The sequence below is a fragment of the Hordeum vulgare genome, chromosome 6H, assembly GCF_904849725.1.
Source record: "Hordeum vulgare subsp. vulgare chromosome 6H, MorexV3_pseudomolecules_assembly, whole genome shotgun sequence".
NCBI lineage: Eukaryota > Viridiplantae > Streptophyta > Magnoliopsida > Poales > Poaceae > Hordeum > Hordeum vulgare.
In genome coordinates, this window is record NC_058523.1 from 549,604,574 (window position 1) to 549,675,637 (window position 71,064).

General features: G+C 44.9%; 5 protein-coding genes across 5 annotated transcripts; 2 read left to right on the plus strand and 3 right to left on the minus strand.

Moving 5' to 3' along the window:
• Positions 1–2,789: 2,789 nt before the first annotated feature.
• Positions 2,790–4,938, minus strand: LOC123401406 (putative F-box protein PP2-B12). Its single transcript, XM_045095193.1, has 3 exons — positions 4,433–4,938; positions 4,204–4,325; positions 2,790–3,623 (listed from the first exon to the last, which is right to left on the minus strand). The coding sequence occupies exons 1-3, from the start codon at positions 4,724–4,726 to the stop codon at positions 3,092–3,094; spliced, it is 948 nt and encodes a 315-aa protein (XP_044951128.1). The 5' UTR covers positions 4,727–4,938; the 3' UTR covers positions 2,790–3,091.
• A 6,280-nt stretch (positions 4,939–11,218) lies between these two features.
• LOC123401407 (translation initiation factor eIF-2B subunit epsilon-like) lies at positions 11,219–18,582 on the minus strand. The gene is made up of 15 exons (XM_045095194.1): positions 18,394–18,582; positions 18,071–18,310; positions 17,098–17,412; positions 16,848–16,955; positions 16,521–16,713; positions 15,932–16,194; positions 15,675–15,804; positions 15,479–15,552; positions 15,081–15,326; positions 14,936–15,009; positions 13,275–13,366; positions 12,872–12,954; positions 12,219–12,290; positions 11,940–12,065; positions 11,219–11,591 (listed from the first exon to the last, which is right to left on the minus strand). The coding sequence occupies exons 1-15, from the start codon at positions 18,529–18,531 to the stop codon at positions 11,535–11,537; spliced, it is 2,211 nt and encodes a 736-aa protein (XP_044951129.1). The 5' UTR covers positions 18,532–18,582; the 3' UTR covers positions 11,219–11,534.
• A 2,069-nt stretch (positions 18,583–20,651) lies between these two features.
• On the plus strand, positions 20,652–22,168 carry LOC123403410 (cinnamoyl-CoA reductase 1-like). Its single transcript, XM_045097345.1, has 4 exons — positions 20,652–20,974; positions 21,082–21,236; positions 21,317–21,499; positions 21,577–22,168. The coding sequence occupies exons 1-4, from the start codon at positions 20,824–20,826 to the stop codon at positions 22,105–22,107; spliced, it is 1,020 nt and encodes a 339-aa protein (XP_044953280.1). The 5' UTR covers positions 20,652–20,823; the 3' UTR covers positions 22,108–22,168.
• A 6,121-nt stretch (positions 22,169–28,289) lies between these two features.
• Positions 28,290–29,198, minus strand: LOC123403866 (germin-like protein 1-1). Its single transcript, XM_045097784.1, has 2 exons — positions 29,034–29,198; positions 28,290–28,943 (listed from the first exon to the last, which is right to left on the minus strand). The coding sequence occupies exons 1-2, from the start codon at positions 29,140–29,142 to the stop codon at positions 28,414–28,416; spliced, it is 639 nt and encodes a 212-aa protein (XP_044953719.1). The 5' UTR covers positions 29,143–29,198; the 3' UTR covers positions 28,290–28,413.
• Positions 29,199–52,753: 23,555 nt separating this feature from the next.
• LOC123403867 lies at positions 52,754–57,623 on the plus strand. Its single transcript, XM_045097785.1, has 5 exons — positions 52,754–54,661; positions 54,698–55,998; positions 56,088–56,405; positions 56,478–56,577; positions 56,670–57,623. Exons 1-5 carry the CDS (start codon positions 53,738–53,740, stop codon positions 57,498–57,500), a joined length of 3,474 nt encoding a protein of 1,157 aa, XP_044953720.1. The 5' UTR covers positions 52,754–53,737; the 3' UTR covers positions 57,501–57,623.
• The last annotated feature ends 13,441 nt before the right edge of the window (positions 57,624–71,064 follow it).

Consider the following 71,064-nt stretch of genomic DNA (forward strand, 5'->3'; position numbering starts at 1 on the left):
CCGACGGGCGGGGGTGGTAGGAACCGACCGCCGGTGAGAGAGAGACGAGACGAGAGGGAGGGAGAGAGACGAGAGAAGGAGCAGTTCCGCGTGGTTCCTCCGATTTGGAGGAATGCGTTGGTTCCGCATATCAGGGGAATATTCCCTTCCTAGGAATCAAGGCATTCCGGTTCTCCTCCCAACCAAACACTAGAACGAGGATGAGGAACGGGTCGGACCCGTTCCATTCCACCCCATGACACGAACTGAACACACCCTTAGGGTATCACATTAGTCTTGCAATGCTTTACTATGTATTTGAGACTATCAAATGAAGCATGGTGTGAGGGCGAAACACATGGCGCTAGGCCAATATCTCAGGAATTTGTCGGACAAAGAGAAGGTCCGACGAAGGCGTTATGAGAACCAGCATGCTAAAGAATAGACGAATAATCGAAACCCTAACGAAGTTTTGGTTGCCATAAGTAGTCATTTGCGGTTTTTTTTGGTGAAAATACCAATGAATATTTTAATTATCACAGTTTTTGCAAAAATGTTACATTTATTAAATTTAATCATAAAAATGCATAGTATTCAATTATTGATTTTTACAAATATTTTTAAACTTGCATCTAATAGTTTACCATTTGATGTGTTAACCATTATTTTCATATATATACTATGGAGTGCTGAAAATTATTCAAGATCAACTCGTGTACTGAAAGACTCATGCACATGCAATATGAACAGCACTGTATTTTTAGCTTTTCTTCAAAAGCACACCTCTGGTGGTCCTGGATCTTTTCTGTTTGGCCAGAATTGGTAAGCTGCCAAATCTGCATCTGATTTGGCCCAACACTTTTGTACCTTTTGTGGGCCTATACAAGTGGTAGGCAGAGAGAAAAGCAAGCGATGGCCCCAACCCCACCCCCGTTCCCAATCCCACCACACTTCGTTCTTTGCAGAGACAGAGAAGCGACGCGGAGGGCGATGGCTAGGGTTTGCCAAGCCGTCACCTTGGCCGCCCCCGTCGTTGTCAAATCGGCCGGATCCGCGAGGCCACCCACTCCCCCTACTCCGGCCACGATTCTCCACTGGTTCGTCCACAACAAGGTCTGACAACGGCACCTCTTCTCCCCAATCCCTGGCCGCGCTGCCCGAAGCTCCGATGGTGCCAGCTTCGAACAAGTCTACTCCAGCCCCATTTGGTACCACTTTGCAGGTAAGATTGACCTTCCCTACCCTTCGCATGTCGATCTGACTTTAATTTTACGATCTAGCAGCACCGCGCAAGTTATAATCTGACACTTGATTGTGAGCATGTTTCGGGTATACCCAGATTTACTGTCAACTAGTAGGTCATATTGCAACAAGTAATTTCACAGCAAGATAATCTGACAATGTACTGCATAATCATGGTTTTACTTGTTCGTATGGGCAGCCTCGCAAGTAAGATAAAAGGGTGGGTGTTGGCCAACATACCTTGCTCATCGACATAGCCTTCACTATGCTATCATCTTGCTTGACAGATGCTATCAAGTACTTTTTCTCCCTGGAAAATGATCCCCCACTGCTAGATATAGAAAAAGTATATTTACAGGAGCATACACATGTTTTGGTTTGTGGGGATGGTTTGAAGGTGAGCACAGAAGCAGTCCATGAGGAAATTTGTAATGATAAATGAGGATCAGTTATATTTTCATGTATTACTCGATGATAGTATGATGATTAGTGCATATTTTGAAGGATTTGTTAAGTACAGACGTAACATTTATGGTTGGTGCATATTACTGATTGGTGCATGTCCGCTCCTCCATCTCTCTTTGGAAAGTTTGGCTTGAGCCCCCCACCCAACGCACCCATCCTTACCGAACCTCTATGTGCCGAAGTCGTCGTGCTAGACACATCCCATGCTTGGATCATCACAATGGTTCGTGGATCTGCCTTCACCAGGTTGTGGATCCAATCCCTCTCCTAGTTTGGACGGGAGAGGGCTTGCCCTATTCCCACAGGGGTAGGGTTTGGGCGTAGTGCCTTGATACCACGGGGCTGCCTAGGGGTAGGGAAGAAGTGACCTTTCCGCATGTCCCTTCAATGTGCAGTCGATGCATGTTTTGGGTGGGTTGGTGTTGGGGCCTCAGATGTCAGGGCGGTGGGCCCTGGTCGAGGTTCCCATGGTTGGTTTCAACATGCCTCATGGTGGTGGTGGGAAGCTCGGGCTTGTCCTCCTCCTTGGCAGAGACAATGCCCAAACCTAGATCCGGAGGTCTACACTCACCGTCGATGTCTTAGGAGCCTTCTGATGGTACTAGTGAGCTACCGCGAGCTAAAGTTTCGTGCTTCGGCGTTGACGACAGTGTCGTCTACGGGTGCCACTCTCCTGTTGAAAACGTTGTTGCAGTTCGCGTCATTGTATCTCGGCTACGGGTGAAAACACGTGTTCACCTTGAACTCGACACTGACGACACTTTGCATTTTCTTCCTTCATGGGGACGCTATCGTGGAGCTTGGGTGTCCTAGGGTGCATGGTGATGTTTCGCCGGGCCGTCCTATGCTATTTTTCAGCATTTTACTTGTGGTCTTCACCTTTGGTATTCTTCAGTGTGATTTTGGTTGTCTAGCTATCCTAATTTGATTTGTAAGAGGGCTTACTCACTGCCTTGTATCGGTCAGCCGTGTAGTTGAATTTATGCTTTGTTATCTACAAAGCCGAGCGAGTGCTTGTCTGGCCTCTTTCGTGTAGAAGAAGAAAAAAAGGTTCGTCGGAGCAGAACAATATATACCACATCAATACGTGAACCATTTGTAAATAATTTGTCCAATGGTCAACAAAAGGATGAATTGCTTAAATTTTGCAGGGTACGGCAACAACTCTACTGCCCGGGACCCATGCATCAACACATGCATGTGCCTTAATCCGACAGGGACACACACATATGCTTCTTGCATGCATGCACACACTCGTGTGCTCTGCCCATGCATGCAACCACGTAAAAGACGGGCGTATAGAGTATGATCCGTCGAACATTTCAACATTAGTTCCTGCACTAATATATCATTTGCTCTGGAATCCGCACGCATATATTTTTTCCAAGCAAAGCAATCGAGTTAATTAGTTCGTATGCTTGGGCCGTATCTCGATGCCCTGTACGATGAGCCCTCTCTTCCACCGCTGGCACTCCACCTCCTTGAGGCTCACCTCCACCACCCCGTCCTCCTCGCCGGCGACAGCGAACTCGCCCAGCTCGACCTCCGTCCATCCGTCGTCCCCTCTCCGTCGCGGGCACCTGATGTCCATGTCGGCCTCCCTGACAAGCTTCCACCCGTAGTTCTTCCGTGGCCGCACGTACTCCTGCCTTCGCCGATGCATCGCCGTCTCCTCCTCCCCCTGCATGTGCTGCAGGCATATAGTGTTCTCTGTCGACGTGGTCGATGTCGGCTTGGTGCCGTTGCCGGAGACGACGACGGTGATCGTGGCCTTGGGCGGCAACATGCCGATGTTGCACTCGAGGCCGTAGGAGTCGTCGGTGATGGCGTAGACGAGGTAGGCGGCGTAGGTGGTCCGTGGGGAGAGCAGGGAGAGCTGCAGCTTCCCGGTGATCTCCAGCCAGCACACGTCCACAAGCTCGGCCACCTCAGGAAACCTAGAAATACACGGAGGTAACGCACATGAGACACGTACGAACGAACATGCACGTAGGAGTACGTGCATGCATGCAAGCTGATACTGCATCGACTCGTACGTGTATAAAAAGACAGTTTCGTAAGAGGGACGACGTGTCTGAACAGAACAAGAAGACATGGAACGTGTCAGAGGTTCAGAGCACGTTATAAGGCGTGAGAAGAATTGTTCGCTCTAGGTTATAGTAAGTGATTCCTTATTTTATTTGCTTGGTTGGTAGTGGCATGCACCCGATCGACGCGGTACTTAGGAGACAAGTAACTTTGGACTAATGTCGGCTCTTGCATCTAGTCCCGTGGAATTTTATACTCCATCTTCTAGTAGCATGTTTTCTACAAAGTGACAACCTTTTTGCTCCAGCGTATCGATCAAAGCATGCACCATTTTTTGCTAGAAACTTACTTTGCGGTGGTAGCCATGCAACGGTGCATGGTGATGCATGGCGTGTTCCTATTTTGTAGGTAGTCAACCTAGTGATATACATCTGCCGCGTACGTACATGAAGACGTACACAGCGATCGAGAAGCAATGCACGTTCTTACCGTGATCCGGGAAGGTCGGCGGTCCACGTCCAGCAGGAGGGGTCGTCGCCCCACACGATGCTCAGCGCCCTCGCCGACATCATCCAGCATCTCGCGCCGCTCCGCCTGTCCAGCCCGAAGCTCTGCGCATGCACCCCATGCCAACAACGATCGATCAGCAACTAGCTAGCAGCTTAACTCATCTCCACTAACGATCGATCGATTACCAACAATGCGAGGGAGTAAGTACCATGGTGGCGCCATCAAGGAGGACCGGGCGGCTGCAGAGCCGCGTGAAGAGCTCCTTCTTGGACTTGGAGCAGTCGCGGCGGTCATCGTCGTCGTCGGCGCGGGCGAGCACGGCGGCGTGGTCGCGCGGCAGGAAGCGGTCCCAGACGGCGTCGGAGTCGGCGGCGGCCCGGAACGCCGGCGACACGGCCGAGGAGCTGAGCGCGTCGCCCGGCGTCGTCATCGCGATCGCGTGCGCCACGCACTGCTCCGGCAGCCGGTAGATCGCCGCCGCCGCCGCCGCCGCACAGTCCATACACGCACGCAAATACGCAATCACAAAGCACGCGCGCTGGCCCGCAAAAGCTTCCTCAGCTGACGCCGCGACGGAGCACGCACGCGCGTGGATTCTTCGATGGATGGATTGGGAAATGGCGGCGCTGGGTGGGAGGTTCTTATAATGGCGAGCGAGCGGCGCGGGGGAGAGGGAGAGAAGCTTAAGGGCTAAGGCTCACGGCGGCACAGTGAGTGAGTGGCTCGAGCTTCGGTCGGAGGTTAGCTTAGCGATGGATGGATGGATGGGTAGGGAGCTTTGCTGACTCGGATCTGGGTTTGTTAAAACGTAAAGGGGTGCAGTGGTGGTGGTGTTCCAGCGGGAGATCCGCTCCGGAGCCGGTGTGGTGTGGCCCGCACGTACTCCGTCCGGCCGTCCGAGGGATCTCCGGCCCTTTCTGGTCGGTCCACAGGCTGGTTGGTGACACGGCTGCTTATCGCTAGCACGATCTTGCACCCATGCATGCAGCCACCATCAAACGTCATCCGACGTTACCCGCCTAATTAAGGAAAACGTTTCAAATCCACCGAATGATCCGCCTCGGTTGGTCGACACGTGTTTTGTGGGACCGACGCACCGCTCGTCCTACACCTTATCTTCTCTGTAAACCGGTCATCCTCATCCCTCAGCCTGATCCCCTTTCTCTCCCACTGCCCCCTCCCCCTGCAAGTCCTCCTTCGTCCTTGACCTCTCCATCCCGATTTGGGGAGCTGCTGCTGCTATGAAGAGCCGCCTGCGCTGCAGCTGTCGACGGTGACGTAGGCGGCTGCAGTCAGGTCGCCGGTGCTGCAATAAGATGCGTTGGCCGCCGCGCTCCGTCGGTAGATACTGCAATGGAGCGTCGTCGGTGTTGCCATGGACCATGTGTGGGCCCCCGGTGTTGCTATGGAGCTTCACCGGCGACTGCAATGGAGATTCACCGACGGCGCCAAAAGCAGCGATGCAGCGCCCCGAGCTACTATGAAGCTTCACCGACGGCTGCATTGGAGCTTCACAGGTGGTTGCTATGGAGCTTCACCGGCGTCGTCAAGATCTGCACTGCAGCACCTCTCGCTGCAATGAAGCTTCCCTCGCGTTGCAATGGAGCTTCACAGTCGGCGTCAAGACCTGCACTGCAGCGCCCCACGCTGCAATGAAGCTTCACTCGCGCTGCAATGGAGCTTCAATGGCGACGCTCGAAGTTGTGATGCAACGGGCGGTCGTTCCTCGCGTTGCCCGTTGTCGTGGCCTTGGCCGAGGTGCCCGCCGCCCAGGTCATCGCGGCCTGGACCAAGGTGTTCACCGCCTCCTTTATGATGGGCGTAACAGTGGAGCAAGAAGGGGAAGGGAAGGGTGGTGGCATGTGGAAACTGCCGATCCCGAACTGGATCGGAGTAGGGGTGGGAGATTCTTTTTGGGAAGGAGGTTGTTTTGGGGGATGGAAACCATTCTAACATTGTCTATTGTGAATCGTTACACAAGTCCTCAAATGTGGGCACCACATGTCATAATTGCGGTTAACATGCCCGGAGTGACCGATCAATGTTTTCTCTAGAAGGTTAGATCGAGAATCCATGGTTTCTGGCAAAAAAAAAATATGAGCTGGTGTTTTCTACAAATCTAAGGATCCATGTGATAGTTTTCTGTAATTCACAAACATGAGAACTTCATGAATGTGTAATATTTGAATTTGCATCCAAATCTTGTCTCCGTGCGAGATACTACTTCCGTCGTTTCATCAAAATGTAAATCATATTTTCTTCTGCCTTTAAGTCATTTCATAAAAGGGCTTGACCAAAATTATAGTCACTTTTTTTTACAGGTAAACATTCAATCTATTCATCTTCAAACATGGTAGTACAAAAATTACATCCAAATTCATAGACCATCTAACGACGACTACAAGCACTGAAACAAGCCAAAGACACGCCGTCATCATCGCCCCTCCCTCATCGGAGCTGGACGAAACATGTTGTAGTTGACAGCGAAAAGTCATCATGCTAAGGTCCCGTGGGACCAGCAAACCAAAACAGCAACCACCGTCAATGAAGAGTAACGTTGATCAAAATGATCCAACCCGAAAGCACATGAACGTAGACAAACGACGAACATATCCGAGCAAATCCACCAAAGGCAAATCCACTCGGGACACACGTCCACCGATGGTGCTAGATACATCATCGGCATGGAGGTTAGGCGGGGAGAACCTTATTTTATCTTCAAAAAGCTGTCGACATCTCGCCTTCTTGAACATGACAAAGATCCTAACAAAACTTAAAAAAAACCTCCCACCGACAAGGGTCAGGATCCACCGTGCCCCCATGGTCCTAAGACCGCCAGAGACGAGGCGGACCAGCGTTGGCGCAGGCGGGAGGTGGAGAAACCCTAGTATATTTGAGGAGGCGGGGCTGCGTGGGTAAAATTAATTAGACTTTTTTCCTAGAGCCTTCCCATCTCGATGGTATTGTTTGTGGATGATTCACGGGAGTAGATTCATGTTGCTCGTTCTGGACAGTGAAACAAGGGTTTGCAGGATTTGTCTGCGTGGTGGCTTCCCGCATTGGGGTCCTTCTGCCACATCTCAGCTAAGTTGCTGCGTGTGAGGCTTGTGATATTTGCAAGGGTTTTTTCAAAAAAAACTTTCAATCTATTCATGTTTAATCATGGCAATACAACAAAACTAGAAATAATAAAAATTGCATGTAGATCTGTAGACCACCTAGGAATAACTACAAGCACTGAGCAAGTCGAAGGCACACCGCCGCAATTATCCCTTCCTTGCCGGAGCCGGACAAACATTGTTGTAATAAACAATTGGAAAATTATCGTGCTAAGACCCCATAAGACCAACGCATCAAAACAACTACCGCCGCCAGTGACGGAGGACGAAAATAATTTAAGGTGGTACTAAAGCCTAAAAATGATTTGTGCAATATCAAAATATATATCGTGTACACATTAATAATTTTACATGATTCTAAGCTGAATCATCAAATACAATAATAAAGCAAGTATATTCAACCTAAAACCATAAAGGTAATGAGGCTTTAATGCCATCGAGATTGCCGGGCCATTATATGAAAATTTGCATCATAATTCACAAAAAGAAAAATGTAGAAATATATAGCTCTCTACTTTGATTTCAAAAATTGCTTCTCCTTTCTAACAGTCACCATTACTTTTTGCCTTCACCGGCGCCACCAGCAATCAGCAACGTGGATGTGCTGCTAAGTTCTATCATGTCCCTCCCGCATGATGTACTGTACTGCGTCTGCATGCTGCGTGCGCGTGACCTAGACCCCTTGATTACTATGATGTGTAAGATGTCCCTTCCGCTGAACGATTTTCATCTGCCGATTGTTGTCGCTGGCTAGCCGCTAGGGTTCTCCTTGTGTCATGTGTGTGTCGTGTGCGCTCAATTGATACGCATGTAGAACTAGCCGATGTATGCGTACATGTATGAATATATTTGTGTAAAATCAAGGTAGGACGGGCACCCTGCCTCGTCCTACAGGGAGCTCCGCCCCTGACCGTTGTGATGAAGAGTAGCGTAGATCGGAAGGATTGAACCCCAAAACACATGAAAGTATAGAAACAATGACCCGAGCAGATGCAATGAAGACACACCTCCACACATCCATCGACGATGCTAAACGCATAATCGGAACGAAGGCTAGGCTGGGGGAACCTTATTCATCTTCAGGGAATTGCCACTGTCTTTCCTTTCCGAACAGGACACAAACCCTAGCAACACTCAAAACAATATCTAAAGACGGAGTCCTTCCACCGGCAAGGGCTGAGATCCACCACGCCCCGATGGCCTTAAGGCCACTGGAGATGAGGCAGACCGCCGGCAGCGCCGGCAAGAGGCAAAGGAACCCTAAGATTTTGGGGGGGGGGGGCATGAGGTGGTGGTTCCGTGGCGTAGATAGATGGTTATTCAGAGGTCAGTCTCTTGGACATGTGGCTCTTTCGATTGCGATGGCTTCTTCGTCAAGGCGATGATACAACATGATCATGGCCTTGATGACTTTCAGCCAGCAATCAACAATGTTAGCTTGGCTATGGCGTTGGAGCGGCGTGCGGCGTTGTGCCATCAATCCATTCGACAGGAGAAAGATCAGCCCACAAGGACTTCAGTGTAATTATCTTATTTTTTAGGTTTGTTTGTACTACTTGCTTTTTCGCAAAGAAAAAAATATGTACTTGTATGTTGAGATGGAAGAAGTAGTTGTGGTAATTTAAGAAGATAATAAAATAAAATGAAGTTTGTGTGAGACACTAAGAGCATCTACAGACGGATTTAAAAGCATCTACAGATGGATTTGACAAATCCGGCCCTCGAACGCCTACGGGCACGACCTGACCCATTCGCGGCACTAACGGGTCACACCTCATACTTGGTGATATGCATCCGATCACATCATATTTCATCTTCTATATTCATATAACCCATGCAAAATAGTTGCTCCATACTACCTTCTACCATTCTAGGCTAAACTAAGCTTTATCGTCGGAGATGTGTCCATGACGTTTGTGCCGGGTGCCAAGTAATTGGGTGTCCCGGAGGGCTCCGGCTCCTCCTCATTCATATACGCGAGCATCTCTTCGACGTCCGCGGCGTCCTCCGCCTCCTACAGACGGCTGCGCTTAGCCTCCGCACCGACTCCGACCGAAGGAAATCAAAGATCGCATGCTGCTTTGCCTGCACATACGCGGCCCCAACGTCCCTCACGTCCTCCTCGTGCTCCTCCTCCTCCTCCTCCTCCTCTAGCTCCTCCTTCCCGTCCTCCCCCACCACCTCCTCCTCCTCCAAGTCCTCCTCCGGATCAACCCCATCCGGAGGTAGCATCGCGGCGATCCAAGCTTCGCACCTTGGCATGATGTGCTTAAGGAGCTGCACCCGGTGCTCTGGCATTAGATACGCTACCCAACGGCAATGGGGCATGGCTACTACCGGTGGCAAATGGCGAGTGGAAAGTGACGACTGACGAGAGGGGGGAATGTGGATGCGTAGGCTTTCGGTGCCGGCGGTCGGCTTAAATAGCCGGGCTAGGGCACTAGACAGCCCGCCAGAGCGGCGCCACACGACTATTGAGAAGACTTATGTCGGACCGTTGGATTTATGGACGATTTCGTGTAGGACGCACTCAGTCGCGCCCGTGCCTCCCCATATTTGGACCGGATATAAGGAGTGTCGGTCAATCCAGGTGTTTGAGACCCGTTTGAGGCGTCCGTGTGGGTCGGATTTTTCTGACTGGTCACTCACCGAACCGTCCGTTCGAACGTTTGAGACAGGTTTGGAGTGCCAGGCTGTTTATGATTTAATGATCTCAATTTTAAATAAACAATTGGAGTGTCAAATGTTATCGAGGGAACATCCTTCGTAAGCATTTTGCCAAGCAGGGAACATTCTAGGTGGTTTGAAACGAGCACGTGCTCTTCACATCAAAGTCAAAATGCTGTCTTCTTTTCCGAGTACGCCGAGTCCTTCTACGTGCCAGGGGAAAGGTGGATACCGTCCAGTCAGCAATGCTGATTCGCGAATAAACATGGTCAAGTCATCTTATACGTTAGGTGGTGAGGTTAGACGAGACGAGCCTACGGGCATTGCAGGAAGCTTCTCGCCATCAAAGCAACCATCCCAAAAGTTCCCTCGAAAAAAAGTAACCATCTCAGCAACTAAACAACATGCCCAATTTAAAAATGACCCTCTCGTCTGGCTGATGTTCGCTAGGAGGGGGAGGGTTTGCAAACGTTGTGATGGCAATTTTAGTTGGTCGAGGGATGGCATTCTGTCCAGAGCAACATGGCATTTTGTTAAAAAAAAAAAAAAAAATCCTCAGAAGTTGCATCCTACCAAAAAAAGAATGACATTTCCTGAAAACCCGCCACCCGATACAACTAAAAGTGCAAGGAAAAAACGTTCGAAATGCCATTCTCTCCCGGCAAACCCCAGCCGGAAGATTATAAATGAAAATATATAAACAGGGAAGTGGACATGATGATAAAACTAAGACTGCACATGGGGAGCAAGATGCAGAGACTTTGCTTAGCGCAGTCCCTGCTCATCCCTTCCTACAACAGGGGCTTTCCTTTCCACCTTGGGGGCGTTTTTGTTGTTGTTTTCCAAGTCACCTGATTCACCCCCGTTTCAGTTGGTTGAAACAAAGCTGGATAGGGGGGGGCGACGAGGCTTTAGGCGGGATCGGAGCAAAAAAAAGAAAGAAACGGCGTGCTTTAACGCGAACCGTGCCGCTTTTGAGGTAAGATTAGTGGCGGATCTACGCGGCCCACATGATCCCTTTGCCGCCTTTTGCGCGAGGAGGAGACTCACTCCCCCTCACCCCGCTGCCGCTGCTTCCCTTTCCTCCCCACTACACAATCCATCCATCCATCTCCCCAGCGGAAAGATAAAAGAGGAGCCATATCTTGGTAAAGCATTTGCTAAAGATTTTGCTGGCTGGGTGCAAAGGGGAACACATGGACAGTAAGTAAAACAAACAGACTTTCCTTCATGGAAGCGTCAGCCAAGCAAAGCACGCCTGAAGTCATGGAGCCGGGAAGGGTTATGTAACATATCTACACTCTGCGGGTCCATTGCGGTGTCCGCCCCGCGCGCGAAAATGCTTTCTCTCCCCTCTTTTCTTTTCCCCTCCGATTGGTTGGTTATAGGAAAACAAAACTGGAGTCATGTTGTACACACAAATTCGAGCCTTCCAAAACTTCCCGGGTGCAAACTCACCGGGAAACCACCCAAATCGCACAACAACGCTGCACTCCTCTCCAGGCTTGCGCATCATCTCCGACTCTACTCTTCTTCTTCGTCGTCCTCGTCGTCCTCTTCCTCTTCAGCTTCCTTGAGCCACTGCCAAGGAAAAGTAATTGGTGAGAAATTAGTACGTAATGCTTAACATAAGTCATATCAGAATGTGAGTTTTTGCTATGCCAAGTTGCCAACCCAACAGATGCTAACAAGCCCAGTTATTACACATACAATCAGCTAAATTTATAAATCAATATACATAGTAACAGTTCAGGAATCATGCTTCTGTAAATCATTTCCTCTGATAGAAGATTTGAGATCAGGCAGGGCGACTACAGAAAGATAATGACTTGAAAAAGCCATGAAAAACTGATAATTGTGTACTGGTTCCGCAAATCTTACGCAAAATGAAAAAAAAAAACATAACTCAGCTTAGTAGAGCCCATATACCTGAATAAAAACATCACACTGTTTAACGAAGACTTTATCGGACTCGTCAGCATTTTCTTTTTCTTCCGCCCATCTCAAAATTGCATCTTCACTGACTACCTCCTTATCATAGAGGTAAGGCAAGATCTGCGTTGAATACAAAATTATCAAAACCAACAAAAACAGGGATCCTCAATTCTCATATAGTACACACCACCCAGCAGTGCAAACAAAACTACATATACATATCCATATAAAAAATACAACGAAACTTGTCTGTAATTAATAGTACTTCTTTACCTTTGAAAATAGTGGAGCAAATTCTTTTGTGATATCTTGACACATTTCCTCAAACTTCAATAGTATTTCCATCTGCATCACCATCACGAAACAATTCATTTATATCAAATGGAAAAAAAATCAATCAGTCAAAAAATAACACAGAAATTCCCTCGAGAAAGGAGAAATGAGGTCAACGATTCTTTCTTTCGTAAAAATACATGGGAGACCCTTGTTTTCAAACTGGACCTAAAACTTCACAACCACAGCAGAGGCCCTTCCAAGAGTCTGTCATGCACCAACAGAACAAGTTCGAAATCGAATCACCACAACCACCATACTATATGCAACTACATGGCAAGAACGGTGAGCTATCTCAAAATTGCCATACTATATGCAGAAAGTGCAGATCAACATCTCATCTGGCCAAATAATTGCATACGATTACTTCAGTTACAATTTGCATAAGCTCAAATAGCTGACAAAGCAACCCATGCTGACTCAATCTGGAAGAAAACTGACATGATTAAACCTGACAACGAACACACTTGACACGAAAACATTTTAAAATCATTAAACCTGATGGTATTTTTGCAGAACCAAGTTCAAAGTTTCAAGAAGATGTTAATCATGCAGATTTCATGGTATTTATCCAGTATATCGTCGAGCCATACCTCCTCATCAACCGTCTTGGTGTAATTGCGTAAAAGATCCTTCCACTTGGTAAGTGCGTCGGCAGTTTTCTTTAGAAGACTATCTATAAAAGATGGGGAAGCAGGACAAATAAGCTTTTATTACCTTTCATGAGATCTAACAGCTATAGGAAAAAGCACCTCATATAAAAAAGCGCATGACCCCAAAGTTCCACAGTAAGGGTAAAACTATCATGTTTGGACTTTGGAATAGAGGAAACGTAATGCATATGGGCTTCCTGCATAACCATGCTAAGATCCTCTGTGAACTGGTTCTTTTCTCTTTCGGTTAAACGACCAAATATCCTAGCTAATAATAAAATTATTATTCCAATCTGACTTGCATCATGGTTCATAGAACTACAAAGTATGCTTAGAATCGTACCATTAGTAGATTGTGCAGCCACTAATGCACCCCTCATGATCGAATAGAAAACTGCTCCAGCACAATCCGCGTGTTGAAGGCTATAAGACAACCTGAAAAAATAAACACAGATTTGCAAACAACACAATCAGAATTATGACTACAAAATCATTAGAAAAACACAAGAAAAACAACACAATAACAAGATAGACAAACTACAGAATGGGCATACTCTATTGGTGATGTGAAGGTTGATTTGACAAAACATTTTATACAACTAGAAAAATCTGAACAGAAATCAAAGACACCGTTAATTATCGACAGGCCATAAAATTAGAAGACACAACAAAGAACTTTTATACTCTATACAAGCAAAGCTAGTGCTTGGGAAACAGAGTGTTAATCCAAATTCACAGGCTTAATGAACATTGCCAGCAAAAACAGTTTGCGATTTGGTTTTACAGTGTGTCATGGCTGCAATATTCCTGCAGAATAAATTGTATATGGAATATTACTCCTAGTTAGTTCAATGTTCCATAAGAAAAGAAGTGATTGTATCTCATCTTGAATTCCTGATAGCACAGCTCTAAAGATCCTCACTGGTTATTCTCACCGTCTCACGTACTAGTTTGGTATGGGTCTCGCTGGTTATTTTCACTCTCTCCGTTTTTCTCACGTACTAGTTTGGTATGGCCCAAAAGTAGTACTACAACAATCGGCCCATACAAAATACACAGTTACACAATCAACCCGAATCTTGTACCTATGAACATCACCTTCAATCAATAAAGTTGGTGAGATTACTCAAAAAAAAAATAACTGCTCGTTTAGTACCACCTGGAATAGCTATTGAGAAAGCAGTGTGGGCAACACTATAAAGGTAGCAACTAGCCATACAACAGTGCTAGAACGTGTGGCATTCTGACAATATAAAAATAGACACTGTACTGTTTGATCTGAGCTTAAATGACCAAACCGAAGTTTTGGTTTGAAAAAAGGCCGGTTCCTGAAGTGTGCAGGGACCGATCGGTTCGCAATATTAAAGAAACCGAAAATCTTTGCTACTTGGAAAACCAGACCGATCGGTTCGGTTAGACCGAATGCACAGCCCTATTCCCTCCGTCCCGAATTACTTGTTGCAGAAATGGATGTGTCATAATTGTTTACAACGCATTCACAAATACGTCCATTGTTCAAGAAAGCGTTTTTAAGCGATGCTTAAAAGCGCTGGGCGCTGGCAACACGCTTCGCTTTGGCGTTAAGCGGTAGATTAAGCGTTTGTTTTTTAAATCTGACCAGAATTTGGCTGTTTTTGAACTACTTCTGCTTGGCTGCTTGCACAATAATGGCAATATATGCCATTTATCTTATTATTAGGGTCTGTTCAGGAACTATTTCCTTCAGATTCTGGCAACATGATCTCTGTTAGGCTATGCCTATTTGAAGTGAACTGCATCCTAGTTATTTTGCTTGCTGTGTGAACCTGATTTGTATTTGCTATGGTTTGAACTACATTTTAGATGCTATTCCAATTACCTATGTGCTAGCTTTCCTATCTTCCTGTGCATATTATTCAAAAACAGTCAATTTCTGGTCAATTTTTAAAAATGCTTAAGCGCCCATTGCTCTAAGCTGTGGCCTCCGCTTCACTTATGCTTTCCGCTTTTTTGAACATTGAATACCTGAGAGCGTTGATTTCTAGTATCAAATTATCTTGATGAACCCCATCAAGTGCCCGCTGGAACGTCTCTTCGACCTAAGTAGGGTAAACCAATCAGCAAAGTTAAGACAAAAGTAGTATGAGAATCCCAATTATATGCTACTAACCTCTTTCTCAAACTTAGTATAATCATCATCCTCAACAACACTGATCTCCGAATCATTGTCACGGTCTGCTTCAGATGGACGGTTGTTCAAGTCTTCTTCTGATCCTTCGTCATCGTCAAAAAAAATAGCATGTTGCAACTCTTCAAGTTTTTCTTTAGGAACCGGAGCAATTGATTGTCTCCACTTGTCCTGAATTCCAGTATCACCACTTGCCCATATGTAACCAAGGACACCAGAAGTACCGGTCTAAGCAATATCATAGATAGAAACCAAAAATGATTATAAGATCAAGACATGGCAAATGTATCACCAGGGTGCATGGACATAATCCTGACAACCACAGTAGTGGCAAGCACGCATTGCAAAAATCACAGCATCAACTAAGAATAGAGGAATACCTCAGATGCCCCTAAGTCGTCATCTTCAGAAATGATGGTTGGATGGTCGGCATTACTCTTCATGCTGGAAAAGGCTGCAATACAGAAAGCCAGTTTGCTAAGTAAAACATGAGTGATACAGGTTCAAATCATCATAAGAATAAATTGAAAAGGCATGTATGAGCAATAATGGAAATTTTAGGGTATGCAGACTTACGTGGACTATCTGTAACTACAGAATTGGTGTCAGCATACTCAAGTTCCTCGTCACTATCTTCATTTGAAGGCTTCTCAAGTAGTGACACTTTCGAATAGGCAGGGACAACAACATTCTTTCCAACTTTAATCTAAGATTATACAAATAAGAATGTGATCAATATCCACAATGCTGCTGGATAGAAAATTGCAACTGGTTTATAGTCTGTTCCTAAAGGAAAAGTGAATAGCACAGAGGTGTAATATATAGCAACATACCTTAAATGACAATATGCAGCCAGGCTCAACAATTGCCCCTGCCCTTAGATGAACATCATCACAGACTAAGGAGTTACTAACTTTGCACCCATCTTCAATTATGACATTATCCCAAATATAGGAACCGTGAATGAGAACGTTTTTACCAATACTGCAACCTTCCCCAATTACAGAATTTGATATCTTGCACTGCTCTCCAATACTTGTCGCACTGCCAATAACAGAATTTGCACCGATGTGTGCAGAATGTGACAATGTAACATCTGGAATAGATGTGATGAATGTGAACAATTCATATGTAATAAAGTGCTGCTATATAATTTACAGGAATCAAAGATTACATACCTATAGACCTAAATGACAGGTAAAAATTCATGCCCAAAACTCACAGATTAAAACAGCCTATGTACCTTAAACAAAGCATTTTAATAATAGTATGAACTAATATCTGCAACCATTTCTTCATTCAAAATTAAACATATTGATTTGATAAATTCATCTAGATTTCAAAGAATGATTCAAGGAACAATATCAAACGAGGTACAGAAATAAATCTTTACAGCTCTTTTCATTACGCAATTACGCATACCTGATGCCTTGTAAATTCCTTGGCGGTGTAGTTTCATTTCATGACAGTTACCAAAGGATAACACATCAGGCACCATAGGGTATGTCCATCTTTGTATAATATCTTTGCTCACCGCATCATAGCTCCTGAAACTATCTATTCTTGCGGCATAGCTCGAGCGTATTTCATGAGTATAGATTTTGTAACCCATAATCTGAAAGGATTGGCATGTCGTTTGATTGTTACAGAAGATACATGATAGCAGAGATGGCACTCATGATACTGCACTAAAAATAAGTATCATGTTTTCTTGTCTTACATAGGTCAACTGGTGGTGAACAGACTTACATCATCAACTAGTAAACCCTTTACAAAATGACGCCGGAGATGTTGATAATCAAAGTTATCGGTAAAAAGACTAAGGACTTCTGGCGAGCAGACATCAATATAGCAATCCTGTCGGAAAAAAAGGGTGAATTTACGAAGATCAATAAAACAAGATTTGAAGTACTGGAGAATCATGGCCTCAATAATATAGCAAAAAGTGAGCTTCGAGAAAAACATATCCATTGTTTAATTAACAAGTTTGAAAGCAGACCTCCATGTTATTATGCAACTGGAGAGTAGGATTATTGGCCAGTATATCCTTATCAATTGCCACGCACAGGTGTGAGTTATCTGTCTTATCCTCATAATAAAGTAGTTCCTTTGTCTCAGGAGCTATCGCCATAAAAATTTCATCATTGCCCAAACGTGTCTGGTGCGTCAGGGTTGAAGGTTTTGAATGCTTTATAATCATAGTCATAACAGCAAGTGGATCTTTTTTCCTTCTGTCCTTGTGTTCCTGAAGAGCATCTTTTAAGCTCATGTTGCTGATTGTATCACCACTGATGAGAACAAAATCACCATTTATCTGCATAAAAGTGACGAATGCATGAAACAACTGAAAGCGTAAACGAAATGCCAGGCACACTGTCAGTATGTGTTACAATAACTGAGAATAGAACAGGAAAATAAGACTGCACTATATATGCCTTACGATAACTGAGACACAGGCGACATCTATTAGGGGAAAAAAAGGCATGTGATACTATTGCTAAGCAGGTACGGCAATCAGAGTTAAGCGCTTGAAAAATATCTAAATTGAGCGGAACTAATGTGTTTAGTATGATGTTATAGTTAAAACCTTGAACAACCTTTTTGGGTAATAGCCATTAGACAGAAAAATGAATGCTAGGTTTTTTCTCTGACTACAAAATAATATCATGATTTTTCCATCACAATCTCTTGCTGGTTGTAATTACTTCCCAAGTCCACACTACTTAGGCAACTAGTACCAAATGGGATGCCACTGGAGTGACCTGAAATGACATGAAGTTATACAATTTATATCTACTTTCCTTCCTTGAATGAACTGGAATGACACCACAGGCTTCAGTTTTACATATGTTCACTATCAGTTCTAGTCAACCGGCCAAGACAAATTGTTAAGCAGTAACAGCAACAGACACTGCAATTAATACTGCAGTCCTTTTTCCAATCCACAGGAAGGGTGGAGATGAGAAACTCACAACGCCACGGCCATACATGACGCGGAGAGCGTCGCCTGCGCTGATAGCGTCGTGCGACTCGACGGCTGTGACGGCCATCTCCCGGGCGGCGGGCTTCCCAGACCAGCCTGCCACCGCCAGGTGCTCCTTGACCTGCTGCGCGTGCGCAGCGCAGAAGACGAAGACCTCCTCCACGCCCGAGGTCTCCAGCCAGGACAGCGTGTAGTCGATCATCGGCACATTCACCAGCGGCAGCAGCACCTGCGGGGGCAGCGCAATTCAGGTGCCGCGTGGCGGATTGGGGGCGGCGGGTGCCCGAGGTAGGGTTTGGGGGGATGCGGTACCTTGGGGCGCTCGAGCGTGATGGGGCGGAACTTGAGCGTGAAGCTGTCGGCGAGGAGGACGGCCTGGAGGGGCGAGCGCGAGAGCTCGTCGGGGTCGTCCCCGGCGGCGGCCCCGCCGCGCGACTTCTTCTGGGACATGGCTGCGGCGGCGGCGGCGACGGGGAGGGGTTGGGGAAGGTTTAGGTGTGGTCGCCCGCGCCGTCGTCGCCGCCGTGGCTCCGCTAGTGTGGCAGCAGGGAGGCGTAGTGGGCCGTATCTGGGCTTAGGAGTTTGGGCTTTTTCATGGCCAGTTTGTAGTGGACTTGGTGGGTCATGCCTTCTATCTTCTTCCTTTTCCCCTGAGGATTGAAGCACGGCCATTCGTTTCAGCCCATCTCTGCATATTCAACGCTCGATTTTAGAGAAAAATCTGAAGAAAAAAGTTATATTTTTTTAGATGATTTTGAAATGTTTGTTTTATTTTTATCAGCAAACTGTGTTACTTAAGTCCATTTTGGGTCATCCACAATTGTGTATCTAAAGAAGAAACAATGATAATTAATTCATGTGTGAGCATTGAGCAAGGTAGACTCCTCGTAGTAACGAATGTTACATATAAATTCTTGAGGTGTAATTGTAGATATACAACTAGCTATCATGAAACAAATCTCAAAAAATACAATTAGATAATAAGAGGGAAAAAACACCCCGCACCAATGCATATAATTGACTCTAAGCACAACACATGTAATGCATGTCGCAAGATGTTTTGTTTTTATTTTCTTTATGAGACGTGATGTGGGGATCGAGCAATACAACACATGCATGGTATCAGTCACATCACACATGTCGTATGGTTCGTGGAGAGCATCTAGTGATACCATCCTTTAAAGCATCTCTAACAGATCCCTTAAAACGCACAAAGCTGTAAAATAACCGTCGGTTTGCAGTTTTAGACGAAAAAAAGCGATCCAAATAAAATCCGTAAACAACTTCGGCATGTGAAATTTTTTAAGGGGCACGGTAAACATCCCCACCAAACCTGTGAAAATAAGGATTTCGGAGCCACCCCGATGGTGCCCTATATACGTGAAAGACTATTGGTGGGAGTCCAACTGCCATCAGAACCTTCATGGCTCGCTCCCGGTCGTCGTCCTGCCCGTCCACAGTCGCCACCCAGCTCATCCGGGAAGTCGCCCCACCCATTCGTCCCGGTCGCCACCCGTTTGTCCTAGCTGTCGCTGTCGAAAACTCGAACAACTACGAAGGAGCTCTATACGACAATGATAGCTAGCTCCTGGCTCAATCCGACCATGGTCGACGAGCTAGCTAGCTAGCTAGCTCGCTCTTGGATCCATCCGGCCATAGACGAGCTCCTAGATCCATCCGACCACGGACGAGCTAGCTAGCTCCCGGATCCATCCGGCCACGGACGAGCTAGCTAGTTCTTGGATCCATCCGGCAATGGAGGAGCTGGCTCCTGGATCAATTCAACAACTACGGCGACGGAAGTTGATCATGGACACGGACGAGAGGAAGAAGAAAACGTAGGGAATAATTTAAGTGAATATTTGGTTTTACAGCTTAAGTTTAAGAATTTTGTTCGACCGTAGCTCAAACCGATCTTTAAAATATTTTTTTTCCGAAGTGAAAATTGTGTTTTCAGTTCCACGATTTAAGGGGTCTGCTAGAGATGCTCTTAGGTCATTACCAACACGCGAGATTCAAAGCCAAAATTGTTTCTAGAATTCTGAATAAGGAAAAGAGTTTGAATTTTCACATGATGCGTGTTTGTGATCCCTACAAAATTTAAAGGTATCCCACTGTGATCTACACACAGGGTGTGGGGGAAGAAGATCAAGCATGGGTAGTGCAAAGAGATAAAAACACAAAAGATAATATACACATTTGGCTTTGTCTTCTTTTGTTTCTCCACGCATGAATAGAATATGGATTTGAAAAACAGACATACATCTGTGAATATTCACAAAATAATTTAGATTTCTGGAAAGTTCAAAAAAATGAGAATAGGAAAGTTTCGAATTTGATATATGTGGTATGATGGTATCATCTAAAATGTGGTATCACGAGATACTCTCCAAGCTGGCCAGCTAAACCGGAAGTGCTTGGTCGAGGCATCCCCAGTCCACGATACACGCGGACACGTAGTCGGCGAGCCAAAGTCGTACTCGGCGAGCTCTAGTCTAGCCTCCATGACATCATGCATGACAAATTAATTAAGATTTCAGCTTGGACGATCATGTTGGTCTCAACGTGAATCACATTCACATCCGCGTCTTCGTGGTGCTGTTCAATTTGATGCGTGCGATAGCAGAATTAGTCGAGATACGCACTGCCTCACGTCCCATCTTAGCTAATTGTTATTGTTATCTCGTGTTCTAGTACACGCCTGCCTCTGTGAACAGCTAGCTAACACTGTCGACCATCACCATGCAGTCCAGCTCCAGCTCCAAGGCCGGCGGCAATGGCGACGAGGGGCACCTGGTGTGCGTGACGGGGGCGGGGAGCTTCATCGGGTCGTGGGTGGTGAAGGAGCTCCTCCTCCGTGGCTACCGTGTCCGTGGAACCGCCAGGGATCCCGGTAAGCGATGCCTTGGTGCCCATGATCTCCTCCGGTTTCAGCTTTCTGGCTTGGCTTGCTTTGAGATCAAACGGCATGGAGATGATCGTTTCATTTCATTTGTGAAGCGAACCGCAAGAACGCGCACTTGCTGGAGCTGGACGGCGCCGGGGAGAGGCTCACCCTGTGCTGCGCCGACGTCATGGACGCCGACGGCCTCCGCGCCGCGTTCCGGGGCTGCCGCGGCGTCTTCCACGTCGCCTCCCCGGTCTCCAACGACCCCGTGAGCTCACTGCGTCCTCTGCTCCTCTGAAACCTCAGGACGCGGAGCACTTACTTGATGCCCGGTGTGCTTGCTTGCAGGAGCTCGTGCCGGAGGCCGTGGAGGGCACGAGGAACGTGATCAACGCGGCGGCGGACGCCGGCGTGCGTCGCGTGGTGTTCACCTCCTCCTACGGCGCCGTGCACATGGACCCCAGCCGGAGCCCCGACGCCGTCGTCGACGAGGCCTGCTGGAGCGACTACGACTACTGCAAACGAACCGGCGTACGTATGAGTATGATCAAGCTCGATTCGATCCTCCCCCTCATCTCTCTCGCCGGTGAACTATAGCTCGTGCGCAGAACCTGTACTGCTGTGCGAAGATGATGGCGGAGGTGGCGGCGACGGAGGAGGCGGGCAGGAGGGGGCTGGAGCTGGCGGTGGTGGTGCCGGCGACGACGATCGGCCCCGCGCTGCAGCAGACGCTCAACTTCAGCACCGACCACGTCGCCCGCTACCTGACGGGCGCCAAGCCGGCCTACCAGAACGCCGTCACCGCCTACGTCGATGTCCGGGACGTCGCACGCGCGCACGCCCTCGTCTACCAGCACCCCGACGCGCGCGGCCGCCGGTACCTCTGCGTCGCCGCCGTGCTGCACCGCGCCAACTTCGTCGGGCTCCTCAGGGATCTCTACCCGCAGTACCCCGTCACGGCCAGGTGCGAGGACGACGGCAAGCCGATGGCGAGGGAGTACAGGTTCTCCAACCAGAGGTTGAGGGATCTGGGCTTGGAGTTCACTGACATGAGGACAAGCTTGTACGAGACGGTGATATGCTTGCAGCAGAGGGGGCATGTCCCTGTCATCGTGCCACGTCATCGTGCATGCTTGTGAAATCAATATGTACACACGTTGAACTCGATTAACCAAATAAATCCGGATACTTTCTTTCTTCTGCAAGGCTAGACCTACTTAAACTAACGTACAGTTTTTACGTAATTGAAAGTGTGAAGACTTGGGATTGGATTAAAGGGGTGGGAGAACCCCACACCCATGAAAAGATTTAGTAGAAGAATTACGTAGGTCTAGCATTTTAGTAGAAGACCCTTGTTCCGTCCCCAACTCTGCTCCCCGAGCTGGTGGAATTACAGTAAAAGACGCAGCAATTTTCCAGCTCCACGGATTCCGAAAGCTGGAGGAATACCGAACAGGGTCTTACTTTGTTGTACTGTAAATGTTGTGCATCAGCAAAAACACATCGCAGTATCCCGATCACGATTGGCGGGGCAAAAAGATCTGCCACACGCACTACCTGGTCGCTTCGTGATGTGTACAGTCTAGTCGCTATAGAATTGTGCGATCAAAATAGTAGTAGACGAAAGTTGAGATCAAACAATCTACAGATCGGTGAGAACCAAAGTTTTCCTCTTGTCCTATCGGCTGAAATCCTAGCCGCCGCAAGGAGAGGACAATTTCAGCGATGTCCTTCGACGGCTCCCCTCCGCCGGCAACCTCGTTTGTTGGTGATGAGGAGGTCGTCGGATCTACGCGTGTGGATCGTTTTTAGTCTTCGTAATCTATTTTTTTTTTTAAGTTATTCATCTTTCTAGCTTTGGCGGTAATGATTGCGGCGTTGAATAAAGATTCTTCGGATCCTTCCGTAATGAGGTCATCGGTCTTATGGTTGGGGAGGGATTTGGAAAATGGTATGTTCAAGTAATGATGGTATGGCGGCGGCGGCATCCTCATGGTGGACCTGTGTCCTCGGGTTCTACCATTGCGACGACGTTTGCTCCAACGTCAGCACGGAGCTTGGAAGGTAGTCCGGGAACAGATGCAGATTATGGTCTGCATCGACGATATCTGAAAGACAAAATGTTTGTTGGGTTCGTGGTTCCAGGATGGCAGGTATGGTTTCCTATTGCGACGTCTTAGTCGTGATGAGGTGTCAGATCTGGAGTTCGATGGCGTGTCTGGGGTGTTGCTTCGGTCTGGTTTGTTCAACATCAATGGTTTCATTTTTTGTGAGCAACCTTGAAGGTCTGCAAAGCAGATATCAGCGATGAAACTACGTAGAGCTCCGATGAGGAGGTGATCCGTCATTCTTTTCTTTGGTGGCTGTTGTAGTGGTGCAGGATGCAGGTGGCGAGCGTTGGTGTCAAGCCCAAATATATTTTGCTATCTTTCCAGTTTTGTCATGTCGGTCATTACGTGACTTGTACTTCAATGTTTATGATATAAATGAGACATGTATTATCATGAAAAAAACATTACAAACCCTAGTCACTAAATGGCATATCAATAACTATCAACCAAATATGGTAACTAAGGGCATCTAGCGACCAAGAGAGACTTGGTGACTAATGGCGTCTACCAAGGGAGACTTGGTGACTAATGGCGTCTACCGAGGGAGACTTGGTTGCTAAAAATTCACAACCATCATATACTCCCTCTCTACCATAGTACTTGTTGTTGGAGAAAACTAATACTTCTCTTCAACAACAAATATTTAGGAACAAAGGGAGTATATGATTAGAGGGTTGGTGACTAGATATCTACGTGTTTGTGATATATAAGACATCTTTTGTGACCAAAAAAATTGTAAACCTTGGTAAATAGAGGCATGAGAAAGCGGAAATTGTTGTTGGAGCTCGGTCTCCATGAAGGCCTCCAAATTCAACTTCTAAAGTTCATATTTTTCACATTTCAAAAGATGCTGAAAAAATACAGACACACATTAAGGTATAATGCACAACTGTGTAAATTTTCAGAACAAAAATACATTAAAATGAGGGTTGTATAAAAAAATCTACGGTCTTTTAAGACATGATACTATTCATGCTCCCATGCCATGAATCTTTTTTTTTGTACAGGTTGTAATTCAAGGTATTTCATCGTGAATATTTACACACATGTACATTACATCCTTATATACATGCATATTTTTTTCAGAATTTTTGAAAAGTGAACGGAAAAACCATGCCTATCGCGATAGAGAAAAACATAAAATGTATTTTTTTCCATTTCCGAGAGGCACAACCGTGCTTCTCGTGAAGGCAAAATCGTACTTCTCACAGAAGCAAAACCGTGCCTCTCGCGAAGGCAAAACCGTGCCTCTCAAAAAAGCAAAACTATGCCTCTAGTAAAAAAACGCATTATTTTTTATTTCCAAGAGACACGGCCATGCCTCTTGAGAACGCAAAACCATGTCTCTCGTAAAAATAAATAAATCAAAAAACATATTTTTTTTCCGACAGGCACGGCTATGCCTCTCTCGAACGCAAAACCGTGTCTCTGAGGGAAACAAAACCGTGTCTCTGAGGGAAACAAAACCGTGTCTCTCGTGAAAAAAACAAAAAACACATATTTTTGTGCGAAAAAGGTTGATTTTTTTCCAACGAAAAGCTAAAAAGACTAGTAAAAAACCAAAACACCAAAAAAAACCAAAAAATCAATTTTAAAACAAAAAAAAGGCTGAAAAACAAAAAATAAAAAAATCGGAAGGAATGCTCAAAATGTGACACATGGCGGCGGCTGGAAAACTCATCAAGTAACAACGCATGGATGTGATCGTTGGAAGACTTCCGACTCTCTTAACGTAGAGCTACGATTGTTGACTTTCTCAGCCAATCATCAACCCCCTGATTTTCACGGGTGGCCCTGGGCCCTTTATGCTTCCAATTCAATTAAGCCAGTTCAACCCATTTGTAATTTTACCTAGTTTCTTTAGGTAGGTGTAGCTAAGCTCGTACTGAAAGGATTGAACATCCGAGACAATCATGACCGTTTACGTAGCGCGTACGCTTAGTACCTAGCTTGGCTCCCAATATTATCGCCGCCTGCATGCATGTGTGCCCCCCACAGCATAAATTCAAGCTTGCAAGCATGGGAAAGCTGTAAGCATATCATTGACACGGCCATGGCCAATTGACCGAGACACGAGTACCTATCGGCCGGGGAAGTATCCGCATCCATAGACACGGCGGCCTGCGAGGTCGACTGCCTGCCGGAGGAGCTCCTGGTGCGCGTGATCTCGCTCACGTCGCCGGTGGGCGCCAACTGCGCGTGAACCCCAGGGCATTCCGCATGGCCGCTGACACCAACGCCGTCTGGTCCTGCTTCGTGCCACGCGAGCTTCCGCGGTTCACCAAGAAGGAGATCTCCCCGGCGCCGGCGTCCAAGAAGGCGCTTTTCAAGCGCCTCTCCTGCCTACCCGCCTTTCTCCCACGGAAGCTCTCATGGTATTATCTACCCCCATTATTCTGCCTTTTGAACTTTTATCTTTTTTCTTTTGTAAAAATTGGATTGAAACTTTGGATTTCTGCATCATTCAGATGAACATTTTTGAACATTTATATAATACGTTGTTCTTAACGAACATATGTTTACGTACTTGTGGTGCAGCTAGCACATGAGGCTGGGCAAGGCTACTGGCGCCAAGTGCTTCATGCTTTCTGCAGAGATATTGCAGATCACCAAATACCAAGGCTACGTATGGGACTGGACTCCTCTCGGTTTCGATCGCATTGCGCGCCACACCGGCAAAAGGTAAAAAACCATTTCCATATAGCGAATGCATCATTTTGGTGAAGAGGGCAGGGGCAGTCCTACTTTTTTTTTTTTTAAAGAAAAAATGTAGCAATTCGGTCTAGCTAGTGCTTAACCTGTCTTGATAAGCATATCGTATGTTTACGAATCTTATGTACTGTACTATATTTGTCTAATCAGAATTCTATATTTTGTCATAGATTCCGACATGTGGCGACGTTTAGAAATTGGCAAGATAGAAATCGGTGGCAAGATACATTGCAACATGCGATGCTCTCGCGAAACGTCATGTACGCTGCTTACATGGTGTTCAAGCTAGGACCCACTTCATTCTAGGGCATGGACTATCCATTCCAGGAGGCGTCGATTAGCGTTGGAGGACGTGGATCAACCATGACAGTTTGCCTCCAAAGCTGCACGCAGGATGAAGGTGATGGTGGCGACTCACCTCGGACACATGTCTTGGAATCACCAGTCCGTGCACATAGAGTAGTACGATGTCCCCGCGTAATTACTCTTGGAGAGGATATGTTACTCCCTCGGAAAAGGGCCGACGGCTGGATGGAAGTGGAGCTGGGTGAGTTCTACAACGAAGGAAGGCTACGATGATGATGTATCGGTCAGTTTAACCAAGACAACCTTGAGCAAGAAGTATGGTCTTATACTCTTATTGTGATGGGCGTGGAGTTTAGAAATAAGTTACAAAAGCCAACCGCGGTTGTAGGGGGTTAGTAAAAAATCTACTCGCTCCATTTTTAAATATTCTTTTTTAAAGATTTCATTACGGATTACATGCGGATGTATATAAACATATACTTTAGAATATAGATTCACTCGATTTGCTCCGTATATAATCCATATTTTAATCTTTAAACAGACTTATATTTAGAAACGGAGGGAGCAAGAGCTAAGAGAAGATACCATTTCGATAGTTTTGGTAACATATTTAAAGAGGCCGAGACCACAAGGGCATTAGAGAGGAAGTACTGTGAGGTGGGATAACTGCTACCACATGTTTTATCTTGAAAATGTGTCTACTGTCAAGCCGGTTTGTATGGTCTATATAGCTGACAAAAAATATAAATGAAGGCAAATATCTTGAAAGAAATGTAGGATAACATTTCAACTTTTGGAAGGCAAAATTTGAGCTTGTTCGGGCGACAGTCAGACCCTGCGTTGGGCACTTATTCAACTCTCTAACTCTGTCATGGTCTTGGTCTAGGCTTCCTGTATATGATCACAATTTCCAAATAATCGAATCACACGACAAGAACATTGAGGAGAAGAAACATCGACTGGGAGCCACACGCGATCAAGACACCGACCGCTTGCGAGATGTAGCTCTAGGTAGATGTGGTCTCGCACGCTCGCTCCCCTCATTCGACATCATGCTCCAAATCATTTTCCTCTCCCCCAACCGACATCTCGTCTTGGATGGCGAAAAACTGGATGGTGCATGGTCCGGGGTGAAATATTCCACCTATCGCTTGAATGAGTTTAGTTCACTTGGGCCTTCATTTTTTTCTTCTTCTATTAACTACTACTTCTTTTACTTGTTTATTACCATCAGTAGGTAGTCAGATCTGTAGTGACTTGCCAAGTGTTAGGGCAACTCCAAAGCGTCGACATGGTCCGTATGTGTCCATTTGAATCGAAACGAATAAAAATGCCAGCCAACGCTTCAACACAAACACCAAAACCGTTTCCTCGCTGTCCATCTAGACGCATTTCCGACCCATATTTGGCCACGCTCCTCCTACTTCCGTCCATATCTGGCCATGCTCGCTTCCTAGCCGGCGATCGAAACCCTAGCTAGCCCGCATGTCCATCATGCGGTTCTTCAACAACAAGGGCAAGGGCAAGTACAAGTTCAACGCCGACGCCGGCTCATTCCACGCGCCGCCAGCACCGGACGCCTTCCCCTTGGTGTTGTGGGAGGGAAAGGCTCGCGGCCGGCTTTACATCTCGATGCACCGTCCATAGTACCATTGGCAGTACCGTGTGTCGCTGTCGTGGCCCAACGTCAACCTTTCCCATGGTTGGCACCTCGATCCCCACCGCATCCCTGTACCAGCGGTGCCGCGGTCTCGGCACGCGCATGCGACATGTGTCCCCACGTTAGGCCGGTTTCTGGCTATGTGACCAGAAACGGACGCGAGCAGACAAAATATGTCCCCGCATTGGAGTTGCCCTTAGAGGAGACTTTTATTATTGTAGAACAAAGCTTGGTAAATCTACCTAGTTATAGATTTGTTGAAATGTTTGAAATGTATTATAGTACACATCAAGAAATATACGACACACTACTAAAATGTACTTCCTCCGTTCCTAAATATAAGAACTTTTAGATATTGCACTATGAGGTACATACGGATGTACATAGACATATTTTAGAATGTAGATTCATTCATTTTGCTCCGTATGTAGTCTTCTAGTGTAATCTCTAAAAGGTCTTATATTTTGAAACGGAGGGAGTAGCATACAAAACGTGGAACATAAACAATTTGGTATTACTTCAAAGACAAACCAATGCAACATATACATGACCAAATCAACTACACGCTACAGCTCGCTTGAGTATCATTTATTTAGTAATGACACAGACGGTTTTTGTTGAGAAACAGATACAGAGATGCAGACAACGAAGGCACCCTACTTAAACTTGGCCTTGATAGCGTCCACCTGGCCGTTGTCGATCCGGAAGGCCTTGGCCAGCACATCGCTGGGCACTGGCGGCGCGGCAGCGAAGAGTGTGGTCGCCATGACTTGTGTGCCCTGGAGCTGGCTGTTGAAGCCGGCGATCACGGAGGCAGGACCACGTCCCCTGTTCTGCTGGAAGTGCACGAGCCCACGCGGGAAGACGAACACATCCCCGACGGTGACAGTCTTAGTGAAGAGCTTGTTGGCGGTGGTGATGAAGCCAACCTCGAGGACTCCCTCGAGGACGAAGATGATCTCGGTGGCGCGTGGGTGGGTGTGCGGCGGGTTCTGGCCGCCCGGGGCATAGTCGATGCGCGCCATGGACACGCCAAGCGTGTTCACCGCAGGGAATGACTGTACATTCGCCGCTGTGACGTTGGACCCAGCTGCGTTGTTGGTGTTGCCAGCCCTCTTGAGACCGGCGAAGAAGAAGTCGTCCGCCGTGATGTCCGCCTTGCAGGGGAAGCCGTTCAGCTTGATCGCTGCCGCCATTCGTTTTGACAAAGTCATTGCATCAGCAACAACAAGCAGAAAAAAATGCAACAACGAACTTGAGAAAGATGATGACTCACGGGATGCCAAGTCGGCGACACAGACGTCCTGGAGCATGTCGGCGTCGCCGGCCATGGTGGAGGCAACGAGCGCGAGGAGGACTACGGCGGCAAGCTGAAGCATCACCATGATCGCTTGGCTAATGCTGTCTTGCTATCAGCTTGGTGGTGTAGTTGTTAGGGAGCTTCTTGGGTGTGGAAATTAGCAACGGTAGGAGGTGGTATTTATAGGCAGTGTGGTCTGTGTATGGAACTATGGATAGCATCGCCGTTTCACGGTCGTAGGCTCGGATGGGGAGGGAAACACGCAAGGGCCTGCGCATCCGATTCCATTAATTTGGAGCCAATGGGGACATACTAGTTGTTTTTGCACTCGTTGCAGGCTAGTTCTTGCTGCACATGTGTTCTTGAATCGATCCATTATCCATCCATTTTGTGGTATATCCTGTTGGAGACAACAGACCTGAGTTTCATCGGTCTCCATGCAACGTTTCTCATGGGCGGAATTGATCACTCTCTTTATTGTTTCCTTCCGCGAAAGGTACCACTTTATTTGTCGTGGAGGCACGGAGCTGATTACGTGAAAGGTATAGTCGTGCCTCTCACTAAAGGAAAAACACATTATCGTTTTTTCCTGCTATAAGAGGCATGGATATAGGCATGGATATACTTTTCATGAGGACACGGATTTGCTTGCGTGAGAGACAAGACCGTGTCTTTCGCAGAGCGATAGATTTACTTTTTGTAGATGTACGAATTTCCTTTCGCGAGAAGTATGCACGAACCAAGCTGTGGTTGGATGATTGACGGGATTATGGTATCCCTAGCCCACTAGGTTTTCAAGTCCTGATGCACATTTATTTTTGGATTTACTTCAGGATTTTCGACGATGTGCATTCTGTGTGAGGACACGTTTTCGTCAACGACGAAACGTCTATGATGAATTCATAGATCTAAAGATGATATGCCGACTCAGCCTGTTGGAGATGCTCATAGAGATAGAATGTGCGTGAATGCGTTCATTGATATGAGTGTATGCGCGTGTTATGAGTGCTTGCATCTATACTATGTTTTTTTAAGAAGACGTGTTTTATTTCCATAAGGGGTACAGATTTACTTTACGTGGAGACATGAATTTGCTTATGCGAGAGGCAAGGCCGTGCTTCTCACAAAAGAAAAAATACATTCTTTTTCTAGGAAAGGAAAAAACGCGCTTCTGGTTTGAATATTTTCATGAAAAAATTCGTCGATCTATCAACATGGAATCTAAATTTAAAAATCTCAACGCGACAAATTCAACAATGAAAAACAATTCAAGCTTTAAACACACAGTTTAAGGAATAAACTATTTGGAAAAATAAAAATTTATAAGTGAACTAAATGCAGCGCGACATTTATTTGTTCGTAACTTGATGTCGAGGTGGATAGCTGTTCATTTGGGGTGTGTTTGGTTCGGGAACGAAGTGGAACGGAATGTCATGGTTCCATTCTAGTGGAATGGGTCGGTTCCGTCCTTGTGTTTGGTAGTAGCGACTTAAAAGAACGGGATGGTTACATTTTGATGTTTGGTTGGAGGGACGGAATGGAATGGATTTGTTCATCTTCCTCTGCTGCATCTCGTCGTCGCCATCACTGCACGCCATGAGAGAGTAGAGATGATGGGGATGCGGCCGCTGCTGCCGGCGAGGAGAGGAGGGACCGGCCGGCAGGGAAAGGAGGGACCGGCCGACGGGGAGAGGAGGGACCGGCCGCTGCTGCCGGCGAGGAGAGGAGGGACCAGCCGGCGGGGAGAGGAGGGACCGGCCGCTGCTGTCGGCAAGGAGAGGAGGGACCGGCCGCTGCTGCCGGCGGGGAGAGAACGGACCGGCCGTCAGGGAGAGGAGGGACCGACGGGCGGGGGTGGTAGGAACCGGCCGCCGGTGGAGGAGGGACCGACCGCTGCTGCCGGCGAGGAGAGGACGGACCGACCGTCAGGGAGAGGAGGGACCGACGGGCGGGGGTGGTAGGAACCGGCCGCCGGTGAGAGAGAGACGAGACGAGAGGGAGGGAGAGAGACGAGAGAAGGAGCAGTTCCGCGTGATTCCTCCGATTTGGAGGAATGCGTTGGTTCCGCATATCAGGGAAATATTCCCTTCCCAGGAATCAAGGCATTTAGGTTCTCCTCCCAACCAAACACTAGAACGAGGATGAGGAACGGGTCGGACCCGTTCCATTCCACCCCATGACACAAACTGAACACACCCTTGAATCAGAGAGGAGACTCCATGAAACTATCCTGATTTTGCTGCTGCTTCTGACTTTTGCTGCTCGCCAGGCTCTCGTACAGAGAAGACTAGCTAGAACCAGTGGTGGAATTGTCTGATCTAGTCCTCTGAACGCATGCTATGACTGAGACCCCTTGTCAAAAAAAGAAGATTAAGACCAGGTTGGCAACGACCGCCTGGTTAATCATGAGTTCATGACGACTTCCGGTAAAATTAACAGAGCAAATCAATAGCTTGTCAGCCGTCTCTATCACTGATAATATGTGCTTGCTCGTGGTCTCGTGGAACGAGACGCTCTCTGCCATGTCCGAAACGCTCACCGTCGTCTACCTGTTGTCCTGCTCGGATCGCAGCCAGTCACGGCAGCCAGGAACTTGGCATTCTTATTTCGGGCCGGTGCTTTGAAATTGTACAACGCGCGGGTATGAAACATCATCTCGCCGAGCAGGCATGCGGGTCTGCTGCTCCTTTTAGGTCAGTTACGTACAGTTGGAAGCTAGCAAAGGTAGGCCAACGCTGGCTGCTTGCTTTGCAATGGCACCATGCTGAAAGACCATCAAGGGAAGCATTTGGTTGGCTCTCAGTGCGGCAAACTTCAACCTGTTGGAAATATGAGCAATTTATCAGAGGATTTTATTAAAAGAAAAGTTAGGATAAACATAACCATCATAATAAAGACAGAAGAAGGCATGTAATATAGAGATGAGATGACAAAAGACATGTACACGTAAGATCGAGAAAAGAACATATGTGTAACCGTTCTATATAGACAAGGTATCATAGCACAGACGGGATGGGGAAGAACGCATCAGCCGGCGGCGGCGGCGGAGGAGCGCGCGTGTATGTCTCGCTTGTTTTCAAGCTCATACATGTGTGGAAACATCCTCCCTTATAAGAAGGTCCAACTCCCACTAAACTAGCAATGTGGGACTAAACATTTCCACCTCTTGCCTTACACAAATGGGCTACGTGGGCCTCTAGAATTTATTAGGAATTTTCTGAAATCATATATATTGGGTTGGCCCATATTTGAACAAAATTCCAGCACAACCTTTTTTCTCGATTTGTTCTAAGGCATTGCCCAGTTTCTCCAATCCTCTAGGTTGGTTTGGATGAATTGCAAGTCTTTATTGTGTGGAGTTATCTACCGCTCGATGTGCTTTAACGGTGACTAGATATTGTTTCGGACTATAAATGGCTATTGCGGTCTTGGCGATAGGGTTACATATGCTACCGCCAGTCTGTTTAGTGGTAGGTTATTTTTCTACCACCAGGGTCCGCGACGGTAGGTTGTCATATCCTATCATCAAGGGCTACAACGGTAACAAGAGGATCAGGTTTTTTTTTCCAACCAGGATCACATCCGGATTAACTATCGCGAAAAGGTGAAAACAGTAAATTTTGCCCCGTCCGGTCCTGTCCACTGTCGGCCGGTCGAAACGACAGCTTGGTCACGAACCGGACCGGTCGGGACTGTGTTCACCCTGATTTGTGGCGTCCCACACTACGGGCAATGTCCAATGGCCGAGGCGATGAGCTGGTGTTTCGGCGGCACTCCACACTCCTTGTCTCCTTCACGTTGCTGACTGGGGTTGGATGAGTAGGGTAAAAAGCAAGAGCTACCTGCTACACATGCATCCGATTCCACTGATTTGGAGCCAATGGGGAAATGGGCAAAATTGACAAAAATGACCCCTGGGACGAAAGAACTCACGAATTGATCCCTCGGAAGAAATAATTCACCGGCCTGACCCTTTTGTGTGGCGCCCGACACCTCGGCGCCACACTGTACTGTGTGACGCCTAGGGGTTAGGCGTCACACCCCGGACCACGTGGCAGGGAGGGCCCCACCCCCAGGCAGTGTGACGCCTAAGCCTCAGGCGTCACACATTGTAATGTGTGGCGCCTGACCCTTAGGCGCCACACATTACAATACAGAGCCACGGGCCAGCCCCCTTCCCACCCCCCTCCCCACCCCCTCCCTCATTCAAACAGAAACTTCCATTGCGGCGGCTGGCACTCATCCCCTCCCTAATCCCCTCCCCCATCTCCTTCAGATCTGAGGATTTCTTCCTTGGATTGATCCCCTAAGGTAATGTCCTCCCCCATCCCTTCCCTTTCCCATCCTTCTATCCAATTTTATTATGTTTTGGTTGAGTAGATTGATTTTAGTAGATTGATTTGAGTAGGTTCTTAGGATTTGACTAGTTAGGATTTGGTTGAGTATATGAGTAGTTAGTAGTTAGTAGTAGTAGTAGGTATAGGAATTGCATTAGGTTTTGGTTTTGGTTGAGTATATGAATAGTGAGTAGTAGTAGTTAGTAGTAGAGGTAGGTATAGGAATTGTATTAGGTTTTGACTACTTAGGATATGAGTTAGGATTTGACTAGTTAGTATATGAGTTAGGATTTGCATTAGGTTTTAACTAGTTAGGATATGAGTTAGGTTTTGACTAGTTAGGATATGAGTTAGGATTTGACTAGTTAGTTGAGTATATGACTAGTTAGTTGAGTATATGACTAGTTAGTAGTTAGTAGTAGTAGTAGTTAGTAGTAGTAGGTATATGACTAGTTAGGAATTGCATTAGGTAGTTAGTGGTAGTAGTTAGTATTAGTAGTAGTTAGTAGTTAGTGGTTAGTGGTAGTAGTTAGTATTAGTAGTAGTTCATATGAGTATATGAGTCTTATTTGAATATTAGTAAATGAGTACTTTTTTGTGATTTGTAGGATGGTGTGGCTTCTGAATGATGTTTATGACGCTGAACACCGGGCCTATTTCATGTCGGAGAAGAAGATGGTAAGTAGAAAATGATTAGTAGATTAGTAATATTTTGAAAATGTAATAAGCACTTGATATCTTCTTCTCCTATATGTTTGCAGGAGCTTACGCCCCTGAAGATCCGGTCTCATGGGGCATCCTCTGTAATGCATTACGATGAGCGGTACACCCCGTACATCGAGATGACGGGACTCCTTCCATTCGTGCAGCTTGTGAGTCGGTCAACTCCAAATCTGAACGCTGCGGCAGTCACAGCACTCATTGATCGTTGGAGGCCGGAGACACATAGTTTTCACCTCTGGACCGGAGAGATGACGGTTACTCTTCAAGATGTTTCCATGATCACCGCTCTTCCCATCGAGGGGAAGCCACTATGTATGAGCACTGATTCTGAGGGATGGCGGCATCAAATGGAGGCTCTTATTGGTATGTCGCCGCAGGAGCCGGAGGTGGAAGATGGAGGGAAGAAAGATAGAGTCCCTGCCGGCGCCACTTTCACTTGGATTGTCGCCAACTTTGCTCATTGTCCTGAGGACGCAGATGACGAGGTCATCCAGAGGTATGCTCGCGTCTACATGTGGTACGTCATCTCTAGGACTATCTTTGCGGACGGCACAGGCAAGAATGCTCCTTGGATGTGGCTGAAGGCGTTGACTGTTTTGGACAACAAGTTCAGCTGGGGCTCGGCCGCACTGGCTTACTTGTATCGGCAGGTAATAAATTGTTAATATTAAGTACTCTCTGTTATCTTTTTCTGCTAAACTGATGCATGTTTGTTGTTACTTGTAGTTGGACGATGCTTGTCGCAGGACGACAAAGGACGGTGGAGTTGGTGGTTGTATGCTCCTACTTTCAGTATGGAGCTGGGAACGCCTACCTGTTGGACGCCCTAAAAGCTCAAAGTGGAATACCTGGGATGACCACGACAACCCTGTACGTCAACCTACATGGGCTTACAAGTGGGACTTGGTATCGGAGGTGGCAAGCGAAGTGAACCTATTGTACAAGCAGTACACCAACGAGATGGATTCGCTTACCCCCGAGCAGGTAAGATGGTTTCAGAGTTGACTTCCAGCTTCTATGTTGTGAGTGAAATGAATTGTGGTATTCATCTTGTGTTGTAGGTTGAATGGGAGCCATATGGTGTCGGGACAAACTTTGGTGATGCACACACGTTCGAGCTGAATCCACTATGCGTGCAGGAAAGACATCTTTGGCTAATGCGTTGTCCCCTAATATGCAATTGGGCGGTTGAGTGGCATCTCCCGCATCGTGTGCTGCGTCAATTTGGTTACTTTCAGCCACACCCGCCGGAGTGGGTGGACACGGACACACAGCTTCACAGGTAACAAAAAATAATTAGTGATTAGTTTTGTTCTTAGTGTTGAGCGAGCTACTGATGTGTTTTGTTCAAAGCAGGTTGGATAGGAGGAGGCAGCGAAAAATCAAGGACTGGCAGAAGCATCATAAGAGCTACGTCCTTATGTTTGAGCAAAGCGTGCAGGCAACTTCGAGCATACAACGAACCCAGTACCGTCAGCATTGTGCTCTTGCGTTCAGCAACTACCTAAGATGGTTTCAGGAGAGTACTCGTGTCGAGATTTTTCCGCCGGCTTACGAGGAGGACATATTGGAAGAACCCACTGAGTACGATGAACTTGCCCAAGGCGGTTACAGCAAGTTGATTCGCGAAGGGTACCAAACTTCCTTCGCCCCTGTCCTGAACTTTGTGGTAAGTGTGCTCCCCTATGTAAATTATGAATTCTAGCGGACCTATTCACTTGCACTTATTTGTTGTCATTGTCTTGTGATCATAGCGCAAAGAGGTCAAGAAACAAGCTGACGAGTCCGAAGATATTCTAGATAACACACCTGGAGGAAAAAAGGGAGAATCTGCACTTCGTCTATTCATAAAGGTGTTGTGTCATTATTATTATTTTGCCCACCTATGCAACATTATAGGTTACCTAATATATGTCATTTATATTTGAATCTAACAGGAACAGGGCAAGAAGTTACGGCGCCTATCCAACATTTTAGGTTGCCGTGACCCTGAATATGTTTCACCTTCGAGATCCGGTTCATCCGAAAGAAATACTCTTGACGATTCGGCTTCTTCGGGCGCTCATATGGATGATGGTGACATTACCCAAAGAAATACTCAGGACGATGATGTTGACACTCCTCAGGTATGACATAGCCATGCAGTTTGCACTTTCAACCTTCAACCTTGAACCTTCAAATTTGAACTTTCAACCTTCATGTGTATTAGGCTGCGGACGACATGACGTTGAAGGCTTTCCAACGCTCCGCTTACATGTTGAAGCCCAGGAAGGAATTTAAGCGCTACTCACCGGATGATTATGCGAAAGGGAAGAATCCGGTGGCCGGGAGCTCTCGTTTGTCAACGATGAGAAGCAGGGAGGATGAGGTTGAAGATGACGATGACGATGAGTCCGATGACCCAGATCAATTTGTGGTTGCGAGAAGGAAGAAGCTAGTATCCAAGAGGGGACGAGGCCCTAAGTGATTTGTAGTTGGTGTTGCACTTGTCGAGCTGAACTATTTATTGTAGTCTTGAACTATTTCGAGTTGTGAACCATTTAGTTCTAGTTGCAGTTGTTGAGAACCATTTAGTGCTGTCAAAAGATCCTTATTGCTGGAAATATATTGCTTTATTGCACTCACAAGATCCTTATTGCTGTCAATATATTGATGTATTGCTGTTCTAAGATCTTTATTGCTGTCAGAAATTGCTTTATTGCTGTCCATATTCAGTTCCAGCAGGTTTTCACATGTGTGGCGCCTAGTTGTACTCCATGATACTCCGGCCATTGTGATTGGTCAAAGTATGGTTCAAATCTAGGAGCCCATGTATGCTTCGTGGTCATGATCGAGAACTCGGACTCCCTCACGGTTAGTGGATGGTTGACGTCCACATTCCTACTGCGAGCTGCCGTGTACAAATGCGAGCATGCGAGATGAAGCAACCTTGGTCTCCCACAAGAACAATCACACAAGGATAAAGAAACCTTGAACGCCCTGTTTCCGTGTTGCTGGCCATCGTTTGTCGTTCCTCCGGGCTCATTCACTTCGTATGTCCAATCCTCGTTGTTGTACAGGGTAGCCGTTTGGGAGTCAGCCTTCCGTGATTGAAATACCATCCATTTGTCAACCTTTGGTGGAAACTGGTACTTATACTTTTTCTTGTTCTCTCCCGCAATCTGATCATCTGTTTCTTGTGAGTACTTTAGAAAGTATGCTCTCAACTTGTCGAATGTGTATTGAACTATTGCCGTCACCAGCAACGCACGAACACCCTTCAACACCCGGTTGAAGCATTCTGCCATGTTACTAGTCATTTGACCATATCTTCGGCCATCTTCGTCATAAGCTCGTGCCCACTTGGCCCAAAGTTCAATGTGCCTGTTAAGAAACTCAAGCCCACCTGCATCAAGTTTTTTGTTTACAAGCAAAGCATTGTACAATCTTGCAAATCGTTTGTCAGAAAATGCTTGACAACAATCCTGAAGATCATCCGCCAACTCCTTGCTACCACATGCCCGGTAGAAGTTTGCACAGAAATGCCTCATGCACCATCGATGATGCAAAGGAGCATGGCCGGGAATGACAATGTCAACCGCGTTAAGTATGCCTTGATGACGATCCGATATGACACATATTTCCCTCTCAAACGGTAATACTTTGGTTCTCAAAATATGCAAGAACCATTCCCAGTTAACATTGTTCTCTGCCTCAACCAAAGCAAAAGCCAAAGGCATCAACCGGTTATTGGCATCACTTGCTATTGCAACCAACAAAGTGCCCTTGAATTGTCCGGTCAAAAACGTGCCATCGATGGAGATGACAGGACGGCAGTGCTGGAAAGCCCTCACACATTGCTCAAATGCCCAAAATGCACGGCCAAATACGCGAACCCTATTTCCATTCTTAATCCTTGTTTTCTCCCCATACGGCTCGACCACATGAACCATGCCCGGGTTAGTGTGGGCAATAGCTCCCAACAACCTAGGTATGCGGTTGTATGCTTCCTCCCAATCACCATACAACATCTTGAACGCGGCTTGCTTTGCTTTCCATGCCTTACCATATTTCACCTTGTAGTGAAAGAGGGCTTTCACAAGGTCTTGTACGCTTTTTATGCTCATTGTAGGAAGAGAGGAGATGGAGTTGGAAAGCCTATAAGCGATGAACTCGGAGGTTAGTTGTCTATGGCTTTGCGACGATAGGGCACCATCAACCCTCTTGCCTTGACACATGTGAGGCATACAACTGACAATGTTCCATCCTGGCCCTCCTTTCCATGGTCTTGCACGGACAATCCAAGGACAACCTCTATCCTCACAAGCAACCGTGTAACGCAGCTTCATGTTTGAATGAACAACTTTGTGTGGCCTGTAATGCGTAACAGAATATTCATCCAACCACATCTTCAGTTCAAAGAATGTTTCGAACTTTGACCCCGGCAAAATAATATTCTTCCCATGTGTGTCCTGATGAGAAGGTGGCCTAACTCCAAACAATATGCCTTCGCCTCCGTCAACCACGGCTTCATCCGCAAGGCTAAGATCCTCGAACAATGGTGTCCGGTGATCACGCTTTAATACCTTCGTGAAAGCTTCAGCCTCCTTTGCCGTGAACCCTTCCTCATCAACTTCTTCATCGGGACCCTCATCGTCAGACTCAGAGGCATACCCACGTGAGTACGGAATGGAATGGTCCATTGTCTCTTGCAAATTATATTTGTCCAAATCACCAAGATTGTTGTCATGAAGAACATTACCATCATCATAGTGCTCATAATTAGCCTCTACCAATGGTTCATGTTCAATGATGACCTCTTCGTTAGCCTCATACACACAAGAAAGAGGTTCAATGCTGGCCTCTTCGTTGATGGTTGCAGGAATAGCTTCAACAATCGAAGAGGAAACCCGGTTCAAATCCAACAAGTTAGGAACATTTGTTTTCATGGCAAATAACTCTAGAGCCTTGTCTAGTGATTCGGCCACCGTATCCTTGTATGCAAGCCAACGTTGCTCGGAGTTGACACGCATGGTCTTCCAACGAATGTGCATTCCGAATCCCACATTATGCCTACCAGCAAACTCAACTACATCACTAGGGTCCATCCAATTCAAATCCTTTCGGACTTGTTCCAACAATTCAGCATAGCTAGGACACAAATCGAACACCATGTCAAGCTCATCCGGGTCCGGATCAATATTGCCTTTTAAAAAGGCATCCTTGTCCACGTGATGAACATAAACACATGTTCTTCCCATACCTAAACAACAAAACATAGAACCTTTTCATGAGCAATCATACAATTACAATAACCATAGCCTAACTTCCAAATAACCCTAACCCCCTCATAACCCTAACACAACCAAACATCCCTAACCCTAGCCTAACCATAGCCTAACCCTAGCCTAACCCTAGCCTAACCCTAAAACAACCATAATGCACACATCCAAACAACCCTAATCCTAACCCCATCATACCCCTTATCCTAACATACAAACAAATAAAACAATATGATATACATCCCACATTTCATGAAAAACTAGGGTTTCCTCAAATTTGCAAAAAAAAGAACACAAAAGATTTTCCTTTGGATAAGAATGAGGGGAGAGGTGGGGATTACCTTAGGGGAGTGATTGGACAACAAATGCCCGCTCCAAACCTTGAGATTTGGTGATGTAGAGAAGGATTTGAGGGAGGGGGCAGTGGCTGGGAGAGGGGCTGGGGGAGGGGAATGAGGGAGGGGGTGGGGAGGGGGCTGGCCCGTGGCTCTGTATTGTAATGTGTGGCGCCTAAGGGTCAGGCGCCACACATTACAATGTGTGACGCCTGAGGCTTAGGCGTCACACTGCCTGGGGGTGGGGCCCTCCCTGCCACGTGGTCCGGGGTGTGGCGCCTAATCCCTAGGCGTCACACAGTACAGTGTGGCGCCGAGGTGTCGGGCGCCACACAAAAGGGTCAGGCCGGTGAATTATTTCTCCCGAAGGGTCAATCCGTGAGTTCTTTCGTCCCAGGGGTCATTTTTGTCAATTTTGCCGGGGAAATGATAGTTGTTTATGCACTCCTTGGAGGCTAGTACCTGCTACACATGCGTCTTTGAATCAATCCGTGCTCCATCCATTCTGTGGCATACCTATTGAGACAACGCACATCCGTTTCGTGGACCTTGATCGTCGTGGGCATAGTGCCAGGGCAATGCACAATTGAACATGTCGAGGTGGCTTATCGTGTACTTCCTTCGTACCAAAATAATTATGGTTGAAGAGAACTAGTCTTTGTTCTATTTTTGTCCAACTATAACTATTTTGGTCCGAAGGGAGTAGTTGCTCATGCGAAACTTATGGCATTACAGTTTGTGTTTTTGAGACAGTTGACCGCACAGGAGAGATTATTTACTTTGCATATTAGAGCAGATCTAGTAGATCCCGTAAAATATCAGAAACTGTAAAATAATCTTCGTTTACTGTTTTGAGCCAAAAAATGTCTATTTCATACAGTTTTACTAAGTCTCATTTGTCAACTTCGTTATGTCTCAGTCGATGGTATATTCTTCTGATCTTGCATGAAGATTTCTACAAAAAAATATTTTTATTTTTTATTTTTCTTCTCCTTATACTATATCGCTTGATTAAGACTTGGTTAAGTCTCAGTCTACTCAGGCATAGCCACATCCTATTTCAAGTATTGCAAAATAGCCGATCCTATAAAAATATATACATATCCCCCTAAGAAAACCTCGTCCAAAATTTTCAGCTCTACTTATACTACAAAACCACTGGCAGGAGGAAAGTTTCACGTCAACCGCCACCGCCGACGCAACCGCCATCTCCCAAGTCTGGCTGTTCCCGTCGCTACCGACCAGCCGATTGTGTCTCCCACCCTTCCTCGGCTCATTACCGACGGCCATCATGCCCCTCAACCTCTTGGGTCGTTGCGGCAGCTCCGCCATATAGGCGAGCTTGATGTACGTAGCCCCTCGCGCCGGACGACCATCGCGCCCCTCGAGCTCTTGGGTGGCCACGACAGCTACATCATTGATGTGGGCTCGAAGTCGCCATCGAGGACCAATGGCCATGACAGGAAGAAGCGGTCATGGTTAGGAGTGGCTGCTTGTGCGGGTAATTTGGGGAAGAAGATGACCGTGGGAAAAAAGAGAAAGGAAAAAAAGTGCCGACGAATGAAATATTCATTTTCACGATACAAATTTGTGGTATGTGTTCTAGCGCAGCATGTGCGGCATTGTAAAACAGTTTTAACCTTCCTCTGTAAAAGCCGACCCTTAAAAATGCGTATAAGGGGCACTATAAACAGGTTTTACTATGCGAAATTGCTCCAGACAGAACAAACCTCGTAAATGAAATTGTTTACTGGTACCTCAATATAAGGGATCTGCTAGAGATGCTCTTACATCTGTCTTAACTTAAAAATAAATAAATTTGAAGCAATTATTAAAAAAAGAATACAATACCAGATCAATGTCACTAGATCCATCATGAAATATATCTCAATGTTGTATCTATTTGGTACTATAGATGTTAATGTTTTTCATATGAAAGTTGGTCAAATTTATAGAATGTTTAAGATAAATCTAATATGCAAAGTAAAGAAAAACAGAGTACCGTAAGAGTTTGAACGATTAAGCTACGGGTGAAGCCATCCAGAAGGCTCCTAGATAGTGTTAGTACGTTGATAGTACCATGTAATTTGTATCTAGCTATCTCTATCTCCCTTCTCCTAACGTGCAAGTCACGATTGAGTCATGGTTGTCATTGTATGTGCATCTTGGAATAAGCTTCCATTTATTAAAGACTTTCAACCTCTCTACGTAGAGGATGAGACGCTTCCACCAAGGTTTACACGTGCTGTCCTAAGAGCATATCTAACCCTGTAAAAGCCGACCCTTAAAAACCTTTAAAAATGCGTATAAGGGGTACTGTAAATAGTTTTTATGCGAAATTACTCCGAACAAAAAAGACCCCATAATTGAAATTGTATTTCACTATAGTTTTTTCTTTTCTTTTTTCCTCCTGTTCCGGTGAGCCGTTTCGTGCCATGGCGTGCCTCGCCCTAGCGCCCCGGCGCCACCAGCCTCACCCTCGCCTCGTCCTGGCGCCGGTCGTTCCCGGCCATACATGTAGTGGAGGATCCTTGCGCCACCCGCCGCCGATTGAGCTCGGTGTCGTGTGAATGACCCTGACAATAGTACCTAGGGGTACGAACAAAGGGGCAAAGTCTAACTAGGCGTAGTGGATGCATTCGGATTTACGAGTTCAGACCCACTCAAAAGTGGTAACTACCCTACGTCTCGAGCCCTAAGGCAAGTGTTTTCTTATGAGGGTGCAAAAGATTACAAATCGTTGAACCCTTGAGCTGGAGCCCGGGAGTGGCTTATATAGTAACTGCCACGACCGGCCGAGCTTCATTACAAGGCATTTAATGCTAATAAAGTGGGAATTTACTAGAAACGACAACTTTAACCCTTGGCATTACTGGTAACATGAGTCTTCACTGCACTTCATGTGGTAGATAAAGTCCTTGGGCGTTGCTGCCTCTTTGGTGCCTTCATCTTGCTGTGGTTCGAGTGACAGGATGCGTCCGACTGGCACAAGGTGGTCCGAGTGACTCTGAGTAAGCTGAGTGAGGGTTACTGAACCGTATATGGTCGAGGCTTCAACCGTGACCTTAAGAACACTGATGTCCATAAGGAGTCCTAGGTGGGCATAAGGAAGCAGGTCCGTAGGCCTACGCCTAATGTACAACCCCATCACTCAGCACTGCTCGTCCCCGATTGAACTTGACACTGCCCATCGTTGCGCGTACATTCCCAGTTGTGGCCGGCCCACCCTCCCCCTCTCTTCTCCGGTGCTGCCCCACCCGATTCAGGCCGCGGGTGGCCTGTTCCACCCCTCCCGTGGACGGCCTCGTTTCGGAAGTGGAGGTCGAGCTAACCGCAATTCGGACCCGTGACGGTAAATTCCGGCGTACGGCGGCTTCTTCTGACATGCGGCGACGGATTCCGGTGAGTTCCAGGTAGTTTTCGGCCAGTTCCGCGGTGTTTGCTCCGACGAGGTTTTGACCAGTTTATGTCTTGAACTGTATATTGTCTTCAAAACTGTACATATAAGGTTTTCGCGGATGGATTTACCGTGTCCCTTAAAAAGTTTACGGGTCGAACAAGTTTTACAAGGTCTGTTCCGCACCGTTTTTCCGATCGGAACTGTAAACACCTTGTTTTTTTATGGATTTAACCAGTTTACGTGACCTGCTAGAGATGCTTAAAAAAGAAAGTTTACAGGTACTACGTACATGTACATGTATAACCTGCCAGGTTGATGGCAAGCAGTCTCAACGAGCAGTCAGTGTCACATGCATCACAGAGGAGTCATTTTCCATGGAATCATCAATCGTACGTACTCTGATTTTGCTATGAAGAATGATTTTTGACTTTTGCTGATTGCAAAAACTGAGCTGGGTCAGCTCTCTGCACAGAGTAGAATAGAACTAGTGGCATTGTGCGAAATAGCCTTCCAAGAGCATGTTGTGATGCATGGAGACACCTGATAAGAAAAGATCCGTTCTAGTACGATATACATACATCGGATATACCAAAATTGTGATGTGAAATCGATCAACTTTACAGGTGAATGATGGCCGACCGGTTACCAATTTCATGCCGATTCCAAGTAAACTCACAGATCTGGTACAAACCCAAGCAACATGTAACTAGTTGTGCGCGTGTACACGGACGTGCAACTGCAGTTGTGTGAGACCATGTGGGTGTGCAAATGTAGTTGTGCGTGGCCTTGGAGAGGACAAAGTAATAGAACGCGAGTCCGCGTGTTGATGCTAACTTGGAAAGCATCAATAAGCGGAGTAGTACATGCTAAACTAGCTCCGCCTATTGATGCTTCGGTCAGGTTCGTGTCAAGTTACCTCGATGCACTCTCCAACATAAGGGCGAATCCAAACGCAAATTTTGTGCATGGTTCTTCATGATCACCTAGCCAACATAATATTTTGTGCCTGCAGGCATCTTGAGCTTTAGAGCAAGTACAATAGGATGATGTAGGCGGGCTGTAAGACTTAAAATAATATATTTGTGATGAATTGAAAGAGAGAGAGGAGAGGAGAGAGAAAAGAAGCGGGCTACAAACTAACAGCCGGCTGTAACACGTGCTCCTAGGCACTTTGTGAGAGAGGATGGTGGGCCTTGTATCAATAAAGTAGTACTTATTTACATCTACCTATTCTACTTACGGGCTATAAGCTTGGCTATAGATGACGTGTCAACATCATATAGCCAGCAGCTGACTATATTATTAACCACAGCTGGCTGTATTATGGGGATGCATTGGAGTCGAGTTGGCTAACACCAGTGCTTCCGACATATATGCGTCAACCATGCCTTACTCGAGAGCAACACACAAAGAGAGAAGCCTATTAGGAGGGGACATTCCCATCCTTATAAATCGTGGTATGTCTTCTCCCACAATAAATGTGGGACTAAATCCAAATATCTTTCACTGACAAATCGATCATAATGGGACCGCTAACACAACCATTTTCAGCCAACCAATCATGACCGACCATCTGTGAGTTCACTGAGATTTATTCTGGACACTTGATCTTTGACATCAATTATTATGCAATCTTGACTACGCTAACACTAGTGTTTTCGACACACATGCGTCAACCAGGCCCTACCTGAGAGCAACATCGATCTATGAGAGGCCTTGAGCCCTCTTTCCCTGAAAGACTAGCCTGTCAGGAAGGGACACCCCACCCTTATAAATCATTTTATGTTTTCACCCACAACCGATTTGGAACTAAACCCAACACAATCTAGCGCTGCAGTAGAGCACCTTACCTATCGATATTGAATCCAACTGCCTAGAATCTGAACTATGTTGAAGAGCGTTGAATGTAACATGTCAAAGTTTTCTTTCAAGGTCAAAGAGATAAACCAAACTATGGGGTAACAGGGTTGTCACAATGTTAATTGTGCTAGTCATGTATTAGCAAATTTAGGTAGAACTAAGGGCAGAACCACGGTTTGGCTTGGTTCAGCTCCGGAGGATGTCCTATATATTGTATTGCGAGATTGTAATCCCTTAAACTTTGAGTAATGGAAGAGCTATTTCGTAAAAAAAGGAAAATATAAAGTAAAAATAATAAAGATAAATCAATGAAAAATAGACATTAATATTTGCGTAAAACCATAAGGTGTTGGAGTTACTACATGAGATCTGTTGATTGTAATCAAGATGAAAATGAGCAAATCCGGTATTTTTAATACAAAATTTTATCATTTTTAAAAAATAGGATCATTTTTAAATTTTTTACTTAAGATAAATCTAATATGGAAGTAAAATAAACAAAGAGAACAACCGTTTCGAGTTTGAATCATCATCGGAGCTTATCCAAGATACACATGCAATTAATTTATTACAACTGTGACACCATTGTGACTTGCACGCTAGGAGAAGGATGATAGAAATAGATACAAATCATATAACTATCAACCCGCTAACAATTCTATCCACGAAGTGAAAGACACTTCCACCAAAGCTTACAACTAGTATTTCGTACATGTACATGCATGTATAGCATGTCTGATTGGTGGCAAGCTGTGTGAGGGGTCATTTTCTATGAATCTATGAAGCCCATCCTGATTTTGTTGTGAAGAATGGCTTCTGACTTTTGCCGCTTGTTGGGAAGCTGAGCTGGGACAGCTGCCGTATAGAGTAGAATAGAACTAGTGTGTGGTGGTATTGTGCGACTTAGTATTCCAAGAGCATGTTATGATGGAGAATCCTCGTCAACAAGGAAAGAAGAAGGTCCCGTATACATACAAATGCAGCATATGCGAAAGGCCGCTCAAATCGTCGGACTGATTTCCTCGGGTCCCGAGCCGTCGGATCCGACCCCATACAACTGTTTTTTTAGAAAAGGAGGTTAAACCCCCGGCCTCTTCATCAATCGATGCATGCAACCATCTTATTAATTATTTCACAAAGGTCTAACAATAGTATACATCAATCCACGCAAAGTCATCACTCACACCTACAAACTCGATAATGTGGAGTGCTCTCACTCCACATATCTAAGACCGGTGTTGTTTCCAATCCATCCACTAACGTATCGAGAACAACAACCGGTGCAACACACCTAAAACGCACACCTCACGCATATGTTTTACCAGCTGCCATCATCCTCGAACCACTGACCAATCTTCAGGAAAGATATCCGCATCATCCTTGCCAGTCCAATCATCCGTCGACGCCACCATGGCGCCCAACGGCGCCACCGCCCTGCGCTCATCCGTCCAGATGCGAAGACTCCGGGAGATCTGTCGTGCATAGCACCTGCTAACTAGGCATGACTCTGCGTAGCATCTGTCGGCCAGACATGACTTGACAGCTCCACCGGAATTCCGTGCAAGACGAAGCCGCTCCACCTCCTGCCTCAGTCTGCCAGCGCTGCTCCACAAACGATGCTCTCAAGAGAGAAACGACACCGCAGAACCGCCATTGTCCGATCTGGAAGACCAGATCCTAGGGTTTTCCCCGAAGCATTTCCCACCACCAGCAACCGTTCAGGACCCACTTAGTGCCCACCACCACTCAGCCCTCAAGGCGACGCCTTCAGGAAGGTCACGACATCAAGGACACCGCCGCCGCCCACCGGAGTTAGGGTTTTCACCTGAGAGGCAAGGAAGGGGAGCACAGGAGCAGATGTATACCGACGTCTCCAAAAAGAATAACGGCGCCCTTGAGCGTCTTCGTCGGCGCGGCCGGCCTGGGCCAACCAAGGGGTTTCCCCCAATCCGAATCTCCTCCACCGGCTTCACCCGCAGGTAGGGCCCCGGCAACCACGCCGGCACCGCTAAGAATCCGCAGGAGAGAGGCCCACAGATCAGGACCTGGGGGGCGCAAGTGGCGGTGCGGCAGCGGCCGATGAAGGGGAACAACACACCTCCACAACGACGCTTCCAAGAAAGATAGCGGCACCCGCGGGCGTCGCCGTCACGGCTCCGATGAAGACCGGAGCAAGGATTTCTCCCGGAGCTACGCTGGATATCCACCGCCACCGACCGCCGAGCATGGCCGCCACGCACCAGCCAAGGCCACTGCACCGCGCGTCCTGGACAATGCTCGTGCCCAGCCGACCAGCGCAGCCTCGCCCGGATCCTGCAACCACCGACGCGAGAACCCCATACAACTGTTGGATTCGTCAACGCATCGAAAAACATTACCATAGAAAAACAGCTTCGCTCGGCTCACAGCATCCCCTCCCGTCGATGGATTTGGTCGATCGCAGCACCCGCCACACCCCTGTTTTCTCATCTATCTGCCGGCGTCCTCAATAAGTGCTGGAGTGTAGTGCCACCACGCCCCGTCCAACGGCCCCAACAAGTGCTAGATCGCAGCACCGACACGCACTAGTGCAGAATTAGGCAATAGTCCCAGTTCGTAAGGACCTTTGGTGTCGGTTCTGCAACCGGCATTAAAGGGTGGGGACTAAAGCCCCCCCCCCCTAGTGCCGGTTCGTCACGAACCGGGAGCAAAGTCCCACCACATGGCACGAGCCCGCGCCGGGTGGTTGGGGCCCTTTATCCCGGTGGGTTACACTAACCGGGACTAAAAGGTTTAGGGGTTTTGGGTTTATGGTTTATTTTTTCTTTTAATTTGGTGTTTTTCATTTAATTCTTTTTTATTTGAAACATATTTTACGGTACTACATATTGTACACGTTATGCATATATAAAAATGCAATTTCTCGTAGAACCAATTATATATATACCATCGAATTTCTCGCACAACCATTCACACACACACACACTCACACACACATACAGATTATATATATATATATATATATATATATATATATATATATATATATATATTTCTCCTCCAATTTGCCGATCATTACATGGAGTCATTAAAGCTTATAATGGTATTCTTCTTTGGGATCTATGACCTGGTCGAGCAAAAATTCCGCTATTTGCTTTTAAATTGCTCGTACGCGATCCGTTGGCAGGAGTTGATCCCACATATCTTGCCTCTTTATTAAAAAAGAAGATCAATATCAATATATAGTTGTGTGTATATATATTAGATGATGATAAAAAAGAATTGTGAATAGTGTTCTGGCAAACGTATCCAAAGTTGTCTATCACTTTTGGACATTTCGGACGTCACCATGCGAATGTTTTAGCAAACGTAGTATGCACATAAATTATGCCCCGACGCTTGCCTCATGCACTTTATGAGAATATAATTCAATAAGGTAATAATTAATCAAACATGATAATGGTATTGAAACTAGAATTAAAGAGATGATAGCTAGCTAGTACTACTTAAGTAATTACCCTAGATCGCACCCATTTCAGTTTTTGTTTTCATGGGCCTTCAACCTATTTGATGAACTTTTCCCAAGCCCTGACTGCCGGCAAAGAAAATGAATAAAGAAGTTATGAATTAGTTGATATCAGGAAATGAACTAAAGGGGCCGACATATAGTTCAATAATGATTGAAATTACCTGTCGATCATCCCCCTCACAATTGTGTAGTCTCCATCGTATTTAAGTAGTGAGTCCAGTACTTGAACTTTTGCCTCGTCAACTTCAGTGATTAGCAGGATCAAGTGAAAACTACATGCACACATGTTTGTATAATTAAGCGGGCATGCGCATAACTCATCAACTACACTTATTAAAATCTAGTAAGCAAAAACAGAATTTGTAGTACAAGACAGTGTCACTCATTCGAAGTTGTAAGGAAGTAGTATTTCTGGTTGGGTATTTAGTCGCACCAAGAACTCTAGCAAGCTTTTATGTGTGTCTTTTCATTCCCATTGACGTGTCCATGTCTCTTCATTAATGGTATTTGTGTCAATGAACCCAATGCCATAGCGTCCAACTTTTTTCATTTCATACATCTTCATTCTCCATAATACCAGAGAAGAGAATATATAGTGAGGATAATTATAGGTAATGAACAAGCACTACATCTAGCTAGAGACTTAAATTACAGAAAGAAATCACTTACAGACAATATCAACTGACGAGAGATTTGTCGAGTGCATCTTGATTGAGTGACTAAAACATTTCTTGAAACTCAACCCACAAATCTTTTTTATGGTAGTAATGATGTGCCTCGACTTTCACCATGAGGGACTCTCGATCGGTAGTATTTACTTCTTTCAGGTACCATTGATGCAATTCATACATTCTCGTTGATAGAAGTGGGATCTGCTCAGGCTTGACCATAGGTTGTCCGTGGACATATTTCCATTTTAGTTCCTCCCCTTTAAACGTTTGCACTAGTAGAAAACGGGCCTTTGGCCTGGACCATTTAGTCCCGGAGTGCCTCTGGGCCGGGACTAAAGGCCCGGCCACGTCGCCCCAATTCTCAATGCCTCCCTCGAGGCTTTAGTCCCGGGCCGTAAGGAGCCTTTAGTCCCGGTTCGTGTCCCAAACCGGGACTAAAGGGCTACGCGGCGGGCGGTGGTGGTGGCAACGGTTCGTATCCCCCTTTAGTCCCGGTTGGTGGCTCAACCCGGGACTAAAGGCCTAACACGTGGCATGCCGTGGTTGTGGCGGCGGTTGGTATACCTCTTTAGTCCCGGTTGGTGGCTCAACCCGGGACTAAAGGACTAACACGTGGCCTGCCGTAGTGGGGCGACCGTTGGCATACCTCTTTAGTCCCGGTTGGTGGTTGAACCCGGGACTAAAAGCCTAACACGTGGCCTGCCGTAGTGGTGGCAACCGTTTGGTATACCTCTTTAGTCCCGGTTGGTGGCTCAACCCGGGATTAATGGCCCAAACGGTTTGCATCCCGCGTCGTTTCGGGCGATGAAAAGCACGAACCGAAGCGTACAGTCGCCATTTCTCTGTTCTTCTTCTCTCTCGCGTCGCCCTCTCTGTTCTTCTTCTCTCTCGCGTCGCCCTCTCTGTTCTTCTCCTCTCTTCTTCCCTTCTCTTCTTCCACCATGCCAACTATCTTTCGTGAGGTGGTCGCGCATGGCGCGACGAAGCTCCTTGTCGTGTACGCGAACCTGAGCACGGAGGTGCCGTTTTTCCTTCAACAGTTGAAGGAACGATGGTTTAACCACGCACCGGATCATGAGAAGTTCTTCGGGCTTGATCTGGAGTACACGGCCGATCAATGTGGTGTTGCCGTCATCCAAATATGCTTCGCAACCCATGTCTTGATCTTCCAATGGGCGAAGTAAGTTTTGAGGCTTTCTTTGATCCAAGATAATCCCTCGCCTAGGGTCACTACTCCCACGTTCACATGGATTTTGTGTATTTCACTACTAGAAATCCCCATATTTCCGACGGTGAAATCTAATAACCGACGGCCCGTCGGTTATTACAGTATTAGCCGACGGTAGTTTCAAATGCCGACGGTTAGTGCGAACTCACAGTTATTACCGCGAATACCCGACGGTATACTAAAGTGGCCGACGGTGAAAATCCGCCCCTCGGGTATCCAACCTAATGCCCAACGGTTCATTGTAAATCTTGACAGTTTCTCCTGCACCCACGGGGATTACATGTAATGCCCGACGGGTATCCCTACACCCACGGGGATTACATGTAATGCCCGACGGTTAATTGTAATGGCCGATGGTTTTTTGTACATTGTCAGGGATTACTTATAATGGCTGACAATTTTTCTTACACCCTCAAAGATTACATGTAATGTGTGACGGGTTTTACTACTCCCATGGAGTTTAATTACATGTAATGTCCATCGATGGAGAAAAAGTAATAGCTCAAGACAAAATCAAAACTCTCATGTATGAGTGAAAATGGCCGATGGTACATATATTTGCCTCTCGGTTATTTGAGAAAATACCCGATCGATGGTCTATAGAAATATCCGACGATTAACTTTCCCTCTCGACGATATGTTTCAATGAACAACGTCGATAAATGTAGGATAACCGATATATTATATTCAGATAGTTACGTATATATATAAGAAGATTTCAGAACTAAGATTTAGGTATTGTTGTAAGTGCATTATGTTGTTTTTCACAATATATATTAATTAATACAAATATGATGGTTAAAAAGTTGCACTTACAGAAGTACCGTAACGACACAACCATTGTGAACAGAGAAGAAGCTGTTGTCCGTACCCCGATTTATCTTCTCTTACGACATCACTGCCCTTTATAGTAGTGCGCTCAACGTACTACGATGTTTACATCTAAGTTGGCTTGTTGTCGATCGTGTGGCACACAACGTCTTGTCGTGGAGTGCATGTGCTTCTTTCTCGCGACCATTCTTCTTCCTTGCGGCCAAGGAAGTAAAGGAGGTATCAATGTTTCTTAAAGGAGTCCACACCTAGAATCACCAGGGAGGTGCCTTGCCGTCCAGCAATGATGCGCGATGGTGTTTTTCTGCATTACTATATTCTATATGGTAAAACCACGTACCAAGTTATTATTTTTTAAGTTATGTGTGTTTTTTAAATTATAACGAAGATGAGTATTGTATTTAAAATTTAAGAAAATGTCGTGTGCAATTCATACAATCCTATATATATGTACGTATGATCCTTCAATTCGTCCGAAGTTGCGACCATTATTTTTCCTGGTAGTCAAGGAAGTAAAAGGGAGGCATATCGCTCTTTATACAAATTGTCTGCAGAGCCGCTCTTACCATTTCAAAGTGGTGGCGTCCCTGCAACAGTGAGGTTATATTCGTACAATATATGAAACCGTTCATATTTTTCACCATCATTTTAGGGTCCTTCGTAAACACCTACAGATGATCGTCATAAAGTACTAATACTATTGTGAATTATAACAAGCATGAGTTCTATGTGTCAAAATTAAAAATAGAATCATGATATGCATATGATTCTTTAGTGTAATCCTTGTCTAATGCAACAAATGGACCGTTCATCGGTGGAACCAAATACAACACACACATAGATTCTCCACCGAATTTTGATCATACCAAACATGTATGTGCACAATTCAGGTTTAAAAAATTGATGTATAAGAAATGTAAGAATAAAAATAGGATTTTAATAAAGGACAAATGGCCCAAAAAGGTAAAAGTGGAGTATATCATATTCATACATATTAATTGTAAATAAAATAAATAATGACGCGTGTGGGAAAAATTAAAGTGTACTGCAAGGTTCGAACCCAAGACCAAACGAGTTCGACTGTGCATGCTATACCAGACGGACACCAGACTTTTACTATTCTTTTGCCAAACTTACGTCTACTAAACATCTCCAAAGCAACGTTGACCAGTTCCACCGCTTATATCCCCTCTCTCCTGTGGCTTACATCTATCTGCTCACATTCAGCTTTCAACGCCGGTCGCCGCCTAGATGGGTCACTGACTTGCCTCCGTCCTCCTCCACTCTCGTCTCAGATTTGACTCCAAAGCCAAGTAATAGGTAGCAGCAGCAGTCCCGTGCCACCATGGGCTGGATGGGGATGCGGGGGTTGGGTGAGGAGAGCCCGCACTGGTGGAGAAAACGGACGAGGACTAGCCGCCGGAGATAGCGCCGCCGGAGGTAGCGCCGCCGCGTCCAGTTCGACCGTCCATCCTGCAAGCACGGAGACTTCTTCAACCGTGTGGCCATCTGGGCGGGCCACGATCTAACCACACCCAATCTCTTCAGGTCAGTACTCTACAGTACTCAATTTGAGATTTATTTTCTTAAAACTGAAGTTGAAGCAACTTTGACACAAATAAATGTGGAGACTGAGTTATTTGGTCAATTGGTTAATCAACACGTACAACAGAGACCATTTGTTGCAACATTGACACGATTATGTGATGTACCGTGGTTTGCGTGGGATAATATAATCGAGTTAGTTGTCCACGGCCAAACATTCTCGTGATTCTGTTGGATCCGTTGGGGTGGTCTTGTAGTTATCTAATTTTTCTTTCACGTTTCTCGCGTAGTGGGTAGTGCCCACCTCGCAGCCGTGAACTCTTTTTTCCGAATTATTTGGCGATCTGGCGCTGATTTCTTGGCGCGCCCACCAAAAAACTCTCGCGCTCCAGCGCACCTCGCACCAAATCAGCTCCTAAACTAACTGCCATCGTCTCCCGATCCTCTTTGAAAACAAGCGTGTCCTCGTTCTCCAAACCAATCTAGCTCGAGGGGTGCCTGGCGTCCCTCTGCTTCCACTCTGACGGGTGGTCAGGAGTTCCTCTGCTTCCTCTGCGATGGCCGATCAACCGGCACGCAGTGATCACAGTGGGGCGCCACGGTATCATTCTCTTCTCCCTCCCCATTCCTGTCTCTCATCGTCATCTGTCACACCCCCTTAAGTACCGTATCAACTTTAAGGTGGTTTCACCCATTTTTTGTACAACTTGCTTGGTGCTGCAGTAGGTAATTTATTTTCCAGGAAATTAAAATATGGAGCTATCATATGACTCTACTTTCTTTCTGATTCACAACACTATTATATAGTACACTACATGAAAACTATAGAATTGTTTGATTGATGTTATTGCCAATGTAGGCCAAATATAGAATTGTTTGATTGATGTTCTCGCTATTACAATATGATTAATGTATATTACACTTTACATTCATGATTAAATCCAATGCTTATACTACACCTCCTGCTTCCATATATAACTAATGTATAAAACCCAACCGGTTCAACATTTTTGTAGCAATGTAGATGTCAACCGTAGTTGGATGTACAAAGAGAGACAAGGGAAATTGATCAGTGAAGCTTGGCAACATGGAGTAGATAATTTTCTAGATCATGCTTTCTCATTGCCCGATGCTGCTGTAGACGGGGAATCCCATTGTCCTTGCAGCAAGTGCTTTTGTCGTCATAAGCGCACAAGGGATGCCATGACCATACACTTGTGCAACAATGGGTTCATGTTAGGGTACGAGAGATGGACTAGCCACGGGGAGTCTGTTGTACCTGAAAATGTAGAACATGATAATGTGGGGGATGGAGATAGAATGAATGACATGCTAGTTGATGCAATAGTTGCTGAAGGAGTTTCTAAAGGTGATGAGCCAACAAAAGCTGCCAAAAAATTCTTTGAAATGTTGATGGAAGCTGACAAACCATTGCATGACAAGACCACACAATCACATCTATCCATTGTAGGAAGGCTAATGACTATTAAAACACAACACAACCTGTCAGAAGCTTGTTACAATGAGATGATGTCTCTTATACATGACATTGTTGGGGATGATGCTGCAAAAGATCTCCCAGCAAACTTCCATAGGTCCAAGAAGCTTGTGCATAGTCTAGCAATGCCTTATGTCAAAATTCATGCATGCCCCAATAATTGTATGATTTATTATAAAGAGAATGAAAATAAAGAAAAATGCACTATCTGTAAACAACCTAGATATGAGGCAACAACCGCAGGAAATAAATCTACGAAGATACCAAGAAAAGTTCTGCGCTATCTCCCAATTACTCCCAGACTACAACGGTTGTACATGTCACAAAGCACTGCCAAGCACATGGACTATCATGCAAGGCCTCATAACAGTGATGAAGTAATGCTTCACCCTTCTCACGGAGAAGCTTGGAAGGAATTTGATAAGGAATTCAAAAAGTTTGCTGAGGAAGTAAGGAATATAAGGCTATGTCTAGCGACTGATGGCTTCACACCTTTTGGTATTAAAGCAGCCTCCTACTCTTGTTGGCCAGTATTTGTAGTACCTTATAATCTTCCACCGGAAATGTGCATGAAGCAGAGTAACCTGATTCTTGCACTAGTTATTCCTGGTCCAGATCATCCAGGAAAGAACCTAAACGTATTTATGCAGCCTCTAGTCAACGAACTTGATGATTTGTGGAGAAATGGTGTAGAAACTTATGATAGTTATCGAAAGCAAAATTTCACCTTAAAGGCAGCTTTGCTTTGGACTATTCATGACTTTCCAGCTTATGGATTAGTAGCATGTTGGAGCACTCATGGAAAGCTTGCTTGCCCTATATGTGGATCTGACATAAAGACATTCTCATTAAAGAATGGGAGAAAACCCTGCTGGTTCGACTGCCATAGGAGATTCCTTCCCACTGACCATGCATTTCGTAGGAGTGTGAAATGTTTTCTCAAGAAAAAAACAGTTTTAAATCGTCCACCAAAGCCCTTGTCTGGAGAAGAGGTGTATGAAGAACTCCAAAGTCTTGTCCCTGATGAAACTGGCAAGAGTAAATTTGAGGGGTTTGGGAAGGAGCACAATTGGATCGCTATAAGTGGTTTGTGGCAGCTAGAGTATTTTCAAAAGTTGCTCCTTCGCCATAACATTGATGTAATGCACAATGAGAAAAATGTATCTGAGGCTTTACTAAATACATGCCTTGATATTCCTGAGAAAACTAAGGATAACAACAAAGCACGCCTTGATGTTGCTTTGTATTGTGATCGACCAAAGCTACACCTGAACAAGAATTCAAGGGGTGTGTGGAAGAAACCTAGAGCGAAATATTGTGTCAGCAAGGAAGATAAAATGACCATCCTTAAGTGGTTTAAAGAAGTGAAGTTTTCTGATGGGTTTGCTGCTAATTTGAGTAAAACAGTCAACTTGAATCAAAAAAAATTCTTTGGGCTCAAAAGCCATGACCACCACATCATCATGGAGCGCCTCCTGCCAGTTGCCCTACGAGGTTTCATCCCAGAACCTGAATGGAAGGTCATAGCAGAGTTAAGTTTTTTTTATCGGCAATTGTGTGCCAAAGAAATTGTTCCAAAACGGATGCGTGAACTTGAGGAGGAGGTTCCTGTTCTATTATGCAAGCTTGAGAAAATGTTCCCACCAGGCTTCTTCAATGTAATGCAACACCTGATTGTGCATCTTCCATATGAGGCAAGGGTTGCCGGCCCTGTGGCATATCGTTGGATGTATGTTTTTGAGAGGTATGTTAAACTATATAACATTGATCTGTACATTGTGTTTTGATATATTTATGTCATTTATCAACTAAATTTCTAATAATTTGTTATAGGGCAATGCACTATCTTCGTTTAAAAGTGCGAAACAAGGCAAGAGTGGAGGGTTCAATCGTTGAAGCTTGTATTGTGCAGGAGATCACGAATTGTGTTTCTCTTTACTTTAGAGATCATGTTCGTACTATATGGAAGAAGAATCCTCGGTATAATAACGGAGGAACACGCGTGCATAATGATGGTTGTACCTTAGATGTGTTTCAGCATGAAGGAAACCTGCATGGAAGGCGTACTGCCCGAGAACTATCGTGTGAAGAGTTGAATGCAGCAAGGTTGTACATTCTGACTAACTGCTCTGCTGTTGATAGATTTCGAGAGTAAGTGATGAATAGTTTGCACTTCTACAATTATAGTTTGCAACATATTTATTATCATACGCGGATTTGCAGAGCATTTGAGGATGAAAAATATGCGAGGCGTCCCAACTTGACAACAGAGGGCCTTGAGAAAATGATGGCATCTGAATTCGTGGAATGGTTCGAGATTGCTGTAAGCACATTTTAATTAGCATTATAATTATATCCTTTCCATTCAACTACTACTATATTTCAGAATCTGTGTTTTTTTCCATTTCATTGTAGTGCAAAGAAGATCCCAATACTGATGAGGACTTGTGGAATTTAGCTAATGGATGCAGCTCTAGAGCCTATTCCTATAGCTCCTATGATGTGAATGGCTTTCGCTTTAGATCAGAGATATATGAGAAGAAACGTAGAAGGTTGAAAACGGTGAACACAGGGGTTTGTTTGTCTTCCTTCATCTCACAGACTGAACATCTTGAGTATTATGGTGTCATTGAGGAAATTATCAAAGTATCCTTCACAGCTGGTAGAAAAATTGAGATGGTACTCTTCAAATGTCGTTGGTTTGATCCTATCGAAGGTGTGAGGCCAAATGCAAAATTAGGTTTGGTGGAGATAAAGTGGTCTTCAAGGCTGAGCAACTTTGAACCATTTGCCATGGCTCATCAAGCTACACAAGCTTATTACTTGCAGTATGCATCCTCCAGGAAAGATCTTCGTGGTTGGAGGGTTGTGTACACTATTCAGCCATGTAGCAGCTTGAGTAACCTTGATGACTACACAAATGACCCATCTACTACGGATGAATATTTCCAGGAAGATGGTCAGCTGGGTATTTTTTCTGTAGATGCTGATCAATTTGTTGATGAATCTGCCGAGTCAAGAAAGGAGGCAGATGATGTGGAGCTTGATCCATCTGAAATTGAAATAATAGAAAATCAAAATAATAATGTTGAGGGAGAAGATTCTGCAGAAGATGAATTAGAAGATAGTACCGATGAGGAAGAAGAAAATTTACCAGAAGAGGAAGGACAAGAAGAGACATATGAGACCGAAGATGAGGATGATGCAATAGAGCATGACTCCGAATATGATGATGATGATTACTGAACATTTATAGCTTTGCACTTGTGATTTTGTTCCTTGGTACCAATAAATATTATATAATGGTGTGACCAGTGAATAATATAGTATGTTTATTATTGGTAGTAATACATATTATATTGTGATTTAGTAACATAATTGCTGAACAATATACTATGGTCGATAGTATTTCCAGTTTGGTTGTTACATAATGTTTCTAATAAGCATGCATTTGCCACTTTGTAAACAGGATGGGCTGCTTGAGTCATAGGCCTTTGTCAATGCCTAGGACGAATCGATCTTCTTCTAGTGCCTCCGTAGGAAACAATGGATCAACTCAGTCAACTGCAAAGGCTAGAAAAGCTAGAACTCCAAGAACTAGGACTTCAGCCGGTCTCAGACTAGAGGAAATTGATCGACCGCTTATAGTGCCCAAAGGCGTGTAAGTATTAAATGTTCCAATTGCTTTATTTATTGGAGCGATATTTATGTGCTAACTATCTTTCTGCTTTGATCTTTGATAATAATAGGTTATGGGAAAGGCACCCATACACCGCTCGTGATCCATCAACTGTGCAAGGTGCCTTAGTGCGGCAGATGTATCCACCGCCAATTGGTCCAAAAGATGACCAGAAACCGGTATTGTGTTGGGAGGACTACAAGTGGTCCCCTGGTCCAGAAGTTAGAACAGCTGGTTCCAAAATTGTGGAAGAATTTTGGGTAAGTATATGCACTTACGTATAGGCATTGTTTCTATAAATACTTTGAGAATTTTGAAATAGTTGTCTAGTTACTATTACTTAGAATTCTGAAATAGAGGTGAACATAATAAAACTTGGTGGATGGGTGGTAGTTAGAATCAGGGGCGGAGCTGCATGTCTGCTCCCTGATGCACATGCATCAGGGTCAAAAAATTGTCCACTAGTGATTAGCTTCATTAATACTTGTGTGCATCAGGTTACATTGATTGTTGTGTATCAGGGAACATTAATAGTTGGTTGATGTATGAGGTGTTGGAAGCTTTGATGATTGTGCGGCCGCTCACTTCCACAAATACACAAGTAACTAACAAAAATATTTTGGGATGGTTTTTGACAGTGGCGTTTCAAGTGTGACCCATTGGAGCAAGAGAAGGCAGAAGGTGTTTTGGAGGAGAACTTGACTAGGAAAGTGAAACAGATGCTACATGAGGAAAAGGCGGCAGCCATCAAAAGATTACAAAAGAAGGGAAAATTGCCTATAGAACTAACAGAAGTGGATGAGGACGGTAATCGTTGGCCAACTAAGGAAGCTTTAATTTCTGCAAAGAGAGTTGACTTCAGTACCGATGTTGGTTGGCGTCTACTATGTGAGCACTGGAGTAGTGCTGAATTTAGAAGGTTATCTTTAACGAACAAGAGGAACAGGCTGGCGAATGGGGACACCGTCTTCCATTGCAGTGGTGCGAGAAATGCTGTCGCCACACGTCAATTTCTGGTACTCTATTTTCCTCAAGCATCTTTCTGCTTACTTGAATAAGAAAGTTTCATTTACATAGGATGTTGTTCACACTCTTGAAATACAGAAACTCAAAACTGGGAAAGACCCTGGAATATCTGGTGCTTGGCTTCACACGCACAATTTGTATCGAGGGACTGATCAAGAACGGATATGCAGTCAAAGAACTGCTGATCGTTGGGTTAGTAAAATCTTGTGACTGTTTATTTGAGTCATCATGAGAACTATGTGCATAACACTACAGTTCACCATTAATTTTTTATTTGAAAAGGAGGATTTTGATAAAGCAATGAAAAATGCCCACGGAGAAAATTGGGAAGAGGAGCACCCAGATTTAGATGGACAAATCATCTATGAAGCTGCAGGTAGAATGCCACATGGAAGGCTGGGAATTGCTAATGAGTTATTTAGCAAAGAAGAGAAGGTGAAGTTTAAGTCTAAAAGGGTGATGGCCTCAGAACCGGTGCGGTCTGCTAGGGAGGACCGTCTAGAAAGAGAGAACAAACATTTGAAGCGGGAGAACAAGCGTCTTCGTGGCATTGAGCTTGTTGTGCAGGTATTCTTTCCTTCTCTTATAAATTTATAAATCAAAGTATGAGTGGATAGGTTTGCGCTAACATCCTGAAGTTTATAGTCTTTGGCTGAGAAAGGGGGAGTGGACTTTGATGGCATAATGCAATCAGCTGCAACTGACTTGGTAAGTTTAACCCATCTTGATGGTAGGCTTGCATCAATGGAACTATTAAATGATGTGTGACTTCTGTGTATGATACATAGTCCACATCAGACTCTGAAGGCGGATTTCGAAGGGGGCCAGGTGATGTCCGTCAACATGGAAGTGAAAAGGTTAGATCAGTCATACACACTCATGATAATCTGAATTGCTAGTTTCAGGATTCCAATTATCTCCATGCTAGGTACTGTATGTGTAGTATAATAAAAAATTCCTCGGATAAATATTCTATGTGTCGTAACAATCCAAACTTTTGTTGATGTTAATTTTATGTGAGCTCTTGCTATCGCAACTATTTGAATGGAATTTATATTAACCTCTTTTGTACATGTCATTGTTAATTAGTTTATTATATGCCCAAGCTAGCAAATAGAGTTCTGTTAGTTTACTTGTTCGGCTAGTTGAAAAAAAAATAAGTTTACTCAGTCGACTATGTCATGAGACTAGAAAACGTAAATGCTACTCATATAGTGGGGTTGCAGATAGATATCCACTCTACTTGGACAATTTGCATGGAATATCTATTCTTGTTGATTTATGTGTCCTGTGAGAATTTCATGTGAACGGTCAAAAGGTGAATAGACAATCATATTGTTAGATACTTATTCTTTTAACTAGCGGCTTAGCAGCTAACGTGACAATTAGAAATATTAAGTTTGTCCCTGTAGGCCACTTAAATTTCAGCTACATTATACTGACAACTAGTCTTGTCATTACTTAGGGAATGGGTAGCAGAACTGGAGGTAGTACAAGTCATGGAAATGGTGATGAGGATGACTACTATGACAATGAGGGAGATGATAACTATGTCGAGGATGATCTGTATGGTGATGAGCAATATGATAACTATGGTGATGATGGATATAATGACTATGAATATGGCGGATATAATGACTATGGTCATGGCGATGTTGATTGGCCATAAAAGTGTAGTGATCTTCAAGTCATGGCAAAATGAATTTATGTTAGATATTTGAAATACTTTATCTTATGGACAAATTTGTCTTAGTGGACAATTTATCTTTTTGCAAAACATGACCTTGTTCTACATTTGACATTTGATGATTATGGTTAATGCAATGTGCTTGTGTATGAAATGTATTTGAGATGCCAATATTTTGAAATATTGCTATCATGTGGAACACCCCGTGAAAGCAATATATGAGGTGAAAGAAATGTCTCGGTTACACAATGTGCCAACAGGGACTTTAGACCGTTGGTGAATTCATAAATTGACGATGTTCGCTCACCCCTTGACTAACATATTTCCTGAAGGGATGCATGCACCATAGTATATATAACTAGCTGACGTTTGGTTCTCCTCATAGTTATAAACAAGTCCGTCGGGGCGAACGTACCATCGATTATTGGGAGTACCGACGGGAAGAAAGAACCGTCAGATGGTAAATGCCCGACGAGGAACCGTCGGCTATAAGCATGGTCGGCTAATACTAGCTAGCAGCTTGCGATAATATGCTCGACGGCTCACCGTCGGCTTACTACCGTAGGTAACAATATTACCCGACCGTACCGTCGTTCATTCATGTAATGGCCGACCAAACAACGCCGACGGGAGATTACCGACGGTGTACCGTCGGTTATAGTAACAGTTGACGGTGATCAAACATATCCGACGGTGATTAGACCCTCGGTTATAAGGGAATCTCTAGTAGTGTTTGTGTATCTGATTAAGTAGCGTAGTAGATTTTGTGTATTTGTACATTTGATTTAGTAGTGTAGTATGTGTGGAATACATTTGATTTAGTAGTGTAGTACATTTGATTTAGTACTGGAATACATTTGATTTAGTAGTTTAGTACATTTGATTTAGTAGTGTAGTACATTTGATTTTGTGTATTTGTACATTTGATTTAGTAGTGTAGTACATTTGATTTAGTAGTGTAGTATGTGTGGAGTACATTTGATTTATTTGTGTTCATTTATAATTCACATTGGATCGAATTTTGTGAATCCGATAAGACTTAGTTTGTAGTTTGGATTTACTAGTTAACAAGCTTTCTTTTGTTTGCATATTATGCATAATGTCCATGATCTATCATAGTGAATTCCACGTATAAGTTTATTTGTTTCTATCATAGTTGGTTCCCTTCAAATAGTTGTAGTGAATCATGTTTCCTTATTGCAGCAGTAGGTTCATAATCTATCTTTAGGTTCCATTGCATATGTGCTATATGAATCCTAAAGATAAGTTTCTCTTTAGTTGTAGTGAAACATGTTTCCTTATTGCAGCAGTATGTAACATTTGGTCCATTTTAATTTGTTTCTGTTGCAGGAGTGACAAGCATTGTCCAGGACTCATGGAGTTCCTTCGCAGCGGCGTCACTTTTGCTTCCGTTGACATAAGGAACGACAGGCTGAAGATGAGGCACAGCTTCGGTATTGAGATACCAGCTGGTTGCCTCGTTGATATCCAAACGATATTCAAGCTTCAACATGACAGGACTTCGATGGCTCGTATGGCAGTTGCCTTGATCGACGATTCATATGCTAATATGAAGACCAGTTTCCCAAGGTCTCAGCACAGACTTTGGGAGAAGGGCCCACTTGATGATATCAACATTGAGTATGCAGCAAAAGATGCATATGTTTCATACGAGTTGTACCGCAAGATTCGAGTCGTCCACTATGGCCAGCGTCACCTATATCCCCTCGAGGAAGGTGGACATTCTGATTCAGATGATTCAGACGAGTAGTGTTCTTAACGTTGAACACTTGTATATATCTATTGTAGCTATTATTATGTACTGTTTGGACTAGTATCATGTACTTCTTGGACCAATTTATATATGTCTAGTTTCTGTTTGTGCCATTATAGTTTCCAAATTTGAATGGTTTAGCCCTTTCTAACTTCATTTGCTACTTTTGAATGGTTTAGCCCTTTCTAACTTCATGGTATCATGCATTTCGACCACATATATATACAAAAAGTCTTTAGTTCAAATAAGTTCAAAAAATAAAATCCCTTTTGTAACAGATCTGTTTTTGATTAAAACAATCACTTCTCCTTCTTCTTCTTGTGCTAGATATTGGTTATGCACTAGGGGAAGTAGGAGTAGCGACCATCATCGACGGTTGAAAAATCAGGTGAGCTAGTGTCCACCATATATGAGAGAAGAATAAATCCCTTTGTGATGTGCCTTTGAATGGTGCATTTTGAACACACAAAAGTATGGAGTTCAAATAAGTAAAAAAAATGAAATCACTTTGTAAGAGATGAGTTCTCGTTCGAAACCCTGCTATTTCGAGAGAGATTGTCCGTTTTGTACACGAAGTGCATCCAGTCTTTGTCGTAGCCCTCTCAACTTTTTAACACATGCTATGTGGGTGAAATGATGATAACATGCCAACTTTCAACATTTCCAGAGTTCTTTTGTAGTGCTTTTCAATTTCAAGGTCAACTAGCTCAAAAAAATAAGTAAATGCACGAAATATAACAAATTAAGTCAGAAATTGTTGAAATTTTGTGATGTGCCTTTGAATGGTGCATTTTGAACACACAAAAAGTATGGAGTTCAAATAAGTTTTAAAAAAATGAAATCCCTTTGTAAGAGATGTTCTCGTTCGAAACCCTTCTACTTCGAGAGAGATTGTCAGTTTTGTACATGAACTACATCCAGTCTTTGTCGTAGCCCTCTCAACTTTTTAACACATGCTATGTGGGTGAAACGATGATAGCATGCCAACTTTCAACATTTTCAGAGTTCATTTGTAGTGCTTTTCAATTTCAGGGTCAACTAGCTCAAAAAAATATAAGTAAATGCATGAAATATAACAAATTAACTCAGAAATTGTTGAAATTTTGTGATGTGCCTTTGGATGGTGCATTTTGAACACACAAAAAGTATGGAGTTCAAATAAGTTAAAAAAAATGAAATCCCTTTGTAAGAGATGAGTTCTCGTTCGGAACCCTTTTACTTGGAGAGAGATTATCAGTTTTGTACACGAACTGCATCCAGTCTTTGCCGTAGCCCTCTCAACTTTTTAACACATGCTATGTGGGTGAAATGATGATAGCATGCCAACTTTCAACATTTTCAGAGTTCATTTGTAATGCTTTTCAATTTCAGGGTCAACTAGCTCAAAAAAAATAAGTAAATGCATGAAATATAACAAATTAAGTCAAAATAACAAAATAGATAATAGTTTGGATAGTCAAAATTATTAATTATGAAAATAAAAAATAGTTTTGCATTATTTATTCAATTTGAAACACTTTTCATTATCATAGTTTTGTCAAATTCTCAAATATGCAAAAAGAATTTTTAATAAACATAGTTTTTAATTAAAAATAATAAAATAGATAATAGTTTGGATAGTCAAAATTATTAATTACGAAAATAAAAATAGTTTTGCATTATTTATTCAATTTGAAACACTTTTCATTATCATAGTTTTGTCAAATTCTCAAATATGCAAAAGGAATTTTTAATAAACATAGTAATTAAAAATAACAAAATAGATAATAGTTTGGATAGTCAAAATTAATAATTATGAAAATAAAAAAATTGAAACTATATTCGAGATCATAGAGAAAATTCAACCTAAATTCTTATTTGAATTTAGATTGAATTTTCCCTATAATTTCTAATATAGTTACAATTTTCAATGAGTTTAGGCCCGTAAGCGTGCTTTAGAGAGGAACTCGATGGAGAAGCTGCGACGGGGCTTATAAACAAGTGTTAGTCCCCCTCGCTGGGCGAGGTGGGACTAAACTTATCGTGAAGCCGAGGAGGGGCTTTAGTCCCGGTTGGAGCCACGCCCCGGGACTAAAGACCCCCTTTAGTCCCGGTTGGAGCCACGCCCCGGGACTAAAGACCCCCTGCTTCCCGCCTCTTGGTCTGCCCGAAAAGAGGCCTTTAGTCCCGGGTCGTGGCACCACCCGGGACTAAAGGGGGTCTTTAGTCCCGGCCCGAGCCACGCACCGGGACAATAGATCCACCTATATAAGCGGGACTTCGAAAATTTCCAACCCAATTCGTCCATTTCTCTTCTTCTTCTTCTCGTTCTTGTGCCCGGCGCGGCACAGCAACGAACGTAACCGACGCCGTCAGGCTGCCCGCCGTCCTGCTCGCCGTCGGCCTTCCTCCTCTCCGTCGCGCCGTCCTCCTCGCCGCCGCGCCGTCCTCCTCGCCGTCGCGCCGTCCTCCGCGCCGTCCTCCTCGCGAACACTCCGGCCAGTAAGCCCCCCGCCCCCTCCTCCCCAACACTCCGGCCAGTATAGAAGAAAAGAAGAAAAAGGAGAATAGGAGAAGAAAAAGGAAAATAAAGGAAGAAAAAGGAGAATAGGAGAAGAAAAAGGAAAAGAAAGGAAGAAAAAGGAGAAGAAAATAAGAAAAAGAAAAGATTTTTTGTCATTTAATTCCTATTGTTATTAGGTTTGTGCTAGATTATTAGGGTTAGTAATATTTAGAATTAGGTTAGGGTTACAAGAAGAAGAAATATGAACAAAAATAAGAAAATATGATTAGGAAAAATGAAAATAAGAAGAGGAGGAGAAGAAAAGAAGAAAAAGTGTATATTGTATAGTGTATATGCTTAAGTGTATAGTGTATATAGTGTATAGTGTATAAGGAGAGGAGGAATTTTGCTATAGTGTATATAGTGTATAGTGTATAAGAAAAGAAGAAAAGAAGAGGAGGAGAAGTGAAGAAAGAAGAGGAGGAGAAGAAAAATGAAAATAAGTGTTAATAGTTTAATTTTGCTATTGTATATGCTTAAGTGTTAATAGTTTATTTTTAGCAAGAAAATTAATAGAACTAGTTTATTTTTTTTAGTTCATTTTACGATGCCTATCCCGCATCCTCGTCATCGACTCGGCGGAGGACACCTGCTTGATCAGAGGGGCGCTGTCCGGGACTGGGCTCCGCCCGGCTGGTATTGGGAGGTGCTACCTTCCGGGGGGCGTAGGTTGGTAAGGAGCCAGCCCGTCGTTGACCCGATCCTTGTTTGGTGGCGGTCGCGTGGGCCAGTGAGGGTGCCGAGGCTTCCGGACACCGCGGAGGTGGTACGTCACCGTGTCAGCGAGGAGGATGAGCACGTCCGTCGCTACATAGTTGCGTTGGAGGGCAGGTTCGAGCATACCTGGCAGGTTCTTCGGGGATCTCACTGGAGCTATGATCCTGTGATGGTTCCTTCTCTTTGGGTGTCCACCGCCCGCGCCGATACCCGTCGGGCGCTACGGTTCTAGATGTATTAGTGATGCTATATGTATGATAGTATTCGAGGAGTATTAATGATAATATTCGACGATGTACGGACAAAAGTGATGATGTATTAGCTTATAATTGAATGCATGCTAATTTGAATACTACTTTATTTTACGATTTGGTTTTGCTTAGTGAATGCTCAAATTGAAAATTTACTCCTACTTTGAATACTATGCAGAAATCTAGGAGTCTCAAATTGGAAAAGTACTCCTACTTTGGTTTTTTGGTACAAAGGTTAAGAGAATCCGTTTTTTGCAGAACTATGGATCCACATATCAGGAACCTCGAAGAGGAAGAACTTCTGGAAGATATAATCAAAGACGGCCCCGTCGTTGAACCAGCTGAATCTCCGTCGTTATATCTAAACCAGGACGTTGGAATGGAGGTCGAGCGACACGAAGATGAAGCCGATGGGGCAGGAGATAGGTCCAATGACGGAGAAGGTGATAGCTCCACTGATGGAGAAGCCGGTGAAGAGGAGAAGTCCGGTGAGGTATACATATGAAGTTCGACAATCACTTGTAATATGTGAAAAATATTGGAGATAACTCTATATTGTATACATATACATTCATTTGACAAATGTTTCTCCCTCTTAGGCCTCCACATCGAGCAAAACTAAGAAACGAGGCCCGACTAGAAAGTTGGATGCACGGACGCATTACACATTTGAGGTGATATTTCCTACGGGCGAACCCAAGCTTCCTAAGAATGCTGCTGACACATTCAAGAAGCAATGCGGAGTTCTCGTTAGGGATCACGTCCCGATCAGCGTTCGGGAGTGGAACAAGCGCAAAGGGGCAGCCGATAGTAACTATGTCGCCGAAAGGTACAAAGATAATCTTTGGATTGATCTCATGTCACATTTCAACCTGCCAGAATGTGAGAATGAAGATGCCGCAGACAAACTGAGAGCCAAAGTCAAGCAGTGGACTCTGAAGAAGATGGCCGAACTGTTCCGTAGCTGGAAGAAGAAGCTATGGAAAAACTATCTGAAGACACAGAAAGTGCCAGTATTCGAGGGGTATCTAGCCAAGCAGGCGAATCACTGGAAGGCATTTCAAGAGTACAAGGAGTCAGAAGATGCCCAGGCATTATCAGAAAAGAACAAGATAAATGCCGACAAGAAGATATATCACCACAAGCTGGGGCCAGGGGCTATGAGACTGCCATCCCAAAGTGGGATAAGAAAGAGCAAGATCTGATAGATAAAGGCGTCGTACCTGAACCACTCCGTGATGACTGGGAATTGAGAGCAAGAAATTGGTTCCTTGCGCATGATGGGTCGTACGACGAAACAACAGGGGACCTCATCTGCAATGACAATCTTAGGATACCTAGGGAGAATTGGAAAAAGATAGTGAAAGAAATTAAGGAGGGAAGAAGAAAGTTCACAGTATGACTTACACTATAAGCCTGATGACTATACACGCACATTGCAGAAGGAAGTGAAAAAGAGCAAGTCACATGCAAGTGCAAGTGGGAGCAAATCAAGTTCAACTACAAGCAAGAAAAAATCAGACGTTCCTCAGCTTGGACAACAGGCCAAACAGTCGATCCCACCCCTCAAGGTGTTAACCGAGAATGTTCCCCCTCCGGTGCAGGGGCAAGCTTTTGAAAACGCAAAGGAGTTGGCGGATGAATGTGTTACCTCGGTTGAAAATTTGCTGGCTAATTCCCAAGACGACAGGATACCCAAGGCTGTGGTAGCCCCTAAGCCACAGTTTGTCATGGGAGAGCCTTTGGTCAGCAAAGATGATCTCCCAACAAATATGCGTTACTTGCATAAATGGTACTTAAGTGAATCAAAGAATGGGAGAACGATGATCGTGCTGAGTGTCCCACAGGAGTACTACGGCCGCTCCGAAGAAATCCATATCGACTTTGATGAACTCTTCCAGATGTACAATGGCGACGCCCTCGACAAATCGCTTATGAGTTTTTATTGTCTGTAAGTTTTTCAATTCGTTGTCTACATATAACTTGTTTAGTTATTTCAATTCATTGTCTATGTATAACTTGTACTCTATTATGCAGAATGAAGATTCTGGAGTGTAAAAGTAAGAGCATCATAAATATTGGGTTTATTGATCCAGATAAAATACATATAGCGACGCTAACTAATTATCCCAAGGAGACGGAGGAAAACCTTCTAAGGTTTCTAAGAGATCAAAATTTCTGTGACCACATACTGTTTCCATACAACTTCAGGTGAGGGTCTTTACTCTGTTGTGTCCATTCACTTATAAGTGTAATTGATAAGTTACTCACACACACACATATATATATATACATGTGCAGCTTTCATTGGATTCTGTTGGACATTCAAATTGATAAGGGAATAGTTGATGCCTTCGACCCATTATCGAGACCCTTGGAACAGTTCCAAAGCCTGCAGGACATGCTCCAAGTGTAATTTTAATCGTTCTTGCGCTGTATCGGTCTCTTTCGATGATTTTCTGATATATCAATTAATGAAAAACTTAGCAAATCATTATCCTTGTCGGGCAGGGTTTGGAATCGGTTCAAGTGCGTGACTCCCGGTAACTTTCCTGAGAAGCTGACCTTTAGAGCGGCTCAGGTAAGTAGTAGTATGATATACTTTTATTAATTTTCAATACATTTATGATGCTAGATTATTATTTTGATTTTATATATTCCATTCTCGTAAAGTGCGACCAGCAGCCACGGGGAACGCATCTATGCGGATACTATGTTTGCGAGACCATTCGCACGTTTACCTCTGAGTTCAAGGAGCAAAGATTCGACGTAAGCAATGAACATTCACACCTCTATTTTTACCCGTCATTCTTTGTCATCATGATTGATATTCATATTCATCTCCTCTTCTTATATAGCACGAGGCCATGAGGACGAAGGTCCTACCAGAGCAACGCGCGATTGCTGTTGCAGAGGAGCTTGCGGGATTTCTGAGGACGGAAGCTATAGAAGACAAAGGACGATTTAGTGTAGCTAAGGGCCATTACTGATGTTCGTCCATGTAATCGAATAGACGGGCTCTAGTCCCGATAATTCAGATCTCCATATAATTGTATATGATCGCATGTAAGATGAGTTAATCTTATATGTATATATGCATAATTATTTCTATTTTAAATTATATGAAAACTAATTCCCGAACACAAAACGAGGCATCACGTTAATCTCCTGAACACCTAAACCCTAAAACCCTAAAACCCAAAAATAATTTCATTCAAAAAAAAAGCCAAAAACCAGCAAAATCTGAAAATCTTGAGTCCCGGTCCGTGTAACGAGCCGGGACTAAAGGGCCTGCCCCTGGGGCGCTACGAGGCGCCCACGCGGAGCACCTTTAGTCCCGGCGTGTAAGAGGGCCGGGACGAAAAGGTTAGACCTTTAGTCCCGCCCATTTAGTCCCGGTTGGTGAACCGGGACTAAAGCCCCTTACGGGCCGGGGCTATAGGCCCTGTCCCCACTAGTGTTGGAGGTCCTCGATGCCTAGGAGTTGTTCTATAGTGACGCCAGCCTCTTTAGCCTGCCTTCTATGATCGTCGGTTATTACCAGCTGCTGATCGGCGATACTCACATGTGTTTGCAGCGGCGGGATCGATTGAACTGCCTGTTCTCCCAGTTGGGGAACAGTTTTCCAGCATTTTTTGCCAGCTGCTTGGTTCGAGCCTGAGCCCGACTCCTTTTTGTGTGCTTGATATAACTTCTTGATAGAGCGCTCATAGTCTGAGTCCCTATGTTTGAAAGTTGGTTGAGCATTATCAAGAAAGTGTTGTATGCCATGCTCAGGTATGATCTCCTTTGGCGGTGGGGGCGGTTTCGATCCAAAATGGACCTTCACTTGGGCTTGCACTTCGGCTTCATTTTCCGGACGGTACTACCGGCACAGTGCCGTAGTAGAAAACTACTACCGCTCCTAGAGCGGTACTACTGCTCGCACTCTCGCACGTGCAGTACTACTGTTGGCCACTGAAACTGTCATAACTTTTGCATACGAGCTCCGAATCGAGCAAACTCAAGCTTGTTAGATTCAGGACAACAAGAGCTATCCAAACACTCTTATATTAGTTTAAAGAGGGGATACTAGCTCATGTTCTTCTATAAATTTTACGTAAGATATCCTTTTCGTCATCTTTACTAAAGAATGCAACATTTTTATTTATCCCGTCACGAGGAGCCCACTCATCGATGTGATTCATATTTTATGTGTGTTTTACCTATCTTCTTATTCCTCCAACCAACCCGTAGCCACATGGCAGCCACGCCTTTGCTGGCGACCTCTGGTCGTGCCACCGTACACCCTAGCGTCTCCTTGTGGCTCAGGCTGGATGGAGGAAGTGGACTTTTGGCCCACTCGTGGCCCGTTCAGGACCAGACAATTTGGTCCTAGCCCGTCGAAGAAATTGGCCGGTCCAGTTATAAAATTTGGCCCGTCAAAGAAATTTGGTCCAATTTGGTCCTTGGCATTCTTATCGTCACGAACCAGGACCAAACAAACTATGCAAACATAGACTGGAAATCTTAAGAACATGTAGTGAAAATGCCAATGATATAGAGATGTGAGACCTCTATGAATGAAGAACCGGCAAAAACCTTTAAACATCGAAAACATCATAGAAGATGTATATGGACTTCGTTTTAGATGAACTCGAGCTTGTCATGAAGATGACCATAAGCTGGATCACCACCACCAAGCCGTCCAAATCTGCCCAGTCGTGTCAGGACCGGACATGCCGGATCCGAGCAACTGCTGTACCACGTCGTCTCCAAAGAGGCTCCACCATGCTGATAGACAACTAGCTTTCTAGTTTAACCTCCTGGGTCGCCCGCACAGGAGCAACGGTTCGAGGGCATTTGCCTTGTTTTCTAGCGAAGAGATCCAGAGTCCCGGAGCCCGCGACCTTGTTGCCTCCATGCTCCGTAGAAAGCCAAAGAGAAGCCACAGGAAGAGACGAGCCGGCATCGCACGAAGGCACCCAGCCAGCAGAACATCGTCTTGCCATCGCGGGAGAGCTGTGCCGACCGGCCGTCAAGTTGCTGCAACAGGAGACCCGTGCAGGTGCAGCAAGTGCGATGGAGCTGCATCGTTGTCCCGTGCGTCCATGAACGGAGGAGCTTTCCCGTGCAGCCGCTGCCACGGAAAGAT

Bases quoted from the DNA above. Each gene is read 5' to 3' on its own strand.
- LOC123403866 (XM_045097784.1), bottom strand. From the start codon at position 29,142: ATGGTGATGCTTCAGCTTGCCGCCGTAGTCCTCCTCGCGCTCGTTGCC. The intron at 28,944-29,033 runs GTGAGTCATCAT...GAATGGCGGCAG, and splicing joins TGTCGCCGACTTGGCATCCC to CGATCAAGCTGAACGGCTTC.
- LOC123403867 (XM_045097785.1), top strand. From the start codon at position 53,738: ATGTATAAAACCCAACCGGTTCAACATTTTTGTAGCAATGTAGATGTC. The intron at 54,662-54,697 runs TGGAAGGAATTT...AAAAAGTTTGCT, and splicing joins ACCCTTCTCACGGAGAAGCT to GAGGAAGTAAGGAATATAAG. The intron at 55,999-56,087 runs GTATGTTAAACT...AATTTGTTATAG, and splicing joins TGGATGTATGTTTTTGAGAG to GGCAATGCACTATCTTCGTT.
- LOC123401406 (XM_045095193.1), bottom strand. From the start codon at position 4,726: ATGGACTGTGCGGCGGCGGCGGCGGCGGCGATCTACCGGCTGCCGGAG. The intron at 4,326-4,432 runs GTACTTACTCCC...GTGCATGCGCAG, and splicing joins TCCTTGATGGCGCCACCATG to AGCTTCGGGCTGGACAGGCG. The intron at 3,624-4,203 runs GTAAGAACGTGC...GTGTATTTCTAG, and splicing joins GCCGACCTTCCCGGATCACG to GTTTCCTGAGGTGGCCGAGC.
- LOC123401407 (XM_045095194.1), bottom strand. From the start codon at position 18,531: ATGTCCCAGAAGAAGTCGCGCGGCGGGGCCGCCGCCGGGGACGACCCC. The intron at 15,553-15,674 runs GTAAGTCTGCAT...TCTGTATTGCAG, and splicing joins TGTAGTTACAGATAGTCCAC to CCTTTTCCAGCATGAAGAGT. The intron at 12,066-12,218 runs GTAAAGAAGTAC...TATTCAACGCAG, and splicing joins TTGCTCCACTATTTTCAAAG to ATCTTGCCTTACCTCTATGA.
- LOC123403410 (XM_045097345.1), top strand. From the start codon at position 20,824: ATGCAGTCCAGCTCCAGCTCCAAGGCCGGCGGCAATGGCGACGAGGGG. The intron at 20,975-21,081 runs GTAAGCGATGCC...TCATTTGTGAAG, and splicing joins TGGAACCGCCAGGGATCCCG to CGAACCGCAAGAACGCGCAC. The intron at 21,500-21,576 runs GTACGTATGAGT...GCTCGTGCGCAG, and splicing joins ACTACTGCAAACGAACCGGC to AACCTGTACTGCTGTGCGAA.